At 44.9% G+C, this 72,089-nt stretch overlaps 1 protein-coding gene, 1 long non-coding RNA gene and 1 pseudogene across 2 annotated transcripts; all 3 read right to left on the bottom strand.

Annotated features, from left to right (window-relative positions):
• Positions 1-8,299: 8,299 nt before the first annotated feature.
• LOC148435834 (LRP2-binding protein pseudogene) lies at positions 8,300-13,862 on the bottom strand (annotated as a pseudogene).
• A 1,924-nt stretch (positions 13,863-15,786) lies between these two features.
• FAF2 (Fas associated factor family member 2) lies at positions 15,787-36,406 on the bottom strand. The gene is made up of 11 exons (XM_088465448.1): positions 36,273-36,406; positions 26,799-26,867; positions 26,533-26,667; positions 26,367-26,443; positions 26,155-26,293; positions 24,892-24,977; positions 24,716-24,807; positions 24,431-24,608; positions 21,251-21,422; positions 17,387-17,530; positions 15,787-17,208 (listed from the first exon to the last, which is right to left on the bottom strand). The coding sequence occupies exons 1-11, from the start codon at positions 36,333-36,335 to the stop codon at positions 17,026-17,028; spliced, it is 1,338 nt and encodes a 445-aa protein (XP_088321574.1). The 5' UTR covers positions 36,336-36,406; the 3' UTR covers positions 15,787-17,025.
• Positions 36,407-39,228: 2,822 nt separating this feature from the next.
• On the bottom strand, positions 39,229-45,052 carry LOC148435836 (uncharacterized). The gene is made up of 3 exons (XR_015876522.1): positions 44,968-45,052; positions 44,368-44,466; positions 39,229-39,495 (listed from the first exon to the last, which is right to left on the bottom strand). It is a non-coding gene; the product is annotated as an uncharacterized LOC148435836 (long non-coding RNA).
• Between the last annotated feature and the right edge of the window lie 27,037 nt (positions 45,053-72,089).

Here is a 72,089-nt window from a genome sequence, read left to right on the forward strand (position 1 = left end):
CCCGGTTAGGGGGGAGAGACATCATGACGTCTCTCCCACAGTGCCTCCTCCCCCTGCCGCCTCACCTACTCCTCCTCCAGAGCTGATGGACAGAGCTCCGCAGCGCCAGCACAAGGCTGCTCCTGCACTGTTTGTGGGGAGAGACTGCATGACGTCTCTCCCAAGTGCCTTCTCCTCTCCATTCTGACACCGCCTCTTCCTCCTTCCTGTGACTGGTAATGGTGTGACTGGGAACACAGACATGATGGTGAGTGTCCTGAGTACACAGACTTTAGGGTGCAGGTACTGTGGACATAACATTAGGGTGCTGGAACGGGGGACACAGACATTAGGGTGCAGGAACTAAGGAGACAAACATGAGAGTGCTGGGGAGACAGACGGTGCAGGTGCTCGGAATACAGACATGAGGATGCTGGGAACACGGTGATGGGTATACAAAAATGAGTGTGCTGGAGATATAGACATGAGGGTACAGGTGCTAGTGATACAGACATGAAGGTACAGATGCTGGGGATACAGACATGAGGGTCAAAAGAGCAAGAGTTGGTGTTTAAATGTAGGTAATATTGGGAGATGAGGTCTTCTGGCATAATTTCTGTGGTTTCTATTTCGGCATGCATTACAGGAGGGTGCCACGCCCCTCCCATGGAAGACTTTTAAAAAATGATGGGGGGGTGCCGATGATCTGACACAGGGCACCAAAATGTCTAGTTACGGCTCTGTTTAGACCACATAGCTGATCACTGGGGCTGGCTCCCAGCTCTGCTCTGCCTATCAGAGTGGAGCAGGGACCGGGGGGAAATTATAACAGGGCCTTCCCACATATTTTTTAACAATTGAATCTTATTAAATACCAGACAGATCTCATTTCCCATTACAATTATGGGAAATGCAGTCTATTTACTAACAAATATGTGAATCAAAGGGATTGGGGTAGTTTTTCACGAATACTACTCCAATTGCCCTTTAATACATTTATGTGATACTAAAATAATGTGAAAAAGGTGTGAAAACACCCATTTTCATATTACTTTAGAAAAAATAATGTTAATAAGTAGGCCCCTTAGACATCAACATTAGCAGGTGAAAATATTATGTTCATCAATTTTTTTATAGGCAGTCACGGAATTACCTTGTATAAACTGCATGTCTCAGCTCTATAATTCCAGCAGGAATATATTGTACTTCTTCCAAAAAAAATCCTAGCATATCACAGCACATTTGATGGCTATCAACCCAGCCTCTTTCTCAAAATCATGTATAACACCATAAATCCAGATTCTCTAACTTTGCCAATAAAATGGGATTTTGGTACCTACCGGTAAATCCTTTTCGCTGATTCCACAGGGGACACTGGAGGTGCTTACGTTGGGGTATAGAGGCGTGGATAACTGGAGCTGGCACTTTAAATAATTTAGAAGTGTGAAGCTCCTACCCCTCTATGCCCCATCAGCCCTCAGTTTAGAAAATGAAGACCTAGAGAAGATGGAGAACAAGCGGAGTAAAAAGGAGAGAAGAACACAGTAACTAAATCATACAACATACGGAACAAGTTGAACAGGCAGGCTAAGAGCGCAGAGGTGGGCGTCCAGTGTCTCCTGTGGAATCAGAGTAAAGGATTTACCGGTAGGTACCAAAATCCCATTTTCTCTTTCATCCACTAGGGGACACTGGAGATGCTTATGCTGGGGATGTCCCAAAGTTTTCTCCATGGGCGGGAGCACTTTGCGGCACCTGCAGAACAAGGCAGCTGAAACTGGATGCCGAAGCAGCAAACCTACCAAATTTGTAAAACTTGACAAATGTGTGAACTGAAGACCAAGTGGCCGCACAGCACAATTGTGATGTGGAGGCTCCCCTACCGGCCGCCCATGACGCACCCACAGAATGTGTGGAATGAGCCAAAATGGACGAAGGCCAATGGTTGGCACTAACATAGGCCTTATGAATAGTCGGCCGGATCCAATGTGCCAAAGTCTGCTTAAACGCTGGCCAACCCCTCTGAACCGCATCATAGAGGACAAAAAGTGACTCAGACTTATGGAGGGACGCTGTCCTGTCAACATAGATGTGCAGAGCTCTAACCACATCCAAGGTAGAAGAACCACCAGAGTCCTCCACCAAAGGTGGTACCACAATAGGCTGATTAATATGGAAAGCGGACGGTAGCCCCTTCCTTCCCAAGGTAGTGTCAGGAGTTCCACCCTATCAGCATGAAACACAAGGTAAGGTGGCTTATAGGACAGAGTACTCAATTCCAAAACTCTACGAGCCGAAGCTAGAGCCAGGAGGAGGACCATCTTCCAAGACAAGTACTTAATATCAACCTCTTCCAAAGGTTCAAACATGGACAGAAACAGAAGCACTAAGTTCAAGTCCTAGGGAGTTATTGGAGGTACAAAAGGAGGCTGCACATGCAAGACCCCCTGAAGAAACGTCTGCACCTCAGGAATGAGGGACAATTTCCGTTGAAAGAAAATGGAAAGGGCAGAAACCTGAAAACTGAAGACCCCGACTGGAACACCATGAGATATAAGAATGCCAGATGCAATGATAATGCGCAGCCGAAACTGGTTTCCTGGAGCGTAGCATGGTGGGAATAACTGAGTCTGGGATGTCCCTGTGTCTTAGGATATCGGTTTCAAGAGCCACCCCGTTAAACGCAGTTGCGCTAGGTTGGGGTGTACAAAAAGACCCTGCTGTAGAAGATCTGGTGCGGATCGTCTGACAATAGGGACCGAAGGTCTGAGAACCAACTTCTCCGAGGCCAGTTTGGAGCCGCGAGAATGACAGAGGCTGACTCGTGTTTTATCCTTTTTAGCCGGCGAGGAAGAAGTGGAATCGGAGGAAAAAGGTAAATGAAGTCGTAGATCCATGGAACTGTCAGAGCGTCTACTGCCTCTACCTGCAGATCTCGAGTTCTTGACATGTATACCGTGGGCTAACGATTCAATCGTGATGCCATGAGGTCCACCTGAGGACATCCCCATTGACATATCAGCGCGTTGAACACGTCTGGATAAAGCTTCCATTCTCCAGGATGGATATCCTGGTGGTTTAGGTAATCTGCTTCCAAGTTGTCCACACCCGGGATGAATACCACTGACAGGATTACTAACTGGTTCTCGGTCCACTGGAGGATCTGAGTTACTTCTCGTATGGCCATGCGACTCCGAGTCCCTCCTTGGCAGTTGATGTACGCGACGGCCATCGCGTTGTCGGACTGAACTCTTACCGGACGAGTCCTTAGAAACTCTGTTGCTTCTATCAGAGCATTGTAAATCACTCTGCGTTCCAACACATTTATGGGCCACTTCTGTTCTAGACAGGAACAATCGACCCTGGAAAATGATAATCAAGGACTACTGCTCCCCATCCTTGAAGGCTGGTATCCGTTGTTACGATGATCCAGTCCCAAGCTCCGAATCTTCGGCCCGCTATAAGATTGGTGGATTGTGTCCATCAGAGAAGGGCCACTCTGGTAACTGGGCTTAGATGGATCTGTCGATGTAGAAGCAGATGAGACCCTGACCCCTGTGATAGTAGGGCCAGCTGAAACACCCAGGAGTGCAACTGCCCGAACTGTAATGCCTCGAAAGCAGTTACTATCTTCCCCAGGAAATGCAGACAAAGAAGCAGGGACACCTTCTTTGGTCTGAGAACCAGCTGACCTAACAACCGGATATCCCGGGCTTTGGCTATTGGAAGAAAGATCCTCTGTGATGCTGTATCTAAGATCATGCCCAGAAACAGGAGTTTTTGGGATGGATTGAGATTTGATTTCTTGAAGTTGATTATCCAACCGTGTTGGACTAGAGTCTGATATGTCAGTAAGGCATGATTTGTTAGAAGAGATACCGGTTGCGCCTTGAGTAACAGGTCGTAGAAATAAGGGATTATTTTCACACCCGATGACCGAAGGAGAGCAATCATGACTGACATGAGTTTGGTGAAGATGCGGGGAGCTGAGGATAACCCGAATGGCAATGCCCGAAACTGATAATGATCTTTCAATATGGTGAAATGCAGAAAGGCTTGGTGTGGTTCCCAGATGGGAACATGGAGATAGGCATCTTTGATATGTAGGCATAATAGGAACGCTCCTGGTTCCAAGCTCGCAATAACGGACTGCAGAGACTCCATTTTGAAACAATACATCTTCAGATGCAGGTTCAATGACTTGAGGTTCAAGATGGGCCTGAACGAGCCATCCAGTTTGGGTACTACAAACAGGTTTGAGTAAAACCCCATACCTCGTTGATGTTCTGGAACCGGAACTAGCACAGATGATACTACTAGAGACTGGATAGCTTCCTGTAGAACCCTGGCCTTGTCTGCAGGTATTGGCAGACTTGCAGTGAAGAACCGAGGTGGAGGGGGGACCTCGAAGTCTATTCGGTACCCCAGCCAGGTAAATTAGTCTGCGGATCCACAGTTCTGGAGAGGTCTGGTTCCAAACTTGTTGAAATTTTTGCAGGCGGGCTCCCACTGCAGGTGGTCCCAGGTGGGACGGAAGACCGTCATGCCACCTATTTCTCAGCTGGTTTAGGCTTCTGTCTATGTGCAACCGTGTGTGGGCGACCTCTGCTGCCTCTTGCTTGTGAGGGAGCACCTCTGGCTCTACCACGAAAGGAATGTGGCGCACGAAAGGAATGAAACAAAGGTCCAGTGCAAGATCTTCTGGGAGCCGGTGCAGTTGACGGGAGGAAGGAAGACTTACCCCCCGTGGTCAGGGATATCCATTTGCCTAATTCCAGGCCAAACAGCATGTCGCCATTGAATGGTAAACCCTCCACAGCACGCTTGGATTCTGCGTCAGCTTGCCAGGCACACAATCAGAGGGCTCTGCGGCCCAAAATAGCATCAGTCAGATTAGTGCTCGCATATCTGCTTCTATCTTTTGACGCTTCTCCCAGGTAAACTGCAGACTCACAGATGTGTTCTGCTAGTAGTCGTAACTCTGCTCTGGAAGTGCCAGAGTCCAAACCTGTAATCAAGTGGTCAGCCCAGCAAACCACTGCCTTGTTAACCCAAGCAGTAACAAGAGTGGGAGGGTGGGCCTAAGTTGAGCACCCACTGCAGTATAAATAGATCTTAGCGTTGTCTCCAACTTACGATCCAAAGAATCTTTTAGTACTGTAGCTCCCAGTACTGGGAGACGGACGCATCTACTGGAGGGGGTGTTTCCCATTTCTCCATCATGGATGATGGAAAAGGGTAGCTAGACGGAAACCGGCGTGGAATTTGGAACCGTTTATCCGGTTGTTTCCAGGCCACTGAGAGCTGCTGTTAAAGTTGCAGTGAGAACAGAAAAACCGCTGAGCTCTTTGGTTGTTCATGAAATAATTCACACTCCTGGGATGCAGGAATAATATCCTCAGGTAAATTAATGATTTTTCTGACCACCAAAATTAGAGATTCCACCCCGGGAGAGGTGGACTCTAACTCTTGAGGGGTATCGTCCTGTAACGCTTCCTCCAATTCACCTTCTTCTGTATCCTCCATAGTGAGAAATTCTTTGCCTGACTCTTCTGACTGGAGAACAGTTGATAAAGGACGCTTTGTGTCAGTCTTTGTAAGGAACTGGAGGGTGTGGCCACCGCTGTACCCATTACCTGTACCAGGGTGGCTAGAGACTTGGTTAACCCAGCAACCCAGGGAGGCTGAGACTTACGTGCCTCAGCTAACTCAGACATTAAATCCATCATTACTCCTACCATGTCAGCGGCCCATGTAGACGCAGGTGAGGCAGTATTAGCCATAGGTGGATCAATTGCTATACAATCATCACATAACGTGGACCCTGTGGCATGCATTTGGTTAGTTTGTTGTTACACTTAGAACAGACAAACATCTTTTAAGATGCCTTTGTTCTGTTTGACATGGATACACAGTCACCACACACAGAGGGACAGACTATAAACAGAAGTAACGAAACAGAAGGCTGGCTTGGGACACAGAAGAGGAGATACACTCCACTCCCTTCCCACAGATCAGATTCCCTACACTTACACCCAAGTGTATTATGCACAGCCTCTGTACCAGAGCCTTCTGTTTGCTAACTTGCAGCTGCACTCTAGGGATGGGAGTAAGAGAATCCAGCCTTCTGTAGGTATGCTGCACACTTCCTGTATTAAGGAGATGCAAGCATTCAATAGTTAAAAAACGGCAGCCACGCTGTTTTCTACAGCCACTTGCCGCGTATAGATGAGAGAGCCCACGCTGATTAGGCGCCGTCCCCTTCTTCGTGCCCTAAGGGCTCCAATTATGGCAGCTATGTGGCCATTACCTCCCCCTCCCGTGTACACCGCATGTATCACCGGGGAGAGGGGAGTAGCAGGGAGCCGCGTGTAGCGGTTTAACTGCACTATGCACATACCAACACAGCGCAGACATGCTGTGTTAGCGCTGGACAGCGGGGCAGGAGCCGGGGGATGCGCAGCTTGATACTCACTGCGTGTACCCTGGAGTCTCTCTCGGCAGTGCAGCACAGTCTTCTCTTCTTCTGCGTGAAGACTTGCTGTGGCGGTAAGGAGCTGTCAGGTGCTCTTTTGGAATAAGCCCTGTGCACTCCTTCCTGATGTTTTTCTAAAACACCAGGGTGCCAGGTACCCGTACCCCACCTTTTCAAAGGGTACCTAAGTTGGCATATACAAGATGCTTGATAAAATAATAAAATATTAAAATAAAATCAATGGTATTGCTGGATCACAGCATGTAGTGATCATCTCCTAGGCACATTTTCTAAACTGAGGGCTGATGGGGCATAGAGGGGGAGGAGCTTCACACTTCTAAATGATTTAAAGTGCCAGCTCCAGTTGTCCACGCCTCTATACCCCAACAAAGGCACCTCCAGTGTCCCCTAGTGGATGAAAGAGAAATCATATCCTCTGTAGTGAGTCTGACAATTAGATACAATGTGATACTTTTGGATGCACTCTTACAGACAAGTATACAATGTAATAGTTAAAGCTATGAATAGATAGTATTCCTTCTAGATTCAAAGAGGGGGGAACACAATTCACTATAGCATATGTTGTGTCTGATAAAAACACACAACATTGCAGAATATCAGATAGAAATAAAATAGTTATATCCCACATTTAAGTGCAGGTTAGATAGCTGCTGCAGTGTGTGCGCAATTGCAGTGAACAAACCGAGCATGTTTTCCCCCTGCACTAGGGCCAGTGTGCTTTTCAATGTGCTCAATGGGGGAACCTGATGAAATCAGACCAGGAACCCACAACCCAGCTCAATTGCAATGAGAGTACTTTAAAAGGCAGGATAGGTAATCTAGTGTGCAATTCTTAATTGAAGGAAAAGGAAGTATGCCCAGCCTGGTCAGCCACACATGCTGCTGCTTGTCATTGAAAATACATTGATGGCAAGTGAGCAGTATGTGTCTGGCTTGGGAAATGATTATGTAGCACTGAAAATACACTTGGAATCATTCAAATGTTACCAGAGGCATTGCAAGGGTCTCTTAGGAGTCTATTTACTAAGCAGTGTTAGTAGCCAGAGTGAAAAGTGATAACAGGTGCCAGCCAATCAGCACCCAACTGTCATCTCACAGGCTGTGTTTGAAAAATGACAGTTGGGAGCTGATTGGCTGGCACCTTATCACTTCCTTATCACTTTTCACTCTGTCTCCTAACACTGCTTAGTAAATAGACCCCTAAGTTTGTTACGTTCCCAGTGTCTACAGCACTGAAGTAGTAATAGTACCTGCTTGTGCACAGCGGGACCACCCGGCCATCAACACACACGTTTCACTTCTGCTTTCTCAATTGGAATCCAAAGCCTGTTTAGAAGAGTTTGTTCACCTACCTTAACTTTTTGATGTGTGAAAAGGGAAGGGGGGATATTGACAATTGACTATTTAACATAGTTCTGCAATTCTGTAATTAAGGTACATGGGTTAGAGAATAAGACCTGGGTAGGTGGTGCATTAGTTGTGTAATTAATAAGGACCTGAGGAACCAGAGTGGGTTAGTTCTATGACATTGTTACTTCTGAATTTCAGTCCAGATGACTTTGAAATATAATATCCTTTTAACAAATATAGCTTAACTTATTAAATCTTAAATAATCAATGATAGACATACATTCTAGTGCCTTTCATGACAAGCTTCCTATGTAAAGGCATTATCGAAGAGGGAAGTTATATCTCAGGTAAAAATCATCATCTTCATATGAGGGATGATTTACATATTACAGATCAGTATATCAGCAACCTTTCCCAATCACTTGAACACTGACAATAAATTATAAAAATTATTAGTTTTAATTGTGTAATATTTTATAAGTGCCATATAAGGGCTGATGTCAGGTATGGAAATACCACATCATTAGATCTTGCCATAGATGATATCTTGGTGAAGGTCAGTGGCCACTTCTCTATCAGAAGAGCAGACCTTTCTGTGCCCACACCAAGGCACTTAGCTAGGTAGAAAGTGGACATTGATATTCCTTTGGTGATGACTTTGGGAAGACATTCAGAAGTTGTTGCTATAGCGTCAATGTTGTCATACCAGCACTGCCAGTGTGTACATTTTCTGGTGGTAGCAGAAGCCGATCATCTGCACCTGGGCATACACAATTCCTCACTCAGGTGCTATCTTCAGAACTCCTGAGCTTTCTCCAGACTTTTCATTATTCCCCGGCCATGCAGGTACATTATGCTAAGCGCTCCCTGTGACTCTACCTTTCCATTGCCACAGGCTTCTGAGTGCCAGAAGAAAGATCTCTACAGGTTCCTGTGTGCTGGGTCAGAGTATAACATACCGAGAGCACTTTGGGCTATCACACTAGCTTTTGGATTTCCATCGTCGGCAGCAATAAGCCACCACTTCTCTGCTTCCTTACTCGTGCGCCACATACCAAAGCCTTGGTAACAGGTGTGACCCAGGTTGTATGCCACAGCGTATCTCAGCATGTACGCCACTCCTCTCCCTGTGATCTTCCAGGGTTCTTCTAAACTGGGCCAAGGCATCCTCGTACAGCTGCCCAAGAAGGAAAGCTGAGTGCTTTAAGCCATTCTTTCTTTCCTTTATAAAACCTTTGGCTGCATTTAGCAATTTGCTGCGTGTAGATCAAGATTTGTCTTCACCCACTTTCTCCTGAGGGAACTCATGCATCTGGCTGATACGGTACAAGGTGTATTATTCTATTCAGTAACACAATGATATAATCAGTGCCCGGATTATTCCACCATTACTGAATAGAATAATACAGTGTGTAACACACAGTAACAAGCCTGCACTGTTGCCATGTAGGCTGCTGCAGCACCATCATCATCCGTTCTCCCATCTAACACATAAGGGGGGTATTCATGAAAGCTTTGAGAGAGAAAATAGTGGTAAAGTACCAACCAATCTACTCCTGTCACTTAATAGGCGCTTTGAAAAATGACAGGGGCTGATTGGTTGGTACTTTATATTTCACCATTTTTTTCTCTCTAAGTTTACATGAATACCCCCCTTAATGTAAAATATTTTACAAGTGGTTTGCCTACATCAGAGGTTCCCAAACTCCGCCTTTACAGTCCATGTTTTACGGATATCCATTATTGAGCATAGGTGACTTAATTAGTACCCCAGTTAATTTGATTTAACCATCTGGACTTAAGTATGGATATCCTTAAAACCTGGACTGTAATGGTGGCATTTGGGACTCTCTGATCTAGGCAATAACTGAATCCTGATAGTGGCAAGTCATGATACAATTACAGCTATTATGCTTTGAAGGCTGTGGAGTAGTTGGAGGTACACAAAATATTGCCTGGTGGAAGGAAGAAGGGAATATACAAATCTTTAGATGCTGAGATGTCTCCAAGTCGATTAAGAAACTGAAGGTTGGTCATATCAGAAAGACAACTATACAAAACATACTTAAAATGCAACAATGCAGTACTTATAGGAATAATGCGCCCGATTCATCACGGATTGCAACTGTGTACACAGATCGGCTGATGGTGCGTTCTGCTCATGCTTCAGCATTGCAATCACACTGAGATTACCTACGCAGATACAAAGCCATCGCAGACGGAGGGATGGGATGTCAGCGTTTGGGGGTGGGGACAGAGGAGTGGTCGGAGAAATGCAAGTGTGCCAGCCCGTTTGAACACCGTTACTTGGGCATGCACAGATTAGCCACTGTGATGGCATACGCAGTTTGAGTACTCACTGCGTGCGACGAGGTACGCAATTTCTGAGTAAGGTCAGACCTGCTGTATTTGTGCGAGGGGCCGATGTTATCGATGTATACACAGCACTGCAAGGTATTATGATTGTGAGATAGCGGTAGTGGGCGTCTCCATGCTGGCTGTGCGACAGCTTTGCGATTGCAGTCATTAGCATATTTTCACAGCAGACCTGTGTGCATAATTGCAGCCACGATCACAATACTGACCTGTAGTGAATCAGGCTCAATAATAATAATAATGTTTTGTCGTTGCTTTCACATGTTCCAGATTTGCATATTATTGTATACTGTATTTATGGTAAAAGCTCAGAACTGCAGATCTCCACAAAGGATATTTCTGTGCTAGAAGAATTCTGCAAGGAATTCTGGGGAAAAGAACTTAGCCGACATCACAATATGGAAGTTGTGATTTCTGCCAAAGTAGCTGTTAATAAGTACTGACTGACAGGGAACCACTAACTTAGGCACAATATTCACTTTCATTTTTCATCAATCTGCTGAATTTAGAAAATAAATGTGCACAAATTTGTGTTTATACACACAGAAGTTGTGTTATCTTTTTACTTTGCTTCAAGTAAACATGCAACATAATGACAATGCCCCAAATATTTGTATACAAATGTACTTAAAGCCACTATTTGAAAAATGTATATGTATTTGTTCTTCAACAGAAAGATGTTCAGTATAAAATAAAGTTAATCTGTGAGCACATCGCCAAGTGTGTAGGCACCTTTAATGCTGGGTACACACTTGATGATATATCACTTCTATTGTTGAGCGATATATCGTAAGTGTATCAGCTGGTGCGTACACCTGATATGTCTGTGAATGACCTTGTTCACAGACATATCAGGTCCACCCTCCAGCACAGTCGATGTTGACATATGTGAAAGATATACCAGTGCATATGGCTGTGTGAACGGACGACCACCTGTACACTGGCTGCAGGGACCACTGACACGGACATCTCAGCTGGGTTGGCAATTTAGATGCATGCCCAGCTGTGATGTCAGCCCAGACACATCGGCTGATTGGTAAGTGTGTATAGCTTATCAGTCACCGCTTTGATGGCGGATTGGTCTGCTGACTGCCATCTTCAAAGTGTGTACGCAGCATAACACTCAACAATAACCTGCTGTTGGGAAGCAATTAAGTCAGAGAATGCCGGTTCTCGCAACTTAACCTGGTTGTTTAGTCGTGAGAACCGGCATTCTCCGACTAAAGTGCTGGCCACGAGTCTGTAAACACCACCCTCAGGAAAGTGTGAGAAGCAAACAGCAAATTGAATAGGGCTGGGAGCTCCCTCCTGAGGCTATTCAGCATTGTGCTGAATTGAATCACCCCCACTGATACTCCTTTCACACTGCCAACAATAACCAGGGTTATTTCACGTGAATGCGCAGCAACCCGGCTTATTATGCAGTGTGAAAGGGCCCAGTTGAAGTAACCCAGGTCGAGCGACTCACCATTTCAACCCAGGTAATTTGCAGGTTTGTACACTGGTTCAACACCGGCTCGCGGTGCAGTGTGAACAGGAAACCCGGGTCGATGCGACTCAGATCCTGTTCACGGCATTGGAAGAGCCGGCGCATGGAGATGATCTCATCTCCAAGCGCCGGCTCAACACATAATGGCAGTGACATCATCGACCCGGCAATAAGCTGGGTCTGGCTGCAAGTCTGAGCGGGGTCTCACCCGGGATGGACCCTGGAATGCGGTGTGAAAGTGGCATTAAATTGGCTACGTTGGCGTAACTCCTCCCACTGAACACATAAGAATGAACTGATCTGAAAAAAAAAAATCTGTGCCGCTGACATTCTAATGGTGTTTGCAGCAAAGTGGCTCCTCCCAGTATTGGAGACATGGTTATGATTCCACACCAGCCTGTGTGTAGTTTTTATGCTCTTTCCGTTTGGTGGGTTTTCTGTGGGTGCTACAGTTTCATCCCACACTCAACCTACACTACTAATAATGAGCTCCTGTTGAAAATTGACCCTAGTGATGTGTTAGGGAATATTGATTGAAAACTCCAATGGGACGGATGTGAATGATTAAATATTCTCTGACAATCAATTTCTAATATCTAGGTGTTTATATATATATATATATATACACACACTCATATACCATAATAGAAAAAAATTCAAATACAATTTAATGTTTATATTGTGTGTCAAAAAATTAAAACCATTCACCTCAAATAAAATTCACCACACTCATGGAAGGCAGATGCGGATTCGAAGAGATGCGTAGAAATGGGGAGATCTTGTTTGGCCCAGACCTTGACAAGATTGCAACCACGTTGGCAGCATCATAAACTGCATTTCTGTCTTCAGCAACTACTTCTACTAGGCCTCGGACTACATCATTTCAGTCCTTTCGTCCTCCGAGAAAGCCTAAAGGTCAGTCCTTTCCTAGGCATTTGGCTTCCACTTGGGCCGCCAAATCCCAGACCAAGCTGACCTGGAACACCAGAGCCCTGCTGCAAAACCCGAGGAAAAACCCTCAGCCTGACGGGACGGGCCTCACTCTGGGATATCCCAGAATGGGAGGCAGACTTCTTCAGTTCGCCCAGTGCTGGTGTCAAACCACCACGGATGCTTGGGTAAGAGAAGTGGTCTCTCACGGGTATGCCCTCTTAATTCTTAGACGGCTTCCCCACCAGTTTTTCTACACAGGCCCTCCTTCAGACCTAAACATGGCCTTACAAATCCAGAAAGCCATACAGTCCCTGCTGCAAGCAGCAGTAATTGTGCCAGTCCCACTATCTCAGCGAGGGTCTGGTTATTATTCTTCTCTTTTTCTGGTTGAAAAGCCGAATGGGTCTCTTCGGCCTATCCTCAAATCCTTGAACAAATTCCTCTGGGTACACAGGTTCAGGATGGAAACCCTTCGCTCCTGCATCTTAGGTACGGAGCCTGAGGACTTCATGGTATCTCTGAATATTCAGGACACTTACCTACATGTACCTATAGCGCCCTCACATCAGCGATATCTCCGGTTTGCTGTACTACAGCAACACTTCCAATTTCAGGCTCTGCCCACTATCCACAGCTCAACGGGCGTTTACCAAAATTTTGGCTATCAAGGCGGCCAACCTACATGGTCAGGGTGTCCCACTGTTACCATATCTGGACGACCTCCTGCTCCTAGCAGCATCCCCAGAAGTGCTTCACAGCCATCTGCAGTTAACCATTGCTTTCCTGCACAAGCATGGATGGTTAATCAACTGGAAAAAGTCCTCTCTGAATCCCTCACATAGAATGATTCATATGGGAGCCCTGCCGGATTCAGAAAATCCTTCTGAACAAGATCTCCACACTTCAACTACCAGTGCGCAGATGTCTCCGCAGTCGCCAAATGTTGATCCACTCAGCAATACAGGTTCTGGGATCCATGGTGTCCACCTTCAACATGGTGGAATATGCTCAGTTCCATTCCAGGCCTTTGCAAAGGCTGACTCTCTCCAGGTGGAACGGGTTACCCCATCGGATCAAAGCTCAGACAATGGTGCTCTCTCCAGAGATGCGTTTGTTTCTATTTTGTTGGCTACAGCCATCTCATCTAACCAAGGGTCGCCCCTTTATGGATCCTGGTCGGGTAATTCTAACAACGGACGCCAGTCTCTTGTCCGCACTCCTTGCAGGACCGTTGGACATCAGTCGAATCAACCCTGCCAATCAACATATGGGAACTTCGAGCTGTCTACATGGCCCTCAACCTGTCCCAGCCCATACTTCATTGGAAAACCTGTCAGGCAATGGCAGAAGTGTCCCACATTCTGACATGGGCCAAAGGTTACATCCTGGCCATTTCGGCAGTATTCATTCCGGGAGTTCTCAATTGGGAACCAGACTTCCTCAGCCGTATCAAACACAGCCCTCAGCTTGCACATAAACCAGTAGAAAGGGATAACTAATCTGTCTGATTTATAATTCCCATGCACAGGGCAAAATAAAGGAAAGATTTTTTTTATTTTTAATTACAGTCTTATTGAAAATATATAGTAATTTGTAATGTAATTTTGGATGATATCATAGGATCTCATGTGCACCCTAGTAAAATATTTATAAACTGCATACTATGCTAAAATTAAACAGTATGTCTGACGTATTTTAAAACGTAAGCTATTGTGGTAGTTTGAAGTGTTATACTAAAACTAGCTGAAGTACACAGCGTTGACTGGGTTTAAATCTTCAAGTTAAGTTTTATTATGTGATGTCATCCAAATCCATCCACTGGAAGGCCCATAACAGACTCCCCGGGTCAAAGTTCTGCCCAGTGCACACCAACGGGATACCCGACTGGGACCCCAACCCCCCTCCCCCCTAAAACCAGTTTCATCCCAGTCGGTGCAGGGGTGTCTGAATGCATAACCAGACAAACAGACCAATTAATATTAATATATATATAAAAAAAAAAAAATTATTTTTTTTTAATAATAAAAAAAAAATTATTGTCATTTGAGTGGTACTGATAGTATAAAATTCCCACTCGTATAACGTGCGCACATGAAGGTAGTGTCGAGTCTTCCTGTGTTATGTAACAATTATTTGATGATAAAGCTAGGCATACAATAAGGTGGACAGAATAATGTCTTATTACGTGAGTGTAAACTAACTTCTTTAGCTCAGTTTATCACTATTGCTGGGCATACACTATACAATTATCTGTCTGGTTGGAATGAAAACCTGGCAATGTATGGGAGCAAATGACAGTCGATCATTTTGCTCACAAACACTGGAAAACAGACACATGGTCATTCAGACAAATTGGTTAAAACACACAAATTTAACCAATTTGAACAATTGATTTTTTGTCTGTTTTCCAGTGTTTAAAACCATGATTGACTGTCATTTGCTCACATACATTACCAGATTTTCATTCCAAACAGCCAGATTGGACAGATATCTGACAGATAATTGTATATGCATTATACAGGGTGGACAATTGCATATGGAACAGAGGACCAACTGGAGACAAACCCAGTATTCATCGTTCTAGGCAAAAACGGAGAGACCGCGAGATTGCAAAATGATGAAGCACTACTCCTGTCCAGCATAATCCAGCTCTTTTAGGGCAGACCTTTTATCAGTCTCTACTGGTTCTCCTTCTGACTTGCATTGTGTCCCCCCTCTCTCCCACACTGCATCCCACTCTCCCAATCTGGCTGAAGAGTGACTTCAGTAGTGCAAATATAGACTATGTTTTTGACACTAGAACAAAAAAGTGAGATAGTGGCGTGAACAGTGTTAAAGCCGGATTAAAGCTTATCTATGCTCAAAATGCAGAGCTACCTATTTGTTGACCAAATATTGCACTTACAGGCTTTGGTCAGTGACAGTGTTTAAAGGTCTTCATAAACTTATTTTGCTTACACCTAAAACTCATTCGTACCATAAAAAAAAAAAAAAAAAAAACCTTTTAATGCCAAAGATGTAAAAGAAAAAGCCATTTCAATTAGTAGCATTTCTTTTTGGTGTAACATTTTTAGTTTCTTTCATTTGGCTGTTCTAGACATTTCTCTGTCATTACAATAAAGAAAAAAAAAAGGGAGAACTGAATATGATTCCAGACATGTCATAATAAAAAATTAGACCATTGTTTATTTGAAGAGATTATTGTACCTTCATAACATTAACAAAAAGCAATGCAACTAGACTTTTTTTTTCAAGTTTTATCTTTTTTTTCTTATTATAAAGTACTTTGTACTTGAGAACTAATCCCCAGTGAAGACGTTCTCTTAATATTTTCTAGGTAGCACTGCAGACGCTTTTTGCACATACTAAAAGAAAGTGTCAGGGTTAGCTGATTGAGCCGCTTATTGGATTCAGCTTCATGTATGAAATAAGGGAATAATATTACAAAACAGGGAACAAAATCCAAAAATAAAAATAAATAAAAGTCTATAAATTTATACTTAAATTAAGAATTAAAGAAGAAAAAAAAAAACGCAAAACACAGTAGACCTGGAACATGCTTAGAAATTGTGTAATCTCATGAACTGGATGTTGTCCCCAATGATCTTCAATGTACACATTTAACACACAGGAAAACTCTAAAATGTTTTTAATATCTGGAATAAATTATAATCTGGAATATAGTCCAGTCGGGACATACAGTATACTAGTGACAAGAAGGCATCTAAGCAGGGAGACCAGTCACTATATATTGCCTTTATTACACTACAGGGGGGTTGGCAATTACCATGACCCCTTCAATCCTGAAGCGACATCCCTCACACACCCTTCAAAACTGGATCCGCTGATATCCATTAATGATGGAGACAGCTGCCGATCTCTCTGCTTTGGTCTTTTTAGAAAGGAACAAGGAAAAAGGGTAATTTAAAAAAAAAATACTTTATACAGAGTCAGGAAAGAGATTTCCTCTGGTCTCTCAAACAAATGACAACAGTTATGCCCCTCACAAAACCTGTTCGCGGGGTGGATGTGGGTGTAAACTCCATAGAGGTGGTTCTTCCTTTGCCATGGTGGAGAGGCATGCAAGGCAATGCTCTGCAAACGCCTCCTGCAAGTGAACAAAAAATGTGTCACTTCGAAAATACCAAATGGGACACTGCACATCTCCCTGCATTCTTATATTCATGGTCATCTGGCCTTCATCCCCTTCCAATGGGGCAAGACCATTCACTGCTACATGCTTGCCTGGGCAAGGATGCCTGGATACAGTCAGTAGCAGCAGTCATTAAAGAAAAAAAAATAATGTTTTAATGAGAATTGGTAGCTCTCATTCCTCCCTATCTGGCTTTTTATTTTTCCTTCTTCCCCCAAATTTCCTTGGGGAAATAAAAATAGACATCTGTCATTCGTCTGTGAGATCCTGTACAAAGAGAAGCTGTGAACGGCTGAGTCCAGCTTCCTGCAGGGTGGGAGGCACAGGGACTTCCTCAGTGGGAAAGCATGGCAGCACCCTTCTAGGAAAGTTTGCCACTATCTGGAACTGCTCAGGTGTCTCTTTCAAGGAGAAAAGAAAATCGTGAATCACCTGGAAAAAAAATAAATAAAAGAAAATTAGAGGTAATTAGCTAAATAACTCTGTAACAATAAGTTGCATTGTAATTACAATTGATTATAACAATGGAGAACAGAGATTGATATTAATAAATCTAAAATCATGCACATACCAATGAGGGAGGGAGAGAGGGAGAGGGAGACTGACTTACTGATAGCGATTGTGTGAAGAGGAATCTTCGCTCCACTCTGGTGTCATTTGGCATCTTGAAAATAATTTTCACACTATTAGGATGGTCCAGCTGTGGCTCTGCTGGGAGACCCTCTGACCTGCGCTCCTTCTCTTCTTGCAGGTTCTGCAGAAGAATATTTAGTGTATCTAGACAGCAGCAACACACATTTATAGTAGCGTCACACAGAAAACAACAGCGCTTATTATACCTGATATTGGGATAGTGCTTTTCCTTATCCAAACATCCTACCATGTTTCACCTCTATAAAATGCATCACATAAGCACATGATGAATTGTTGTCATAATGGGCATCTCCCACACATTCAAGTAAAACAGACAACAACAGTGGCAGTGTATGAGCTTGCTGAAAGGAGTCATGTATCATACCAGTAAAAAAAATAATAGTATCATGAATTGTAGAGAGTGTTGATTATCTGCACCCTTGTACTTGAAGGTTATAACTAGGGGTGAGCGGGTTCGGATTTCTGAAATCCGAACCCCCCCGATCCGAGTCAGGCTCGACTTTTCCCGCCGGACTCGGATCTGAAATCGAGGCAAAACGTCATCATCCCGCCTTCCGGGTCTCGCGTGTTTCGGACCCTATATAAGGTACCCGCGTAGTCGCAATTTTCTCACTCGGCTGTGGACAATGAAGAGGGATGGTGGGTGTTAGGGCTGGCTGGGCTGTGCAGTGTAGTGTTGTGCTGCTGTTGTCCATAGGTGCTGTGTCCACTCCTCCAAAGTCCATAGGGGCTGGCTGGACTGTGTTGTGCAGTCAGTTGTCCATAGGGGCTGTGTCCACTCCAAAGTCCTGTGCAGTGTCCCAGTCCTAAAGGGGTGCTGTAGTGTTGTCCAGGGGGTGCTTTGTCCATCAGGGGTGCTCCCCCCAAGTGCAAAAAAAAATAATATTTTTTCTGTGTTTGTGAATTTTGTGCACAGTAGCCGCACGTGCATCAACAAAGTAGTGCGAAGCGTGCGCCTGTGTCATTAGTAAAGGGCCGGCTGGCTTGTCCGTTAAAGGGTGCTGTAACCCGCAAAGTACACTCCAAACAAAAAAAATATATATTTTCTGTGTTTGTGAATCTTGTGCACAGTAGCCGCACGTGCATCAACAAAGTAGTGCCAAGCGTGCGCCTGTGTCATTAGTAAAGGGCCGTCTGGCTTGACCGTTAAAGGGTGCTGTAACCCCCAAAGTACACTCCAAACAAAATAAAAAATATTTTCTGTGTTTGTGAATTGTGTGCACTGTGGCTGCACGTGCATCAACAAAGGAGCAGCGCCAAGCGTGCGCCTGTGTCCCATAAGTAAAGAGCCGGCTGGCGTAACCCACAAAGTGCACTACTCTCCAGCAAAAATAAAAAAATATTTTCTGTGTTTGTGTGCGCCTTAGACGCACGTATATATCAATATAACATAAATGGAGGACCAAACTTTCTCCGATAAAAATAAAATAGAGAAAGATCAAGAACCACTTCCTCCTAGTGCTGTTGCTGCTGCTAGGAGTTGTTCATCATCCCAGAGAGGAAGTAAGAACACCACTACTTTTACTAAACAATCGACCCTCCAACAGTCCTTAGCGAGGAGGATGAAGTACGACAGCAGTTATCCTGAAGCAAAACGTATAACTGAGGCCTTGACTGCTATGTTGGTGTTAGACGTGCGTCCGGTATCCGCCATTAGTGCAGTGGGATTTAGACAATTGATGGAGTGTCCCCGATTCTAAATCCCGTCTAGATTCCACCTGCATCCTCAAAGCAGCAGCGACAAGCGTACGTCTGTCTGTTAAAGGATTACATCGGTGACAGCATCCAAGTAGGCATGTCAGACAGTCCGTACATGTACTGGCAGGAAAAAGAGGCAATTTGGAGGCCCCTGTACAAACTGGCTCTATTTTACCTGAGTTGCCCCCCCCTCCAGTGTGCACTCCGAAAGAGTGTTTAGTGCAGCCGGGAACCTTGTCAGCGAAAGGTGTAGGAGGTTGCTTCCACAAAATGTGGAGAAGATGATGTTCATAAAAATGAATTATCAACTCTTCCAGGGAGACCAGCCTCCAGAACGTACAGAGGGACCTGTGGTGGTGGATTCCAGTGGGGACGAATTAATACTCTGTGAGGATGAGGATGTACACAACACTGAAGAGGGTGAGGAATCGGTGAATGAGGAGGATGAGGACGACATCTTGCCTCCGTAGAGCCAGTTTGTGCAGGGACAGATTAATTGCCAGCTTGTTTTGTGGGGGCCCAAACGAACCAATCATTTCAGCCACAGTCGTGTGGCAGACCCTGGCGCTGAAATGATTGGTTTGTTAAAGTGTGCATGTCCTGTTTATACAACATAATGGTGGGTGGGAGGGCCCAAGGACAATACCATCTTGCACCTTTTTTTTTCTTAGCATTATGTACTGTTTGGGGCCTAGTTTTTCAAACTGCCATCCTGTCTGCCACTGCAGTGTCACTCCTAGATGGGCCACGTGTTTGTGCCGCCCACTCGTGTTGCTTAGCATAGTCATCCATCTACCTCGGTGCAACCTTTTGGACATAAAAACACTATTGTGAGGTGTTCAGAATAGACTGGAAATGAGTGGAAATTAAGATTTCTGAGGTTAATAATAGGAGCAGAAAAATCAACACATTCTGTGATTTTAGCTGTTTTTAGGCTTTTTAAAAAAAAAATACAGATCCAAAACACAAAACCCAGAACCCAAAACACCGAAGGGTGGTTTTGGCAAAACCAATCCAGATCCAAAACACAAAACCCAGAACCCAAAACACCGAAGGGTGGTTTTGGCAAAACCAATCCAGATCCAAAACACGAAGAAAGATCCAGATCCAAAACACGAAAAGTGGCCGGTGCACACCCCTAGTTATAACCAATACCCACAATGCTTATATAAGAATGAATAATGTTCAAAGACAGAGCAGTGGTTCACAAACTGGGTGCATCTTGGGTTGCCTCAGGGCACTTGCAGGGGTGCTACAGATTGGGGGTCCAGGACTAGATCAAATTATTTATGTTCCACTCAATAGGCAAAACCAGTTACAGTGGCTGCCAATCATACAATATGTGGACAATCAGAAGCACAACCTTGTCCATCATCACATAACGGAACCTAAGGCAGGTAAGCGCAATTTACTTAATGTAATGAATTTTTCAGACTCTCTCAATAATAAACTTTTGACCCTTAGTGGTGATGTGAAAAGAATGCCGATACCGTAGGGCGCAGTGATTCAAGAAAGTTTTGGAGCCACTGCATTAGAGTAAGCTTTTCTGGGCGAGTGCTGAATGGGCTCGGAATGTGTGCAGATGTGTCCCTATACATCATTGCTGCAGTTGCGCCAAAAAGCCCCTCTTGGCGCGCCAGGTCCCGTTCTACTCTGCTAGCGCCAGACATCTTTTTTTACCGAAAATGCGTCTTATTCGCAGCGCAACTAGGATGCACCAAGAGACTTCAGTGATTAATTTGATATGAGACACTTGTATATTTGTGTGTGACTGAGTCTCTAGAGCTATATACGGCAACGTCTAATTTATAGACTCAGCCGCACACATATATACAGTTAATATCAAATTAATCAGCACACTATTGCATCCTAGTACATTGCATCTAAAACATTTTGGGGCAAAAAGTTGCAAAAAACTCCCGGCGCTAGCAGAGTGCATGGGGCCTGGCACACCGTGGGGCTGTTTGGCGTGACTGCAGGGACGATGTATGCTGTTAACTGTTTGTTCTGTGCCCTTCAATAAAATAAACTGCCAATTGAAATACAGATTAGTATTAGTTCCACAGTATACACACCACCTTCTTTCCAGAAGTATCACCACTGACAATGTGCATTATATTACCCTTCTCTTCCTTTCCTCTGCCTGCTGTCTAAGCTGTTCCTCCTCCTCCTCTCTTCTCTTCTGTTCTTGCTTCTCTCTCTTCTTACGTTCCTTTTCCTGGTCAGCACGCAGGGATGCCAGATATGCCTCATCCTGCTGTTGTCTCAGTACTTGAGTCTGGTTCCGTTCCTCCCTGAAAATGCCACAGTTCTTAGTCTGGTACATGGAACTTGCCTCCAAGGATAAGTTAAATACAGTTTCGGTATAACCTGTTTGCTTGGCACATTTTGCATCAGTTGGAAAATCTGTGTTGAGCTGGGGACCAGGTTTCTTTTAAACATAATCATCAAAATAACCTAAAAAATAACTGACAGAAGTCCACTTTGGGATACCCCTTGCTCAATTTTATTAACCCCTCGCACCATGATCACCAGCATTAACAGACAGACTGCAGTTTGCAGGTATAGCGAGGACCTGGGCAGGAAATTCAAAAATGTAGAATTGAATGCAACACTTGAATGGACAAGTGTTGTGGCTAACCTATCAAGCATCTCATCTGATCACTGCATACCTTTCCGTTCCACAAACCCTTCCAGCTCTACTCACCATGGTTGCAAATGGTACAATCTGGTGGCGACTATCTTCAGAGTACATACTATACAATTGTTGGGCCTATCAGGCAATAATTCGCTGATTGGCCCAATAATTGTATAGTGTGTATGCAGGAGCGTTAGCCAATAAACTGCTTTAAACTCCCCTGCAACATTAAAATCGAGAGGTAGGGATGTGATGTGCTACACACGTTATCTCGTTCCAGACCTCCTGATCCCGTTGAAGAGATCTAAAGGAAGTACACGCTGTGCTAAAAATTGCTCAGTGTGTACAGGGGTGCACCGAGCAATCTGTCAGATCAGAGCGCTTATCGGATCGACAGTATTTATCTCCTAGTGTTTACCCAGCATTACCTGCTGGGACCACAAAACTAAAGAGCTGAGAGTTTTCAGTTCTTCATTCTCAGCATGAGTTTATTTTTCCACAGTAAAAACAAATTTGAATATGAGCAAAAGCCAATTACCTTTCCATTACTCACTTGCACAAATATAATTAATTAGTAGTAGCAAATAACTGTTGTGAAGTATAACTTATGCTTGTTTTCAGACAGTTTCACCATTCATAGCTCCCATACCTTATGTACATAAGGGAAGCTACCAATGCCCCTATAACCAAATTTGCCCCAAAGACATTGCCTAAAAGAAACTGTTACTCATTTTTAGCTTTCTCTGCATAATCTAAAGTTAATATTTTGTTTTCCACTGACTTATACAACAAAATTGCTCTGTACAATTGTACATTGGGGTATTGCAAACAATACTGACATACTATTGGCTCAGTATTTGAGATTTTTGCCCTTTATAAACACGTGCTTGGGAAATGGTCAGATCTGTGCAATTTGGCTACACACCTGGCAGGCTAAATGAAAAATAAGCAATAGGCTATCCCATCAGATATCAACAGAAATGGGGGACTTAAGCTAGGTACACAGTATACAATCCGACTGAGCGATTATCTAATCGGAGTGTACCCGTACAACCAGGTATTTTTAGCTCAGTGTGTACTTTCTTCTATGGGATTGGTCACATCTCATCAGCAGGTCATAAGATGTGACCTGCCCCCCCCCCCCCCCCCCCCCCGATCCGCTCTATTTGCAGAAGCGTTTGAAGGTGTTTATCAGCTAATGTTCCTGCATACACATTATCACAATTTAATTGGTCAGCCCGATAATTGTATAGTAGTGTTCTCGCCAGGCTGTCTTAGCGGGCGCCGCGCCCTTCCCGATTTTAAAAGGGCAAAATGTGCCCTGCCCTTTTAGCGGTGCCCCGCTAAAACAGCCTGCCCTAAGCCTTCCCCATCCGCGGGTAGGAAAAGTTGCGCTGACAGATCACCACCCGATGATTCATCATGAGAGGAGAGCTTGGGGGGAGGCCCAGCACTTCCTTAAGTGCTGACTACGCCCCCAAGTGTGACAAATTGGGGGGTGTCACAAGGACACCCCCAGATCGGCTATGGCCTCTTTTCGCGAAGAAGCTCTTGTCAACCCCAGCACCCTTCCCTGCCCGCTTTCTAGTGGGAACACTATGTTTAGTGCAGTGTTTCCCAACCTCGGTCCTCAAGGCACACCAACAGTCCAGGATTTAGTGATATCCATGCCTCGGCACAGACGGTTAAATCAAAATAACTGAGGAACTAATTAAGACACCTGTGCTCAAGTATGGCTATCCTTGAAACCTGGACTATTAGTGTGCCTTGAGGACCATGGTTGGGAACCCCTGGTTTAGTGTGTATCCGGCTTTTCTCTAATCACTCCCTGATCAGCTGAAGCCCTCATAAGATCGTGAATTTCACTGTACTATTCGGCCAAATTAATCTAACTGCCAAATTGATTAACCAAACCTAAAGATCTTAAAAGGTGTGGAGCAGCTTATAATGGTTTGTGATAAAAGGAAATACTTAAAAACTTATTGCTGTGTTAAACCAAACAAAGTAACTATTGACTTCCTATATCTGTAAGCTTGTCTAAGTACTTTGTTTTGTTTTTACAGATGTCTTCATTGTACAGATAATAGCTTTATAGAGCTGCTAATTTCCACCCAAATAGAAATATCTTGTTATGCTCATAGCTGTCCCATATTTTACTAGTGACTGCGAAAACTTAAGTGTAAAATGCTCCTTATTTAAAAAAAGGAAATGTTTTGTTTATGGTACCGGGGTCTATGTGCTAAGCCTTGGAGAAAGATTAAGTGGATGGAGATAAAGTACCAACCAATAAGCCCCTTTTCAAACACAGCCTGTTAAGTGAGTTAGGAGCTAAATGGTTGCTACTTTGGGTCTATGCACTAAACCTCGGAGAGAGAAAGTACCAACCAATCAGCTCCTGTCACTTTACACTGGTAACTGCAAAATACATATATTTTTCTGCAATTTAAAATAATTCATGCTTCTACTTCAAGATATTAATTTTGTACATTATTAAAAACAGGGTGTTTTTGCAGGCAGTTTAAAAAAAAAAAATTAAAAACATACCTACAAACTGAACAGAAAACTGTAGTAGAGTGCAAAGATACCAAATAAGTCTATATGTCAAAATAGAATGCATTACACAAAGTTGTTAGCAAATAGAAAAGAGAATTTTCACTGATTTACCGTTCCATTCTCTCTGACACTAAGTATGTCTGGTTGGCCTCCATGATAAATGTCAGCTGGTTAATTAAGTCCTGTGGCTGGATTAACCCTTCCAGCCTACCAACAACAGTCATCCTACGGTCCTTTAGCATGATCATGGCAAGGAATGGGTAGGTGTTCTCACGCAGGGCCTGGGAAACTTTTATATGAAATTAAAAATACTAGTTATTCCTATATTAAACAATTTCATAACGTCCAAACATATATTCCATATAAGCAAGACAAATGGTACAGTAATAAACTCACCTCTGAATCCCTCTGGCTTGTTGGTGGAACATGCCCAAAATAACATTCTGCTATTGATGAAATGAGTGGCCTCTGATGTGCAAAGGGTGTTCCTGAAAGAAGATAAAGTAGTTGATCACACTAGCCCCACATAAACTAAGAAAATAAAAATACACCACAGGTAGAGGCGGACCCACCTGCAAAATTCATCAGAGTCTTGATGATCTTCCCCATGTAGATATACTAACAAGAAGCGCAGCTCCTGTTTGGCATCATTTAGGGCCTAGAGGAGGACATAATGCACTAAAGCGGTAATAAAAGACAACTAAACTTTTTTGACAAACAAATGTGCCTAATAACTTAGTAACTGTATGCTTATATTAAATCTTTCTCTTAGCCCATTGAAGGACACAGGAATACCATGGGCTATAGATGTGCAGTACAAGAGTTTGGGCATTTTGAAACAAACACTAAGACACATATCCAATTAGGTGCAAGTTTACAAAAAAAGCAGAGCTGCATGCCCACTAGTTATAATGGGCACTGTAAAGAATCAAAAGATAAACTGTATTATACAAGTCCTCAATGCCATTACAATGTACAGAAAGCAAAAAGTGCTTCTACACTGTAAACTCATGCCGCTCAAAGGCCCGAAAGCACCATGTCCAAAAAATGAGGCGAATATTTTGGACTGAAAAACAAAAATCTATGAACAACCCTGCCTTCATGAAAGATGAGGAATGGAGACGCAGAAGACATAGACCCAAGCTCTGGACCCAGTAGAGCAGTTGAGGTAATCAACCAATCGAAATGTGGCCTGGACACCATCCAACTCCTAGGAACTGTCTTATGATATGTTTTGGCGACTGGTCAAATAATTCTGTCCTCATTACTTGAGAAGTCGCCAAACTATATCATAGGATAATTTTCTCTCCATGACGATCTACTAGGACACTGGTGTCTGTGATCAGTCTACTAATTTAATAACTTTTTACACCTTTTTCGTCTTTTAACTTTTTCTTCTTAAAAGGTTTATCATCTGTTATTGGTTCCTAGGATATTGGTATACCTAATTTCTATAAAATAAATAAAAGTTCTGTTTTAATATATACACAGATTTCTACTACTAAGCGTGCCCCCCCCCCCTAAAAAGTCTACTTTCCTCCTTTGACTTGAAACATATCATGGTTACATAAGGTCTATATACATTTTAATAGTAATATGAAGAAATATGTACTTTAACAGTATTATTATGAGAAAGTTTTATTCTAAATACAGTATTTATGATTGTGTCACTATATTATGACAGATATACGGTATGTACAACTCATCTCTGACACATTGTATTAGGAGATTTCATGATATTTGTGGAATAAACTTGGCAGCAATTTTTAAGTAAATCTTTGATATTCTGTCCCATAAGTCAAACAGCTTTAAATAACTCCATACACCTATGTTACCTGGCTATAGGTCCCCTGGTAAAACACAGGATGTGTCCTGCCATACTTTTCTTCAAACATCTGTATAAAGGAGACTATGTCCCCTACTGGGTCTGTGACTCTGCTTCGTGGGTCTGGTCGAATAAAGCGAAGAGCAACCCTAAAAATGAGAAGACAGAGGTTGCGCAAAAATTCACAGTTTAACTGTAAACAAACCAATGCAAGTAACTTACCTAAATATATCAAGCAGTGTGTAATATGTGATACGGAATGGAAGCATTATGAGGTAGTAACCCCACCCTAGGAGCCCCTAAAACAAGAAAGAGGCATGTTACATGGCTGCACATAAAAGGGGCACACTTGTCAAACATCTGCCAGAACAAATTCTCTGAGACTCACCCTTGGCTGTGGCCTGGATACCACATAACTGTATACTCTGTGGTCGGCAGTATTCACCTGCAGTGGCCGGTTAGGTGTAGTGTTGAACACACTGGGAACTCCCTCCTGTTCATTTAATCTGTCCTGGACAGCAGCCTACATGTTAATTTAAAGCGAATCATGAAAGATGGGTGGTGATAAGCCTTTGGAAAAGTTGCAATATCATACATCTTAGAGCTTGTGCCACTACACATATAGCTCTATCTTTCAGGCACATTTGTAAATACCTCTATATTCCAGTTGTGTTGTTGCAGAGTTTGGCGACATTGGTCCATTGACTCTATTCCTGTCAAGTCCTACAAGGAGAGAGACATGAGAAATATTGATGAATAACTTTTAAACAAGATCATCATCACTTATTTTAAATTCACCACACAATCCTGCAGTGTCAGACTCCGTACAACATCATACACAGAACAAGTATACAGGAAGTTGACAATGAAGGTGCAGACTTGCAATAAAGGGTAGATTGTATCCTGCTGTTGAAAGCGTAAGCCGCCCATACATGGTGCGATATGCACCTTGCGACGCGACCCGACAGCTGACATATCACGAGGTCCCCATACAAGGAGCAATCCGCTGCCCTATATGCCCGCAACCCCCTCCCCCACCCACAAAGCGCTGCATGGGATCGTACATCGCATCCCCAGCTCAAGTGAACATGCAGTCAGATCTGGAGGTGCGATGTACGACCCCATGGGAGCTCGCACTGTCCGATATCATGCCCATACACGGTACGATATAGCAGCAATATCGTACCAATCCATCGGATCGGCTGCTATATCGCACAGTGTATGGACACGTTTACAGTCAAAAGGCAAAACTAAGACAACATGAGCTAGTAGCTAAGTATTTGAATTCAAATTAAATCTAGTATACAGTGTAAAATAAAGGAATGGCTAGCGAAGTTCATGCATTCAATATGCAGTATATAAATATAAACGTAATAAACAAGACAACAGCTGCCTAACCAAAATACAGCAGACTGTAAGAAATGTTATATCCACATACTTTAGTTTAATCATTTAAAATATGGTTAGGAAAGTTAAAATAAACAATCAATCAATTTTTCCAGGTCAAGAGTCAGAATTTAGGATCAATACTATAAAAAGACGCAAGTCAATGTTTCATATTATTATCCTTTAATTATATGACGCCACAAGGGTTCCGCAACGCCTCACAAAGTACATAAACAAATGAGCAAACACAAAAACAGCGACTTACAGTACAAAACAATGTAGGACAAGAATGTAGTTTCTATACATTGTTTTTGTATGTTATGACTGCTATTGTAGCAATCAGCGGAGTGTCAGCTACCAAGTGTTAGGAGCCCTTGTGGGGAGTTTGGAGTAGATCGTATTAGTGAGGGAAGCAGAAGCACATGAGGGAAGAGGGCCCTGCTTGTTAGAGCTTACATTCTAAAGGGATTCTATAAACAGGGGTCTTCAACCTTGGCCCTCCAGCTGCTGTGGGACTACACATCCCAGCATGAACTGCCATAGTTTTAGCATGCTGTTATATCAAAAAGGTGGCAGTGCATGCTGAGATGGTAATGCCTAATCCCCTTCACGGAGAGGACCCCGACGTCATCAGCCAGTGTCCAGCGTCATTCCCTGCCATCCAAGTGGGCATAGAGGGGGAATATAACCATTTGGCAAGTGTAGCGAGCCACCGTGCAACACAAAGTACTTCTGTAGCTGGCTGTCATGGGCAGGAACTGCACTTCCGCCCTCACTCACGTCACTTCCAGGTCCCTAGCACGAAGGGGAAATAAGCTCAACCATGCTGAGATGTGTAGTTCCACAGCAGCTGGAGGGCCAAGGTTGAAGACCCCTGCTATACAACAATCGGTGAAGTGCTGGGACAGACGACAGAGCTGGGAACGAGTAAGTATAGCAGGGAGTGTTGGTACCAAGAGGGGGCAAAGGTCAGCCGAGGTGACCCAACATATGCCGGGTCAATTTGCTAGTTAATATACTGTATAATAATCTAGATGCATCATTGGCCTTGGTAATATACATTAAATAACCGAAGTGTTTACACCTGCTTTCTTTCACCCATCTGCTACTAAATAGGTAAACAGTAGCTTGCTGTTAGATAGATTCCCTTGCAACAAAATGCACATTGTGGATTGGTTAATTAGTACACATGGCCAGGTCCAGTGATGTCTCAGCAACTGAAATGTCAGGTAACAATGTGCTTTGCTCATATGGGTTTAGTGAATCTGTATAAACTGAAGTTTAATTTCCTTTTTGCTTCCACTGGAACATTTTAAAAATAAATGTTCTATCCAGTCGGGAACTTTGTTGCTCATGTAATGAAAGTGGTGAACAGCATAAAAACAAAATTATAGTTTAACAGTTTGTGCCAGCACAAAAAGAAGAAAAAAATCATTAAGTTTAAGCATCCAGCTATACTTCGCCACACTATAAGTCTGTCATAGATCATAGATGCTGTTGGAGAAAGAGTGTTCGAATTATAACCAGACAAAAGTCAGGCTCACCTATGCAAAGTTTCAGAATTCAGTTCTAAGCAACGACCGCAAAGTACACGCTGGATCAGTCAGACAAATGCCCTTCACAGCCAGTAACATTGCTGGTTTTCCCTTGCACCCCACAGATGTTGGGCTACTGTATTCTACCATATAGTGCCCAGCTGAACAATGCATTGGCACATCCTGGAGAATTGAGTCACCTATACAGCCATGGCCAAAATTTGAGAATGGCACAAGTATTGGTTTTCACAAAGTTTGCTGCTTCAGTGTTTTTAGACCTTTTTGTCAGATGTTACTATGGTATACTGAAGTAAAATTACAAGCATTTCATAAGTGTCAAAGGCTTTTATTGATAATTACATTAAGTTTATGCAGAGTCAATATTTGCAGTGTTGACCTTTCTTTTTCAAGACCTCTGCAATTCTCCCTGGCATGAGGTCAATCAACTTCTGGGCCACATACTGACTGATGGGCGCCCATTCTTGCCTAATCAATGCTTGGAGTTTGTCATAATTTGTGGGTTTTCATTTGTCCACCCACCTCTTGAGGATTGACCACAAGTTCTCAATGGAATTAAGGTCTGGGGAGTTTCCTGGCCATGGACCCAAAATGTCGATGTTTTGTTCCCCGAGGCACTTAGTTATCACTTTTGCCTTATGGCAAGGTGCTCCATCATGCTGGAAAAGGCATTGTTCGTCAACAAACTGTTCTTGGATGGTTGGGAGAAGTTGCTCTTGGAGAATGTTTTGGTACCACTCTTTATTCATGGCTGTGTACTTAGGCAAAATTGTGAGTGATCCCACTCCCATGGCTGAGAAGCAAACCCACACATGAATGGTCTCAGGATGCTTTACTGTTGGCATGACACAGGACTGATGATAGCGCTCAACAGGCAGTAGTGCTATTGTAACGAGCACTGATGCAATTAGCAAAAAATAACAAGCAGAACTCTACCCTCTTCTCATGAGAGGGGGGTTGCCTAAATGTTTAGTGTCTCCCAGAAATTCCAGGAGCATAGGCAGGTGTATTACCTCCTCAATCCATTACAGAGAGCTGAAGCTCCTCCTACATCTACTTACTCCATTTCAAATTTATTCTCTCTTCCTACAGTGCTGACCTGTCTCTCTCCAAACAAACATATTTCAAGAACCTCATCTCCTCCCAGTCCTCAAACCCCCGGCGTCTCTTTGCCACTTTCAACTCCCTACTCTGCCCTTCCCCTCCTCGCTCTCTGCCCTCGACTTTGCCACCTACTTTAAATCTAAAATTGACTCCATACGTGAGGACATCATATCCCTTCAGCCCCTCAGCACTCCTCCCCCTCCTTGCCCTTACCACCCCTCCCCTTCTGTCTCACCAACTCTGACATCCTTCTCCCCTGCTTCTGGAGAGGAAGTCTTGGCCCTCATCAGGTCCTCCCCTCTTGACCCTATCCCACCTGTCTCCTTCTGCCTGTTCCCATCTGGCTCACCTCCTTAATCTCTCCCTATAATCTGGCACTGTCCCTTCTGCATTCAAACATGCTCTTGTCTCCCCCATTCTTGAAAAACCTACCCTTGATCCTAACATACTTTCCAACTATCGACCCATCTCTCTTCTCCCTTTTGCTTCCAAACTCCTTGAGCGTATTGTCTACAACCGCCTTACCACCTTTCTTTCCTCCCACTCCCTCCTTGACTCATTTCAATCTGGCTTCCGATCTCTCCACTCCACTGAAATTGCCCTCACAAAAGTCAGCAACGACCTCCTTGCCGCCAAATCCAAGGGCCACTACTCTCTGCTCATTCTCCTTGACCTCTCTGCTGCATTTGACACTGTAGACCACCCTCTCCTCCTGCAAATCCTTTACTCTCTCGGTTTACGTGGCACTGCCCTCTCCTGGCTTTCCTCCTACCTATCTGATCGTTCCTTCGCTGTGTCCTCTCATGACTCCTCTTCCCCTCCACTTCCACTAACAGTAGGAGTTCCCCAAGGTTCTGTTCTTGGACCTCTCCTTTTCTCCCTTTATACATCATCTTTAGGTGAACTCATTAACTCCTTTGACCTCCAATATCATCTCTGTGCAGATGATACTCAAATTTACCTTTCCACCCCTGAGCTCTCCCCCTCGCTTCTTACCCGTATCTTCAACTGTCTCTCTGCTGTCTCTTCGTGGATGTCCCAGCGCTTTCTTAAACTTAACATGTCTAAGACTGAGCTGATCATCTTCCCACCCTCTTCCACTACATCACTTCCCACAATTTCATTATCTATTGATGGCACAACTATCTCCTCTAGCCCCAAAGTGCGCTGTCTTGGAGTTATCTTAGACTCCTCCCTCTTCTTTAAACCGCACATTCAGCACCTCTCGCATTCTTGCCGTTTTCACCTAAAAAATATCTCCAGGATTAGACCCTTCCTCACCCAGGATGCCACTAAAACCCTCATCCACTCACTGGTCATATCCAGATTCTACTACTGTAACCTTCTCCTAGCTGGCCTCCCAGTTTCTCACCTCTCTCCACTACAATCAGTTCTCAATGCTGCTGCTCGGCTCATCTTCCTCTCCAGACGTTCTACATCTGCTTCCCCTCTCCTTCAAGCCCTACACTGGCTCCTCTTCCCCTTCAGATGCCAATTCAAGGTTCTTACATTCGCCTACAAAGCCCTCACCAAATCCTCTCCCGCATACATTTCTGACCTTCTCTCCCTTCACACTCCTGCCCGTCCACTTCGCTCAACTAATGCATGCCGCCTCTCTTGCAAACTGATTACTTCCTCCCACTCCCGCATCCGAGATTTTGCCCGTGCTGCTCCCTACCTTTGGAATGCTCTCCCTCTCCGACTCTCCACCTCTCTACAAATCTTCAAATGGGCTCTCAACACCCACTACTTCATCAAGGCCTTTCAGCACTCATCCTAACCCACCTCATGCTCTTTCCTTCCTATCTTCCCCTTCTGTGTCACGCCTGTCTGTCTGCCCCTCCCCTTTAGAATGTAAGCTCTCACAAGCAGGGACCTCTTCCCTCATGTGCTTCTCTTTACAGTTTCTTCTACTCTCTACTCCCCATTAGGGCACCTAACACGGGACTGCCAACTCCCGGCAGCATATTGCGAGTGCTTTAATCACTATTTCAGCAATGTATATAAGTTGTGTCCTTGTCCTGCACTGTAATGTACTGTAAGTTACTTGTTTCTTGTTCACCTATTAGTTCTATGTACTATGTAAGGCGCTGCGGAACACTTGTGGCGCCATATAAATAAAGGATAATAATAATCTTTAGTGCGGTGTCTTACGTGCCCCCTTATCAATACTCACATACTCAATGTGATCTGGGCGCGATATTAGACAGATTGGATGCTGTTGCGGTCCTGGAAACTCCATTACCTCAGCTGAATAATCAGCTCTCCGTGCTGGAGGACTCTCTGCCTAAAGCTTCAACAGAAATTTATAGAAGCTGCCAGGAAAGAGCTGAAATATCAGCAAGCTGGCTCTCAGATAACACAGACTGCTCTATGTGGAGAGCAGGAATGATTAAGAATAATTATTCTGTAATGTTATGTTTCGATACAACATACTTTGAGTATTAACATATTCATGGTACAAATGCTTGATATTAGATATCAAATACAGTATGTGAGCAACATGTCTTAGTTTAAAAAAATATATACATCTCCAATACACATTATTTACAATGACATCTCTTACTTAAGCTGGGCATACACTATACAATATAATATCTGTCAGATATCTGTCCAATCTGGCTGGTTGGAATGAAAACCTGGTAATGTATGGGAGCAAATCATAGTCCATCATATGGTTTTAAACATTGAAAAAGGACAAAAAAAAAATTGTTCAAATTGGTTAAATTTGTGTGTGTTAACCAATTTGTCTGAACAACAATTTTTGGCTATTTTCCAGTGTTTGTGAGCAAATGGACGATTGTCATTTGCTCCCATACATTACCAGGTTTTCATTCCAACCAGCCAGATTGGACAGATATCTGACAGAAAATTATATAGTGGATGCCCAGCTTTAAATCAAATTTAGGTGCAAGACACTTGCTTTCATTGTCTAACGAAATGAGACAGATTATTAATTCGTTATACAGCGCCACAAAATTACACGGCGCTTTGCAGAGGTGATTAAATTATTCACAACAGTCCCTGGCAATTGGAACTTACAGTCTGAGGGGTCTATTTACTAAGCAGTGTTAGGAGACAGAGTGAAAAGTGATAAGAAAGTGATAAGGTGCCAGCCAATCAGCTCCCAACTGTCATCTCACAGGCTGTGTTTGAAAAATGACAGTTGGGAGCTGATTGGCTGGCACCTTATCACTTTTCACTCAGGCCCCAATTCAGAGCCGGACGCTCTGACAGAGTGCTCGCTCTGAATCAGGGCCGTCCTTCTTGATTTTTAGAGCGGCCTCCTGGCCGCTTGTATAGCTGTGGGTGACCACCCAAAGCTATAGCAAGCGGCCAGGAAGATGGTCAAGACCATCGCGACCATCGGGCTTGCGACGAGACCCTTGTGGTAGGGTCTCGTTGCCGCAAGCCCTGGAGTGCTTTCAGCTCAAACAGAGCCGATAGTACTCCCATGGGAACGCCTCCGTCTGGGTAGCCACGCCCCGGCACGCCCACCAAAGGGGGCGTGCTGTCACTCAACATCGACAGCACGCCGCCTTTGGTACGAGACCCGGAGCGACGGTTTGCCCGTCGCTGTCCGGGTCTCGCGCATGCGCACGACGGAGCCGGCTCATCGTGCGCATGCGCACTGGGCCACCATCGACCCGCTTGCGAGCTCTCGCGAGCGGGTCTGAATCAGGCCCTCTGTCTCCTAACACTGCTTAGTAAATAGACCCCTAAATTCCCTACCACACCCTGCAAGGTCCATTTATGTAAAAAGCAAAGTAACCTATCAGTATATTTTTGGACTGTGGAATGAAACCTAATCAAACACGGAGCAAACAAACTCCAGACACCCTTGTTAGAACCTAATCCATGGTCTCAAAGATAACCACTATACCACCAAGATAAAACCTAATTGCTTGCTGTATTTCTGTAACAAATACACCAAAATGCATTGTTATTAAACTAACCCTATGGGCTTTTACATTCACTCTTCTGATTAAGCATCTTGTGATATTTTGTTGCATCTATTTTGGTATAAAACATATAATGTATTGAAATATCAAGATATTCAAATTAAGCTACAATTCTAGATAATAAAATCAAGTGGTGATAAAACTGATGTAATCACATTGATGCCCTTAAGGAGCATACACACTAGCCGATATGCTCCCTGAGCGATATCGTCTAGTGTGTCCCTGGCAGGGTGTGCTCAATGTCGTTCATGACATTGAGCACACCCGCTGAATGATATCATTAACGATATCGTTCAGCGTCGGGCTTTCCCCCCATTCCCCAACATGCAGCAACCAGACAATATTGGCAGGATGGCCTGCATGTTTGCCCGATGAACGATAAAGACGAACAACCTGCGGGAACGCGCATCGTTCATCATTTAGATAAAAAATGGGAATGACTGAACGATAACGATATCATTATCGTTCAGTCGTCCACTTTAATCGCCCAGTGTGTACACACCTTTACACGTCAGACCTAATAGTGCATACACACGGTCAGATCTGTCAGATGAACGATGAACGATTTTACCAACGATTTGAATGATTTCTGACTATTAAAATGAATGAAATCATCAAAATCTGACTGCAAACACAGACAATATCAGATATCGTTATCTGACATGCGGGAACGAGCATCGTTCATCGTTGCAGGCCCACATGTCAGATTTTCTTTCAGATATGATTGATTTTTAAAATTGTTATCATTCATATCGGACAACAAATCTGACAGTGTGTACGCACCATTAAGGTGTATACACGGTCAGATTTGTCAGATGAACGATTTGACCAACGATTTGAACTATCAACGATTTTTGACTGCATTAAAATGACCGAAATCGTCCAAAACTGACTGCAAACACATCAGATGTCAAATATCGTTATCATTATCTGACCATCGGGAACACGCATCGTTCAAACATGTCAGATTTTCTTTCAGATATGAACGATTTTTAAAATCGTTATCGTTCAGATCTGAAGAAAATTCTGACCGTGTGTATGCACCATTACACGCTCAGTGTACACTTTCCACTGAGTTTTATTTATAAACAAAAACACCCTTCCCCACACTCTGAAGATGGATAAAGATGTAATGAAGGATACAAATAAAGCTGCCCATCCACTAGGCGATTAAACCTAGCGATGGAGCGATAACGACTGTATACACTGTCGTACAGTCGTTGGAGCGATAACGACTGTAAACACTGAACGTCTGAACGTTCAGTGTATACAGTTCACCCCGCGGCAGACGATGGCATTGTAATTGTGCCGTCGTCCCCCGCATCGTTAAGTGGATGGGCAGCATAAGAGGTAGCTGGGGGAGATGGAGAGAAATCATAATCAGAGGAGTAGAAGAGGGGGTCAGAGGGAGAAAGAGAAATATTGGAGAGACAGGAGAGCTAGAAAGATAGAATGAATAGGAGACAAGTGTAGAGAAAAATAAACCCATGTTACACTGGGGACAACATCTAGCACAATATTACTGTGATTAGCAATGTCAGTCTATAAAGTTACTGCAAGTATGCCTGACGGGGATTTATGTGACAACTTCTTCAGGAAGAGTTCAAAAAGCGCGTGAACGGCCAGTGAGACGCAGACTGCTGCCCTGTAGGGTCTATGGGCGCTGCTGCCGGCCACACAGATGTATTCTCCGGTCCAGAACAAACTTTCAAGCGCAGCCTACAAGCTCAGACCGGCGTGTTAGTTGCATAGAGCCTCGTGTAGCCTCCATGTGTCTATCTATGGTGTATCTGTGTTGTTGGTTGGACTCTCCCCAGCGGCAGCACACACAGGCCGGCAGCATGACCCCACGGTGCGCACTCCACCTCTCTGTGTGCCGGCTCCCGTACAGATCACGCTACTTGCGGGGCCCCAGGACCACCCCCAGCACAGCTGCAGCCGGCTCCAGCCTCCTACCCTGCGCACAGCCCTGACCTCATCCTTCAGCTCATCCCCCTTATCTTGCTCCCAGGACTCCATACAAACCAGGCCTGGCCCCCTGCCCCGAGCGCCGGCTCCTAATCTGCACATGCGCATGCCAGCTGCCCCACGGTCCCCGCCCGCTCCCTCACTCACTCCTCTACCTGGAACTGCAGCAGCTTCTCGGTCTGCTCTTGGCTCAGCTCCCGCTCCTCCGGCGCCGCCATCTTCCCTCTCCGCCTTCTGACCCGTCACTCCCATCAACCGGAAATGACGCCTAGGATTCGTGGACATGGAGGGGCGGAAGTTCCTTCGTACGACGCCGGACATCTCAGCAGGCGGTACCTAGCAACCGGAACGACGGCCAAGGCGTATGTGTGAGGGCCGCACTGCGCGTACCGTGCAGACGGGAGACTGACATTGTATGAAACGGAAAAAGCGACGTGTTCCACATGGAGGCAGAGCAGAGATCGCTGTGCCAGCTGCATATATGCCTGCTAGGGGATATGGTCTATGTACTAAGCCTTGGAGAGAGATAAAGTACCAACCAATCTGCTCCTCTCACTTTACAGGCTGTGTTTATAAAATGACAGGAGCTGATTGGTTGGTACTTTAACTCCACTGTATTTCTCCCAAGGGACCCATTTATCATTTAATATTTGTGTTGTATTCCCCGAAAACACTTGTATTCTGGGGATAACCACAAATATTAAGTATCCCCCAGATGTCATATGGAGGGATTGCAGCAGATATATCTGATATCTGCTGCTATCCCTCCATTTTTGCAAGCACTGCAACCCCCATAGGTTTCTATGGGGAAAGCGATGCTGGCAGATTTACAAAGTAACTTGGTCCCTGCAGCTTATGCCATCTGAAGATGGTGTAAACTGCTTTATACTATGCAGGGGCAGAACTATGGGAGACAGTGGAGGCGCCTGCCACCAGGCTCCAGCTCTGAAGGGGGCACCTCCTCCATTGTCCACATCATATTCACACCACTTATAGCTGTAACTACAGTCAGGTGCATAAATATTGGGACATTGACAGAATTTTCATATTTTGGCCTCTATTCACCACCACAATGGGTTTGAAATGAAACAAACAAGATGTGCTTTAACTGCAGACTTTCAGATTTAATTTGAGGGTAATTACATCCAAATCAGGTGAACGGTGTAGGAATTACAACGGTTTCTATATGTGCCTCCCACTTTTTAAGGGCCCAAAAGTAATGGGACAAACTAAACAATCCTAAATCTAACTTTCACTTTTTAATACTTTGTTGCAAATCCTGTGCAGGCAATTACAGCCTGAAGTCTGGAACGCATAGACATCACCAGACGCTGGGTTTTATCCCTGGTGATGCTCTGCCAGGCCTCTACTGCAAATGTCTTCAGTTCCTACGTGTTTTGGGGGCATTTTCCCTTCAGTTTTGTCTTCATCAGGTGAAATGCATGCTCAATCGGATTCAGGTCAGGGGATTGACTTGGCCATTGCATAACATTCCACTTTTTAGCCTTAAAAAACTCTTTGGTTGCTTTTGCAGTATGCTTCGGGTCATTGTCCATCTGCACTGTGAAGCGCCGTCCAATGGGCAGAACTATGGGAGACAATGGGAGGGGTGGGGGGAAACCAAATTATAACTTGCCTCCGGCTCTGGATGAATTTACGCCACTGATACTATGAGCTACACATCGCAATACTAGCCAGTAGAGGACTCCATAGAAACCCTTCCCCGGCAATGGCCTCCACTCATATGTGGCCTGTAGACCACGTGTGCGCAGGAGTGAAGAGACTGCTGATGCTCTTTTCGGAACCCGTTTCCCTGTGGGTGCTTTTTAGTACGTTTGGGCACTATGATCGCATCCTGCAATGCGATCATAGGTGCTAATATCGCACCCAGGCCCTGATTCAGCGTGCACTGCTAAACGCATATGGTTGGGAATCTGTGCAGGCACCTGACCCGTACTGCGCATGTGCAATACGGGTCTGGCGTGAAAGCACGCAGAGCGGCAGCAGACTGTCAGTGATTGACAGTCTGCTGCCGTTTGGGCGTGACGGCGATGACCTTCATTTCCAAAAACAGGTGTGACGCCACCATTGGCCTTCGGCTGACGGAGATTTCCTGGCCTCTTTGTAGTAACTGTGGCAGCCGGCTTGCGTGACCCCATGGGTCACTTAGCTGGCTGATGTTCCCGCAGATTATCCGATGTTGCAGCTCGGATAAGTAATGCATGCAGGAGGTTCATTACTGAATCAGACCCCAGATCGCATTGCAAATATGATCATTAATAAATGGGCCTCCAAGGCTTAGTAAATAGACCCCCTACTGCTGCTTTCACTAGAAACGTATTATACACTTGTTCTTGTTTTACACAAAATAGGTGTCTTAATACTGCACATAGGACATATGGCACACATATTACTGCCTTGAGCTGGATGCATTACATACATGGAAGTTTGGTTTCTTTTCCTATGTAACTCTAAATGAGCTCCTGTATTAGTAAATGACCTGCGATGGTAGGGATGGCCATCCATGTCAGCTATTGTTGGTCAAAGGTTTTGCCATCAATGGCAAAGGTACAATGGTGACTACCAATGTTTTGTTCCAGATACAGTGCTTAGCCCCGCCCCTGTCACACTACTTAGCCACACCCCCTTCTCCAGTTCTCCTGCCACATTCACGTTTCCCCAGCTAGTGGTGCTCCTCAATGGTTCAAACCATCAATTGCACTGTATAACAGTGTTTCCCAAACTCATTCCTAACAGTGCATGGTTTCAATATTTCCTAGCATGTGCACAGATGTATTCATTACTGGCTGACACATTTTAAAAGATCCACAGGTGGAGCTAATTATTTCACTTGTGATTCTGTGAGGAGATTTGGAAAACATGCACTGTTAGTACTCCCTGAGGAATGAGCTTGGGAATCACTGCTGTACAACAAAGAAATATATTTTTTTATTTTTTAAAAATGTTCATATTACACTAACTTGGGTCAAGAAAAACGAATAGGATTTCAGAATATTTTTATTAGCTCTAGTTTTCGAGCTACACTACTTGTGCTATATGTACTTCAGTAAAATAGTATAGTTATAAACAATTCTAAAATATTCTCTTGATACAACAAATGACAGATGTTTCAATACAATCAATCGCAAATAAGAATACAAAACTAAACAACATACAGCAACTGAAAGAACTATATGAAGAAGGTGGCCTATTCATGAGAGCGCTTTCTCTTTGCTTGTTGCTTGTAGTCCTCTTCTGGGGCATCTCTTGTCACTGCAGTAGTCAGCAAGCATGGAAGCGTTCTACCTGTCCCGATATCCTCGTTCCATTGCTGAAATGTCTTGGTGGAATCGCTCACCGTTCTCGCCACTCACTGCACTACAGTTGTCAGGGAAGAAGTCCAGGCGAGAGTCAAGAAAGTAGATATTGAGCGACATGTTGCAGCCTAATTGATGATACTTTTCTAGAAGATTGTTCGCAATCTTAACATAGTTGTCCTTGCTGAATCCCCTAAAAGCTAACTGACCATTGTAAATGTCCTATTCATTTTTCGCATGCTGAAATCAATTAGAAGAAACTTTTCACAGTGGGAACTTTCACTGTTGCGCAGTGTTATTTCTTGTACTATAGCACAGTGATAGAGCGCTGCAATGGGGTATTGGAGGGCATTGGGAAGGATATGATGTGTGCTACATTGGCCTACGTGTGTGAGTGTAAATAATGTGTGGAGGTGCAACCTTATGAGGGTGCTGAGATGAAAATGTAATGTGTTGTGATAAACTGTTTGTTTTAAATATACATACAGCATTGAGCGACAGTGCTCAGAGCTATATTCCTCAGTGGCTATTGTCAACAAAGGGGTCTATTTACTAAGCAGTGTTAGGAGACAGAGTGAAAAGTGATAAGGTGCCAGCCAATCAGCTCCCAACTGTCATTTTTCAAACACAGCCTGTGAGATGGCAGGTGGGAGCCGATTGGCTGGCACCTTATCACTTTTCACTCTCCTAACGTCTCCTAACACTGCTTAGTAAATAGACCCCAAAGTCTCTTGTAAATTGCACTATTAGGGCTGTATTTATGAATCCAGTGTATGGATAACAGTACATAGGTCGCTACAGCGGTGTCCTTTAACTGGGACTGCCAGGCTTAATTGTAATGCCGCCGGGCACATGCTGGATGCTTGCCTGTGCTGGCTCAGTGTGTATCTGCACGAAGCCTGTGATTTTAGGCAGTGGTGCGCCTCTGCCGGCTCAGGTTTCCAGGTCTGTGGTCATGTGTTCTCGTGAGATCTCGCCCTTCTCCAGCCAGGGAGGGGAGTCCACTTCTGGATGCAAGATGTTGGTGAATGTTATTGGTCGTCTAACACTTGTTCCGGCACTTTTTCAAGAGTGACTGGATTGTTCATAGGTAATGTTTATATAACCAGTGCTGTCTTCTCAATCTGAATCTTGGGGTGGAAGGAGGAGCAGCGCTCGTCCCGGGATGTAGTCAGGAAGCCGAAGGTCTAAATGCCGATCGCCGGCTTCCCGACTCTCTAATCCCGGCAAGGTACTAATGACAGGCGTTGAAAACTTGACGCCTGTCATTAGGCCTACGCCGGGAGCCCGACACCCGACATAACGAACAAAGGTAAGCCAGGTGTGGACAGCTGCGGGGGGGAGGGTTAGGTTTTAGGGCTCCCGGGGGGGACTTAGGCACCCCCCCCGAGAGGGTTAGGTTTACGCTAGGGGAAGGGGGGGGTTTGGGTTAGGCACCCTCCCCGGGAGACTTAGGGTTAGGCTGCGGGGAAGGGGGGGTTAGGTTTAGGCATTTGGGGGGAGGTTAGGATTAGGCACCCCTAAGGGAGGGTTAGGGAGAAAAAAAGGGTTAGCGATACGTACCTTTTTAACGATCGGTATCTTCACCCTTGCTGGGCTGCCGCAGTCGGGAATTGCACCGTCGGCCATGCGGCTGGCGGTTATACATACTACACCCCTCGTCCCTTCTCTGCATTTAATTGGATGAGTGGGATGCTGAGTGATACAAATCATGCTTTGTCATGGATGTGTGTGCGTATACCTGGATGCCTGTGGTGTTGTGTGCTGTAAGCAGATGGATTGGTGAAGCATTATGATGCCCATATTTACATGTTAGCTGCTGTGGAAGTGTTTGTATAGGAGGAGTTATAATATCTGATTGAGTAGATACAGTGGTATTGGCCTTTATAATATAACTGCATCTGCTGGTGATAATATCTGTATGTGTAGATGCAGTGGTATTAGTATTTCTAATACTCTTCAGTCTGCTGGTGGTAATATCTGTATGTGTAGATGCAGTGGTATTAGTATTTCTAATACTCTTCAGACTGCTAGTGTAATATCTGTGTGTATGTGTAGATGCAGTGGTATTAGTATTTCTAATACTCTTCAGACTGCTAGTGTAATATCTGTGTGTATGTGTAGATGCAGTGGTATTAGTATTTACAGTATTCTTCCAGGGAGGTAATGTCAGTAATAGGAATGTGGTGTGTTGAGTGGGTCATAGGGAGGTAATGGATTGGGCTAGAGGTGGTATGGTGATATGGGGGGTGATATGGGTTAGAACTGGTGGTGCAATAGTGCTGCAGGATTGTATGTGCACTGCTTTTTTGGTGTGTGTGTAGCTATGGGAGGGTATAGTGTAGTTATTGATGGTGTGTGTGGGGGTTTGTATGGCACCAGTGTGTATCATCTGTGTTATGGCTATCTGTCTGATGTGCTCTCCATAAACTTAACTTGATTGATTTATCATTATCTGTCCTGGTAGAATAGTTGTCAGGAGAGCACCTTGCATATCTGTGTACCGTATATACTTGAGTATAAGCCGAGTTTTTCAGCACATTTTTTGTGCTGAAAAAGCACCCCCTCGGCTTATACTCGAGTCATGCCCGCATGGTACGCTGCTGAGTAGCGTACCATGCGGGCCGCGGTGCAGACTGTGTCACTGTGACACAGCCTGCACTGCGTGTGTAGCGCTGACCGGACGGAGTTCGGTCAGCACTACACACTGCTAAACACACAGCCGCCGGGGCCGGCAGCTATGTGTTTGGTGTAATCAGCAGCCGCTGAGAGTCTGTCAGACTCTCAGCGGCTACTGCTGCTCCCACTGCGGGAGCCATCTTCCGGCTCCCGCAGTGGGTAATGGGAGAGACGTCGTCATGACGACGTCTCTCCCATTATGCAAAGCGGCGGAGGAGCCTGTAGCAGTGTCAGGACCAGGAGCGGGGTTACAGGTAAGTGTTTTTTTTTTTTTTTTAACATTTCTTTCTACTGGGGGGGGGGGCTACTACCGGGGGGTACTACCAGGGGGGGATATCGCTACTGGGGGCACTACCGGAGGGGGGGGATTAATAATGGGGGAACTACCAGGGGGGGGATGTTGCTACTGGGGGCACTACCAGGGAGGGGGGGAATACTGGGGGCACTACCAGGGGGGGGGGTTAATGCTGGGGGCACTACCAGGGGGGGATATTGCTACTGGGGGCACTACCAGGGGGGGATATTGCTACTGGGGGCACTACCAGGGGGGGGATTAATACTGGGGGCACTACCAGGGGGGGATGTTGCTACTGGGGGCACTACCAGGGGGGGTTAATACTGGGGGCACTACCAGGGGGGGATATTGCTACTGGGGGCACTACCAGGTGGGGATTAATATTGGGGGCACTACCAGGGGGGATGTTGCTACTGGGGGCACTACCAGGGGGGGGATTAATACTGGGGGCACTACCAAGGGGGGATATTACTACTGGGGGCACTACCAGGGGGGGATATTACTCCTGGGGGCACTACCAGGGGGGGATTACTACTGGGGGCACTACCAGGGGGGGATTACTACTGGGGACAGTACCAGAGGGGGGATTACTACCAGTAGCTGCTGCATTTCCCACCCTAGGCTTATACTCGAGTCAATAAGTTTTCCCAGTTTTTTGTGGTAAAATTAGGTACCTCGGCTTATATTCGGGTCGACTTATACTCGAGTATATACGGTATTTTAGTACAGGTTGAGTCTCCCATATCCAAAATGCTTGGGACTAGGGGTATTTTGGATAACGGAATATTCCGTATTTTGGAATATTTGCATACTATAATGAAATATCTTGGGAATGGGACCCCAATATACACACAGAATACATTTATGTGTTACATACACCTTATACACACAGCCTGCAGGTAATTTTATTCTATATTTTCAATAATTTTGTGGCTCAAGAAAAGTTTGTGTACAGAAATGAAATTCATTTATGTTTCATATACACCTTATACACACAGCCTGAAGGTAACTTTATACAATATTTTTAATAATTTGTGCCTTAGACAAAGTTTGCATAGATTGAACCATCAAAAATCAAAGGTTTCATTATCTCAGTCATGCCAAAATTATTCCGTATTTCGGAATATTTGGATATGGGAGACTCAACCTGTATTGTGTGGTAGGTCTGTTTGTGTTTTGCTGTTGGTTTGAATGTTGCTATTTGACTGTATTGAAATCAATGGTTAAACCTTTAAGTGTCAGTGTTTTGAAGAAATGAGATGGATTTACACACTGAAAACTCAGAATCCCAAAGTTTTAAACATTGACTTTGTCAGGATCTGTCTTGTTTGGGCTCAGGACTGGGACCACTGGGCAAAAGTGATTGAGACTGGAGTGGAAAATGTTGGGGGGTAAATTTACTAAAGTGAGTGTTTTTAGAAGTGAGTTTTAAAAGTGATGTTGCCCATAGCAACCAATCAGATTCTACTTAATTAACTAGCATCTTCTAGAAGATAATAGCTAGAATCTGATTGGTTACTATGGGCAACATCAGTTTTAAAACTCACTTCCAAAATCTCTAACTTTAGTAAATTTACCCTTTGGAGTCTTATAATGCTTTTCCTCATACAGTAATAACACAGGAGCTAGTCTTAGAGTATGAGAACTGAACAGGTAACGGAATGTAGTTTAAATCCTGGGTGTCGGGATGCCGGTGCTCAGAATGCTGGCGCCGGTATCCCGACACCAGTTTAATTTAAAAGTGGCCCTGGAAAAAAATGTGAAAGTGGCCCCCGAAAAAGTGGGTGTAGCCTTGTGACAAGAGGTGTGGCCTATTGAGAAATGCCATGCCCGCAAGCCACTCCCCCCACTTTAGCCATGCTGGGGGTATGCTCACTGCTCCAGGAGCTGATGGTCATGCCTACAGTCCCTCTCTCCAGTGAATAAGCATAGCAAGCACGTGAATGAGTATTGTCTTACCTATATCATTTCTCTGCGATGGGGAACCTCTGAAGAAATTGATCCTCCCTGGACAGGCAGCGTCTTGAGTTGGTATTCATGTAGGAGATCACATTTGATCTGTTTGTGTCGCAAATAAAGCCAATGTCATCATCATGCAACATAGGTTCATCCTGTGTCTCCCTAGCACCATCCTCCGGCCCTAGCACAGAATAGCCCCCCTCCCCAACAGACAAATCCTCACCTCCCTAGCACAAAATGACTCCGATCCAGACAGATCATCTCCCTTTAGTACAGCAGACCCCCTCCCCCTCAGACAGATCATCATCTTCCCCTAGTACAGCAGACCCCCTCCGCCTCAGACATCATCTCCCCTAGCACAGAATAGCCCCCTCGCCCTCAGACAGATCATCATCTCCTCTAAGCAGAAATTAACTACCTCTGACCCTTCCCCACAGACAGATTATCTCTTCTTAGTACAGAATAACCCCCCCTGGGCCCACCTCTCAGATCATTAATCCCCCCCCCCAGGGCCCTCACCCCAGACATCCCCCTCTGATACAGATGAAAGGTATCATCGCTCCAGACTCCATCCCCTATCAGCCCGACTTGTCATATCACCTGACACGGTGAGTCCTGCAAAGCTACAGGTCACAGTGCCCATGGTAGTGTCCGTGCCTCCCAGGCAGCCAGCCCAGCCCCATTGTATTCACTGCACTGTGGGCCGGCTTCCCCAGCCGGGGATCTCATGATTTTTAAATAAACCCCCAGCCCAGGTCTTCCTGATCTTGGACTGTCTACCAGGCACTGCAGCCAGCCTGAGTGTCTCTTCTCCACTCTGCCCCCTCCCCAGGCTGTGAAGTTAAACTTTAACTTCACAGCCTGGGGAGGGGACATAATGGAGAGGAGACAATTGGGCTGACTGGTAAGAAACAAGTTCTATTGGTAATGAGCAGGTGCAGCTGAGAGGTTTAAATTGGGCGGTCTGGAATAACATTAGTGACTCTGATCAGTTGAAAGCTAGCCTTTCTGTGATTGGAAGAAAACTGAGTCAGCTGATCAGTCCAACATGGAGGCACCCATGCAGCACTAAACCCATGAATAGATACCAAGCCACAAGTAGCTAATCAGGCTCAATATGTTTACTGTAGTGGCCAGCGGGAGCGTCCTAACATGAAAATACAGCGCCCGGTCAGGTAAGAAGGAGTCAAGAGTCCGTTTTGTGACAGACTTCAATACACTATCAGCCATATAGCAAAAAAACTATATCAATTATTTCTTGCCTTCCATGTAAAGTACAGATGGCACCATCGATGGTGAACCATCTGATGGCCTTCCCTATGCTATGAAACAATTATGGTGTGTGTAGATATGTACAAGTATCTAAGCAGCCAATCATCTGGCAGCAACTCAACATATAAATGTGTGCAGACATGGGGTAAATTTACCAAGGAGTGAGTTGTCAAAGTGGCCGATCATTGCCAGTTTTAAAAAATAGGTTTTTTTATGGTTAAACATTTATTCTTATTGCCGTTTGACATCCATCGGTCAAAGCCGCTGATAACCGACGGCTTTGACAACCTGCTCATTAGTAAATTTACCCGATCAAGAAGCTCAATTGCAGTTCAGATCAAACTCCATAATGGGTCAGTAATGCTGGCCATACACTGGACAATAATCGTCAACATCATGAAAATGGCAGAAAAACAGTCTGGATTGTTTGGTTTGCTTATGAATTCTATCCGACTCTCCCGACCATCACTCTGCTGACTCCATGCTGTTAATTAAATATCGCCTCCATATATTTTGCAGTGTATGGAGGCCCACTGATAAATATGCCGTCTTTGGGTGTTCTGCCAGATCATCTGCACTACCGTGCAGTCTATGGCCTGCTTAAGTGACTTTGACTGTGGAATAATTGTTGGTGCCATATGGGGTGGTTGCTCAGAATATCCGATGGTACATGGCCGCCGGTCCCAGTGGAACTTTGTCTTATAACGCAGTCCCTGACACTGACATGCCTACCGCTGATATCAGCTTCCCCAGTCACCACCCTGGAACACCCAACGGAATTGCATGGATCACCTTTCTATTAAGATATACACCTTTAACAACCAGCCAGGGCAAAATATAAGTTGCACAGAGATAAAAATAAATATCTGAGAAATTGTTTATAAATAGCTGGAGGTAGCAGTACAAAACAATTTGTAGTCAGATACAGAAAAGACGTGTGTGTTCTGTGGGGGGGTCATCGAGACACAGGCTCTGACAGAGCGCTCAGGGCCGGGCATTTTTTTTTTCAGGACGGCCTCCTGGCCGTTCGCATAGCTGTGGGTAACCACCCACAGCTATAGCGAGCGGCCATGATGATGGTCGCGATGGTCAAGACCATCGTGACCATCGGGCTTGCGACGAGACCCTTGTGGTAGGGTCTTGTTGCCGCAAGCCCCAGAGTGCTTTCGGCTCTAACAGAACCGAAAGCACTCCCACTGACATCACTTGTGATGTCAGTGGGGCCGGCCCCAGACGGTAGGCGTTCACATGGAAACGCCTCCGTCTGGGCAGCCACGCCTCTGGGCAGCCATGCCCCGGCCCGCCCACCAAAGGGGGCGTGCTGTCACTCAACATCGACAGCACGCCCCCTTTGGTACGAGACCCGGAGCGACAGTTTGCCCGTCGCTATCCGGGTCTCGTGCATGCGCACAACGGACCCGGCTCCGTCGTGCGCACTGGGCCACCATCGACCCGCTTGCGAGCGCAAAGCGCTCGCGAGTGGGTTTGAATCAGGCCCACAGTCAAAGGGTTCTGCTCTGACAGTGTTTTAAACACATTGGAGGAGCCGGACAGCAAACTGGTTGTTGTGTGGAAATGTTTGTTCCCCAATCAAAGTGGAGGAGGGGGTACATTTCCCTTTATAGATCTGTGACTGGTATAGTTGCCTATTCCTCTTATAACAAGAAGTTTGGCTTACTATATATCCTGGATGGCTCCAAAATGTGAGCTGGTTCTCCAGCATAGCACCGCACCCACAGCACGCTGAGGGGCCTATTTATACAATTATATTTGCAGGTGTTTTTGGGGGATAACCGCAAATTTTATCTATCACCTCAATGTATGAAGGAGGTACCGCAGCAGGTCTCCAATATCTGCTGCTGTCCCTCCATTACCGACAGCAGCCACAGCACCCATAGGTTTCTATGGGGGCTGCAAAGCTGTCAGAGTTACCAAGCTGTGGAATGCGATGCATTCCAGAGTTTGATCCAGGCAGTTAGCGCTATCTGAAGATGTGTGTTAGCCACTGTCGCCTGGACTACACATCGCAAATGTTTGGCCGCCGTACATGCATGCATGCACAGCAACCTGCCAGGCGTTCTGATATAGTAGTGAAGTGACCGCTAATGCGATCACTTCACTACTAACATATCACAGGGACTATGGGTCTCATTCAGACCCACTCGCGAGCGCAGGACGCTCGTAAGTGGGTCGATGGTGCCCTAATCCGCATGCGCACGATGGAGGGAGCTCCGTCGTGCGCATGCGCGAGACCCACATAGCGACAGCCAAGCTGTCGCTATGGGTCTCGCACCAAAGGGGGTGTGCTGTCGATGGTGATTGACAGCACGCCCCCTTTGGTGGGTGTGCCGGAGGCATTGCTGCCCAGACGGGGGCGTTCCCATGGGAATGCCTTCCGTCTGGAGCCGGCCCCACTGACATCACTCCTGGGCTTGCGGCTGCGAGACCCTACCGTAGGGTCTCGTCGCAAACCTGATGGTGTTGACCATCACGACCATCATCATGGACGCTCGCATAAGCTGTGGGTGGTAACCCACAGCTATGCGAGCGTCCAAGAGGCCGCTCCATTTTTAGGTAGGAGGGCCCTGATTCAGAGCGAGCGCTCTGGTCAGAGCGTCCGGCTCTGAATCAGGCCCTATGCCCGTAAGTAATTTGGGCCAGCAGTGTCTGTCCTTATCTGCACCTTTTGGGGCATTCAATCAGCACCCAGGGGGCATTCCCTGCTGTCCTAGAAGTTAGCACTTGGTTTATTGGCTATAGTTTCTGCAACAGATGTATAATTTACTGCATTGTAGTATATTATATTACATTCTGTACTGCACAGGGACTCTCTCAGAGATAGGGGAATTATTATGAACCCATAATATCAAGGGATATCTGCAAATATTAGGTATCCCTAAATGTACTTTGGATACATCTAATATCTGCTGTGGTCCCTCCATTTCCAACAGTAGCTGCAGTCCCCATAGGCTTATATAGGGGGTGCGATGCTGTCGGATTTACCAAAAGTTTGCCCCCCGCAGTTTACGCCATCTAAACATGACGCTGTAGCCTACGGGTTACACTTTGCAAAACTAAACGGGAGAGGGATCCTCCTGAACCCTTCCCGGCAATAGCCACTGCATATGTGTGGTCAGTGGACCTTGCATGCACAGGAGTGAAGTGACTGCTAATGCGGTCACTTTACGCCCAGCACATCACAGGGACAGGCTCGTTTCAGATCCACTGTCCCTGCATGTGCAATTTAATACATTCCGGCACTAATATCGCATACTACAATGCGATCATGACACTAGTATCTCGCCCAGATTGCATTGAGTATACGATTATTAATGAATGGGCCCCCTATACTGTTATCCTACATTTATTTGAAGTGTTTTAGTGTACAGGCTTAGAAGGTTCAGTTCTCTCCAAAATACCACCAGTTACCAAGCAAATTTGAGCTCTGCATCAAAAGGAAATCACTTTTTTGTGATACCTAATGTCATTTAACCTACTATTTGGTTTTCCCTGACTCCAAACACATAAACAACTGTGGCTTGGACGGGACAGATCTTGACTTGAGGTCCCAATGTTCAGCACAGTGCTTATAAAAAAGGTGCTGCCTTACAGTTCTGCTGCTGTATGTTCCCTGAAGTCTTAATATTCTATATCTCCGATTGTGGCATTCTCTGATGTATTTTGTAAGCAGTGAGTGGAGAAACTCCCTCCACATAGGGAATGGGGCCTCCACATTGTGTCCCTGATATGCTGGATCCGCAAGTCCTCATCATTAGCAGGAGCTGCTGTCTTCTCTGCAGAAAGAAATGCACAGATGACTGTGTGCCTATATAGGCTACCATGGTCTCAATACCATTACAGTCAAGACTAGATATCCACTTCCACTCATTTCCGGATTTTGTACCGCATTAAGAGCCTGATTCAGAGGTGCATGCAGTCGCAGCTGTCTCTTGCCGCAACCATGTCTGCGTCTTTGTGATAATGCTGCAACCCATTGTATTCCTACTGAGATGCCCACTGGCTGCGGCGCTAGTATGTCTCAGTGTCTCTTTAGGAGCACCATTACTGCCTAACCACACCCCTGTTACCTCCCAGGATTGCCACTGTAATCCAGGGCTCTTGCATCCAAATTCGCTCTGTGTCTCCCGGTGGTAACCATGGCAGTACTACCAACATTTGCCAACTGCGTGAATATTGGCATTGCATGCAGTTAGTGTGCACCACTGAATCAGGCCCTAAGGGAACGAGTGTCTTCACTAAGGACCTGACTCAGTAAGGAACGCAGTTGCTAATACGCACGCAATCAGCCAATTGTTTTGCACTGCGCATGCGCCACTGTGATGGGTACTGCGATCGCAGCGGCTACGCAGACCCATCACAGAGCGATTGACAGGAAGTGCCGTTTGTGGGTAGTTGGCTGAACGCAGGCGTGCCAGTGCATTTGAATGCCGTTGCAGGGGTGTGCATAAATTAGCCACTGCGATCCCATACACAGTGTGAGGCCTCATAGCATGCATGGTTGTTAGCAATTCCTGAGTAAGATCAGAGCTTGTGCAAGTGTGCGTGAGGCTGCGATGGTACTCTATTGTACCGATGGTTTCGCTATTCTGCTAAACATTACGGATGTGTGTAAGGTAAAGCATACTTGCCTACATTTGAAAAAGCATTTCAGGGAGATTGTGAAAGCAGCACCTATGAGCGCGTGTTACAGTGGGCGTGTACTGATAAATCTGAGAGGCGTGTCCTAAACCTGACTTACATCCAAATGTAAACCCAGCCCAAAAGCAGTTAGTAAGATCTGTTTGTTGATGAAAACACACTAATACTTTTCAGAAGTTCATAGGGATCATTGTGCCTTATAATAACCAATGCAAGGAAATGACACTAATGTACCCATTTGAATGTATATATCTCTGTTTTTTAATATAACCGCTTCATAATGGGGGTGGACTGAGGGAGATTGCTAGACTCTTCTACTATTTCAGGGAGTCTCCCTGACAATGTGGGAGAGTTGGCAAGTATGAGGTAAAGTGGGCGTCCTTATGTTGTGCTGAGTTTGCTTTGCCATCGCAGTGGATTAGCTTGCTATCGCAGTTGAACTACATGCGTACGCAATATTGTGATCCGTAGTGAATCAGGCCCTAAGTTAGATTTACATGGTGCTTATAATCTTATCCGCACTAAACCAGGGGTTGAATGGAAGAATGAATTTAATACAAGTGATGGCCATTTTGAATTACATGCTTTTCATTCATTGGGCCTGATTCTGACCCGTTTGCAAGCAGCCGCTCGCTCGTTCCTGTCCAATGTTATGCAATTCCACATGCGTATGCATTGCATTGCACGAACTAGTCCGAGTGATGAGTGACAGGAGAGGCCGTGTGTGGGTGGTAAAGGGCAGGGCAGTAGTAACGGGGGAGTGGAGTTGCGAACGCAGGCGTGCCTGAGTGTTTCAATGCTGTTTCAGAGGCGTGCATAATTAACAGGCAGTGTCAGAGTACACGTCACCTGGCTGTTTTGTACACTGAAATGCTCGCAGTGCTTGCGGTAGGGTAAAGGCAACCGCAAGTGCTGCGGTCAGAACCGATGTACCGATGGTTGTATATACTTCCTGGAAATGACGTGCGCTAGTGGGCGGCTAAAGACAGGCTGGTGGGCGTCTATAAACAAAGTGATCGCTCGCCAAGACATAGTGGGCATGCTTATGCCTTGCCGTGCGATCGCCTGCCTTGATGTCACTTAGCTGAATTTGCATACGCACGGAGCGAGCGGCCGCATCTAGCGAACGGGTCTGAATCAGGTCCATTGTTTGTTTTCTCTCCACAGGTTACTGGTAAATACATGTAATTGTATTTCTTTCAAAGGAATCCCAGTCATTGTGTCTTAAAAATATTGTTTAGAACCAGATTCTTCAGCCACTCTATAAAAGGAGAGGTAGAGTAACCCTACATTATAAAAACAATTCCACAAATTTTACCTACAGTCTATAACAGAAAAGTTGTGGTATTTTATTTATACCAATATTATAAGATTGTTGTGTCTGTCTGTTTGTTCCAAGTTGGCGCAAAAACAACTGAATGGATTTTCATGAAAACTGCATCATTTTGTAGTGGAAACACCGAGAAATAACCTGCACTTTGTTTCATCTCAATCCATCAAGTTAAAACTGAGCAATAACAAAAACAAAATGTATTAACATTATTAATGCAAGAGATAGGTGTGGCACCATGGGCACAGATGGTAAGGGGTGGGGGCTTTGGGCCCATGGTCACTTGAATAGGATAGGCTACATAGCAGTCTGGGCCTGATTCAGACCCGCTCGCGAGCGCTGAGCACTAGCAAGCGGGTCGATGGTGCCCAAGTGTGCATGTGCACGACGGAGGCGGCTCCGTCGTGCACATGCACGAGATCCGAATAACGACGGCCAAGCCGTCGTTATGGGTCTCGCACCAAAGGGGGCGTGCTGTCGATGGTGATTGGTGGGCGTGCCGGGGGTGTGGCTGCCCAGACGTAGGCGTTCCCATGGGAACGCCTACCGTCTGGGGTCGGCCCCACTGACATCACTAGTGATGTCAGTGGGAGTGCTTTTGGCTCTGATAGAGCCAAAAGCACTCCAGGTCTTGCGGCAGCGAGACCCTACCGCAGGGTCTCGTTGCAAGCCCGATGGTCGCGATGGTCTTGACCATCGGGACCATCATTTTGGCGCTCGCTATAGCTGTGGGTGGTCACCCACAGCTATGCGAGCGGCCAGGAGGCCGCTCCAAATAGTTAGAGGGCCGGCCCTGATTCAGAGCGAGCGCTCTGTCAGAGCGTCCGGCTCTGAATCAGGGCCTCTGTGCACAGGGCACACAGTGACATTGGTGTGAGTGGTGGGTGAAGGCACTGCTGACACCAGTCTGCTCACATGGGCCACTCCTGTAACAGGGCCCCTATGCAAAGCAATACAACTAGAACAACTAAAATAAAACAACTAGTACTGAATATAAAGTTCATTAACTTAAATGTTAATGACAATTTTTTCAAACTTTCTGCACCTCCAATTATATAGAAGGTGAGCTATAATTGTTCTGTTATTGTTCACCGGGATGATTTAACTGAAGTATATTTCATATAATACATTTCACCTGTGCTCACTACGTTAGTACATTAGTAGCTTAATTTATAGACTCCACATACTGAAAACATAGCTCCTGTTTTTTCTGGGACAGTCCCGCTGTCCCACCCGCGGGCCGCAGTGTCCCGTGGTGGTGGTGGGGAGTTGGGTGAGTACAGATGTCGTGCGCATGCGCGCGGCATCTGTTCACTAGTATACGGAGAGCCTGGGGGCTTCCCAGCATCTCAAAGAGTGCTGGGCACGCCCCTATAGTGACGGAAATGGGGGAAGCCATGAGGCTCCTCCCCGTTTTCCCAAGGCTCCTTTCTCTGAAGCCCCACCCCTTTTCGCCCACGCAATATAAATTTTCACAAACTGAAATATGTCTCCTTTTAGATAACTTAAGTCTATCTAGTTCAGATGTGTAATTTCCTGGGCCTCTATTTTCAGTTAGTCTCCCATTGACACGAAAGGCTTAGTTGAAAACTGTATATTGTATTTGCAATGTCAAGGATCGTTAAATATGTGACTAAATTCACTGTTGTTGTCTCTTTACACCCTTTGGGGTGTATTCAACATATGATAAATGGCCCGTTAACCATGCGGAAATTATAGTTTCCACATATTTAGATATAGTTTCCACATATTTTCCATATATTTTGATCTGAAGATGGCGCTTGTTCTCGTAGCCCTGCTCCTTCCTATGGGAAGTAGTTCCAGAGGAATACGAGTGGATCCATCCGCTGCCTCCTCACTAACTCCCCAGCAGGTCACGCATGCGCAGAAGCCGGCCATTGGGACAGGTAAATAATACAGCTACTTCTGTAGCTGCGCTACTAATCATGGGAACAGATGCTTTTCGGAGCAGCTGTCCCCACACCGGAGCAATGATGAATTGTTCCGGTGTTGAGTACTCCCAATGGCCCCCGATGATAAATAGGCCCCTTAATATGCAGAACATTTATCATAAGATTGTGGTCCAATGTAATCACCAATGACACCTAAACATTTTGGGAAAAATTTACTAATCAGCAGGTTCTAAACCCTGGCGGTTTCGTGGGGGTTTGGCGGCGGTTTTGCTATCCACAGATTTACTAAGGCCAAAACCGCTGCAAAATCGACGTCAAAACAGATTTTAGAATAGAATAGAACAGGGCTGTGAATTAGAAACCGCCGCCACTAAACCCCCGGGGTCTAGAACCCGCCGTCAAACCGCAACTTAGCAAATTTTGCCCGTTGTCCCTTTAAACACTTATTGGTAGCTATGTGGGATATCTACATATTTTATACTAGCGACCCGCCCAGCTTCGCACGGGAGCAATTTCTTCTCACCACAGCCCCCCGCATCTCATAACAACCTACACCATGTCACCATACTCCCCTGCATCTTACAACAGCCTCCTGCTTCTTACTGCTGCCCCCTGCATTTCACCACAGCTTCCTATATTTCACCACAGCCCCTTGCATCTCACCACAGGGTTCTGCTTCTCACTACTGCCCCCTGCATTTCACCACAGCTTCCTATATTTCCCCACAGCCCCTTGCATCTCACCACAGGGTTCTGCTTCTCACTACTGCCCCCTGCATTTCACCACAGCTTCCTATATTTCCCCACAGCCCCTTGCATCTCACCACAGGCTTCTGCTTCTCACTACTGCCCCCTGCATTTCACCACAGCTTCCTATAATTCACCACAGGCTCCTGCTTCTTACCACAGCCTCCTGCATCACACCACAGGCCTCAGCATCTCACCACAACCCCCTGCTTCTCACTCCTGCTCCTGGCATTTCACCAGTGTCACCACAAACTCCACTGTTGCTGCCCTGCAGCTGTCTGGGGCCCGGCCACTTTGATGTGAAAAATTTGTATTGCAGCTACCGTAAGCAATTAACAGACCATCTGTACATATTTCCGCAGTCTCAATGCGCACCCCTCTCCAGCTGCTGAACATGGCGATGAGCAGGGGTTAAATTGGGCCGGAACTGCGTTCCGTCACTTCTATTTGGAGACAGAACCAGTTCTGCCTCCTCCAGCCCACCTTAGCTCGGCACTGCAGGTAGGCTCCATTTGCCGAGCGCACGCTGAGATTTTGTTACCAGTGGTCGCCCAGCTCCCTCCCCGCAGCCCCAGTGGCAGCCGGAGGCTGGAGCTCACTCCTGAGTTCCGGCTTCCGCTCTGCACTATGGGAGAGACGTTGGCTCCCGCAGTGCACTATGGGAGAGATTTCATGACGTCTCTCCTATAGTTAGAGGAGCAGCCACGCGGACCAGACGGCAGCAGACGCGGGAGCGGGGCTTAAGGTAAGTATTAGGTTTTTTATTTTTTATTAAGCGGCTTTACTATAGGGGGCATTACTACTGGGGACACTACTTAGGGCGCGCTACTACTGGGGGCATTACTCAGGGGACTTTACTATTGGGGGCATAAACTCAGGGGGCACTACTACTGGGGGCATAAACTCAGGGGGCACTACTACTGGGGGCATTACTCAGGGGGCATTACTATTGGCATTACACAGGGGGCATTACTATTGGGGGAATTACTCATAGGGTACTACTAATGGGGGTCATTACACACACGCGACCTCATTCAGACCCGGTCTCAAGCGCTGAGCGCTCGCAACCGGGTCAATGTTAAGGCCCAGGGCATGCGCAAGCCCCGGGACGAGAGAGAAACTCTCTTGCTTTGGAGCTCACTACAAAAGGGCCGGCTGTCGATGTTGATCGACAGCTCAGCCCGTTTTGTAGGCGGGGCGGGGGGGTGGCTACACAAACGGAGCATTCCCAAGCGAACGCCTGCCGTTTTGTGGCCGGCCACACTGACATCAGCAGTGATGTCAGTGGCGAGCTTCCTGCTCGATCAGAGCAGGAAGCTCCCTGGGGCTTGCGGTTGCCGAGACCCAACCTTAGGGTTTCGTTGCAAGCCGCGATGGTCTTGACCATTGCGACCATCAACCTGGTCGGTCGCTAAGCTGTGGGTGGTAACCCACAGCTTAGCTAGCGACCAGGAGGCCGCACTAAAAAAAAGAAGCGGCCGCCCTCATTCAGAGAGAGCGATCGCTTCTTGCGACCGCCTCTGAATGAGGGCTACTGTGTCTCCAGACACAGAACTGGCACAGGAGGATGACACTTAGACAATTGTACTCGGATGACGTACTGAGTACACACTGCAGAACTGGCACAGGAAGATGACACTTAGAAGATTGTACTCGGATGACGTACACACACTAGAAGGAGTGTGGAACCTGGAATGCTGCAACAGCAAGTATTCACTGGAAGTTGCGACGTTGTACAGGAAACTTTTTGTTGTCCAGAGCCCGGCTAAATACCCTAAGGTAAGCGGTCCATTGGAGGACAGTGTCAGCTGACAGCAACCAATACTACCATTGGGTGAAGGGCTAATCAGGTGATGGAGATTGTCATGGCTACGTCTATGACGGTAACCGCAGAAACCAAGTCACGGAGTAACACATGGATGTCCTAGCAGATCCCTGGCATAACCCTCAGCGTGTCACTCGCCGCTGCACCTGGCGTCTGAACGCTCAAGAGGTCAGGGGAAGCCTGCGCTGAGGTGAGTAATGGCCAATCCTAGACCGTAACCTGACAGTACCCTATGTTTCCTGGCCATCGTGCCCCTGTCTGAAAACAGTGCATAGGAGGTTCCTCCTGTTCACCGAAGGTGTGTGGCTGAGCAGGAACATCAAGCTGGAGACGGAGCACTTCAAGGTGGAGTGGTGGCCAGGGTCTCTCTGAGACATAGGGGCGTATTCAATTGCCGTCAAAAAGTCCCGGACTTTTCGCATGCAGGAGTTTTCGCTGTCATTGCTAGTTTTGCCTCCGGAAAAGTATCGCGCTCGTCACTGCTTTTCGCCCTAGTCAATTGCAAAGGATGCGAGAACGCATCCCAACGAAACACAAATAAGCAAAAAGTCCTGTCAGATTTGGGGAAATCAGCCTGACACCCCCCAAAAGATGCACTGACATGGGGGATCACTATGGATACCCCAGAATAACCCTGCTGGATGTATTTGGGATGCTTAAATGCTCTCAATTAGTGCTATTTAGCGTCTTTGCACAAGTGGTGAAGTATAGCATTTAGCAGGTTTTCTGTCAAAAATAAGTAGTCCCAGCAAATTTGGGGTACATGAAATTGGGTGCAAGCATGGCTAAAAATTGCTAAAGTGTGTTTTTAAAAATTTAAAAAACACACCTTCAGCATGCACCTGCAATCAAAAAACCACCTTGGGCATACTTGGGGGACCCCCTGGAGTGTATTTCTATAACTTTTAAGTTTGTCCTCCAACTTTTAACTTTTTCACCCACAAAACGAAAGTACTTTTTTGGGGTATTCTAAACTATTTTTCCAACTTTTTTTACGCAGTTTACCTTTGGGGGACTGTACCAAAGCTGCAGGGGTGTTGTCGCAACATTGCACCCCAAACCCCCAATTCTGCACTTTTTTCCACCTCCTTTCAGAAGCGAATCTTTCCCACTGATTACAATGCGCAGACTTTTCGCACCGGTTAAAAATCTTTGGAATTGAATACGGGGAAAAGTTCTTGCCTGACAAAATGACGTCACCGGCGAGAACTTTTCGAAAGCAATTGAATATGGCCCATAATCTTGCTAAGTCCTTGACTCCCTCCCCTCTCTAGGCTGCTACTAAGCAACAGGGCATATTGCTACCTACTCTGCTTCAGCTTGGTGTAAGATTAGATTTTTTTTTCTGTGACTGCTACACCAAAATAGTGACTGCTCGGCTCCCTTTTGTCACAGATGAATGGTTCATGCGCCTAAACACCTTCCTCAACCAATGCTGTATAGAATAGTGAAAATCCCATCCAAATCCGTCCAGTGGTTAATATTATTGTTATCATTTATTTATTTGGCGCCACAAGTGTTCCGTAGCGCCTTACAAAGTACATAAACAAAAACGTGACTAAAGACTTACAATACAATAGAATGCAGGACAAGGACATGGATAATATACATTGCTACATTAGCGATCACAACACACACATAAGCAGCAGAGCTTAAGCAACCAAGTGTTAGGTGCCCTAGTGGGGAGTAAGAAGTAGATGAAAGTTCAAGAGATTAGCCCAAACGAACACACAGACCCCAGAATCAGGCAATCAGTGAACTAGTTAAACCTCAACACAACATAGGCTTCACAGAAATGAACCTTTGGGAGAGTGACCATAAAAGTACAAACAGAAAAATTTCAGCTATAATAAGACTTGCTCATTTAATTCATTTCCACAAGATGGCGCAGTGAGTATTTTACTTTGTAGCAAGAAGCTACTATTACCTTCTGTGTCCCTATAGATACATAAGATATACTGTATCTACATGTAAATGTATTTCTTTCAAATTAACTTCAGCCATTGGGCTAAACCCAATTAGCCACGAAGGGGGCAAGTTGCCGTTGCAACATCATAGAAAATGGATCGAGGGTCTGATTCAGGGTCGGTCGCTATTTGCGTCCGCTCGCTGTCAAAAAGGGGCCGTCTATGCAAATCATGTGCTCGCTCTTTGTGGTGTAAGGACGCCTCTATGTCTAAGTGAGCGACGGCATATTGTGCTCGCAAGTATTTAAAGACGCCCCCTTGCCACTCGCAACACACATCATCTCCGGTATTTGAAGGATTAATCGGTAACATCGAGAGCCATCGGAGCTGCTCGCAGCGCTTGAGGTAGCCTTACCCTCCGCCACTGTGAGCAGTTCAGGGTAAAAAACAACCAAGTGACATGTTCAATGACGCTACTTTGCTAATTATGCACACCCATTAAACTCCGTTCTGACGGTCAGACACATCTGCATTCGCACATCCACTCCCCCGTTCACAAGCACCTTTCCCTGTTACCACCCACAAACGGCGCTATCTGTCACTCATTCCACTGGGCAGTCTTTTCAGGGCGAGTGAGCAAAATCCGATCGCTCCTACTAGTTTGCGCACGCGCACTGCAACTTATACGCATGTGCAGACGGACGACCATAGCTCAGAGCGAGCGAGCGCAACTTAGAGTCCGGGTCTGAATCAGGCCCTGAGTCCATTAACTTTTTAAAATATTTTTTAGAACCAGATTCATGGGCATGTCCCTGACAGCGGCTGTGTCTATGGACTGAGATCCGCTCGCACAAAACGCCATGTTCAGATGGTGAATTTGCACCTGCCATAGGGTGGTGCAAGTTTTGATGGTGCCTCCTATGGTGCACCGAAATGCATTTTCACTGCTGCAAGTGGACAAAATCGGCCATGGAATTAGCATAAAGACACAGATGTGGCTACCGCAAAAATCGCAGCGGTCTCTGCGTCCAACTCAGAATCAGGCACAATGTGCTTAGCAGCACGGGAGATAAAAAAAAATAGACACTGAAGATAAATTAGAATAATACAATGGTACAAATGAGATGTCTAATTGTCCAAGCGGGAAAAGAAATAGGGAGAGCGCTGGACAATGATGTTATATTTATTATATCACTTGAAAGATAAAAAATACATTCAATAAAAATACATATAAAATACTAAGTAAAGGATCAGACCAGACTGTTAGCAGATAATAAATGGGAGCTCCTGGTAGGTCAAGTAGATTGTTAGTATGATGGTATAAACATAACAGCGGTTGTTAGTGCATGCAAGGTCATAAGATGAAAATGTCTCGTATATTAATACATCCACAATAAGTGGGAAGAGGTTAGAAATGACCACTGTGAATCACAGTAAGCAAATAAAACTCGCACATGCAGTCACCCAACAGGAAAAGGTTAATGGTAATCCGTGGGCTTAATATAACCTGCAGAACCAGCCTGCACATAGGTATGTAGCAGTCAGAAAGCGCTCCTCTGATAGCCTCACAATGTCACCAGTAGACGGTCCCGCTGAATTCCGGCGTCCCGGTTAGTCAGCCCTATAAGGATACCTGCATAACGGTGTTGAACAGTGAGCGTAGTGCTCTCCTGCTTGATAGCGGAGAGCTGCGTGCAGAGGTAGAGGTCCCCAGGTGGAATGAGTGGCGCTGAATAGCGCAGTGCAGGCTGAGGTGCGGGCATCCACCACGTGTGGATCTCAGCGGCTGGGTAAACACCGCCGCGACTTCACGCTGACAAGGTGGAGCAGGCTCACTGTGAAGGGATGGAAGCGTGACCAATCGGAAGCTCTCTCAGTCCGGATCCTGAACTTGTCACCTGACGTGTTTCTCAGCCAATTAGAAAGGCCGTTTCATCAGAGGTAGAAAGCTGGTTTGAATGACCGGTATTTAAACAAGTTTGAAACGATTGAGATAGGTCTTTGGTTACTAATTTATACTAACTGGTTATATATGGTTTCGAATTAACAACCATTAATCATAGATGTCATTTAAAACAAGAATTGGACACTTGTACAACAGGAGATCTAAAATATATAAACACATATTACATAGTAATATATTGCTAATAAACATCAACACCATATTGATAATCTCAGAACTGGCCACTAGTAACGTGACTTCTTTAAAAAAATAATAAAATAAAAATTTAATTAAATCACACAATTCAGAAAATATTATCATTACCAATATAAAATAGAAAATAAAAAAATATATATAAAAAAAAAATTATTAATAATAATAATTAATAATAATGGTAATAATAATAATGAGTGTATATACATATATATGCATAAACACATAAAAATAAATCAAACAATCCCTTATAATAAGGGGATCAATGGGAGTGCAATCATCACTCCACTAGCCGACTGAGAACTCTATTGTATATAGCTGATCAATCAATGACACATATACAAACATATACACACATATAAATAAATACATGTGTAATGCACATATATAACACATATATGTGTACACACCTAATATGCACATCTATATGCACATAACAAGAATGTTCTATATGTAGACCCATATGGAAAAAAAATCCAAAGACGACAGAACAGAACCCCTAATGGTCAACATTAATAAAGTCCGAAAGATTGTTAAACTGACATAAGTCGAGAGGAAAAATGTCTATGGCTATTGAATAGAAAATTAGACCAGAGAACAACATAACCTCAAGTGTAAGACTAAATGACAAAAACATAAATCACCTAATGAAGAGAACGGACCGACTATTCAAAAGAGAATGTTCTAAGATCAAAACCATGAGCTGTTTACAGATGATTAAGCTCTACTGTGTCATTCAGCCCAAAGGGGATCAAAGTGTCCAACTGGAAGATCCAGAAGGCCTCTCTTCTACACAGTCTCTGAAAGCGATCTCCCCCTCTAGAAGTCGAGGGGATCTGTTCCAGAGCTGTAATAGAGAGTCCGTCTAGACTTCCTTGTTGGCAATGGGTTACATGTCTCGACAAACTATGGTCCTGATGCTATTCGTTATATTGCGCCTATGTTCCATAAATCTAATGTGTAGGGGGCGAGTAGTCCTCCCTACATATTGTAGACCACATTTACATTGGATAACATAGATGATATAAGTTGATTTACAGTTCAAAAAACTAGTTATACTGAACTGTTTCTTATTCTGAAACGAAATTACATCAGTCGTTTTATTTTTAGAGAATTTACATGTAAAGCATCTTGAACCACCACATTTAAAATAACCTAAGGGTTTAGGAGGCAACCATGCAAGTGTGTTGGAGGATTGATCTTTTGTTTTCCTCCTAAAGAGACTAGGTGCCAAATGTTGTTTCAAATTGGATGCCTTTCTAAAGACTATATGCTGTTGGTTATCTAGGACCGAGCTCAAGATCCTATCTGCTTTCTATAGTGAAAGGTTTTTAGAAACAATTTTCTTGATGGCATAAGCCGCCGTATTATATTGCGTAATAAATTATATACGTTAATTTTTCTGTGTATAATCATTCGTATACGGAGGACATTTTGTTTGTGTTTTGAGTAAACTCGTTCTATCTATTTTAGTAGCTTCCTCCAGTGCTTTATCTAACAGTGCACAGGGATATCCTTGTCTCACAAAAATTTTATATAGTCCTGAAGCCTGGAATTCAAACGATTCCAAGGATGAACAGTTCCTCCTAATGCATAGGAACTGTCCCTTGGGAACATTATTCTTCCATGGCTTATAATGACTACTAGTGTAGTTCAAATAATTCCCACAGTCCACAGGTTTAATATACGTGGTTGTAACAATACGATCATTCACTATTGTCAGTGTGATGTCCAAGAAATTCAGCGTGGTGCAACTAAAAGTGCTCGTGAATCTTAATCCAAAAGTGTTGGTGTTAAGGTGATCAACGAAAGAGTTAATAGAAGCCAAGTCACCATCCCAAATAAAAAATAAATCATCAATGTATCTGCCATAGAGAACCAGGCTCGCCCCGAACCCTCCATCCCACACGTATCGGTCCTCAAACCTACCCATGTAGAGGTTGGCATAGCTCGGGGTGGACCTGGCTCCCATGGCAGTCCCCCGTGTCTGAAGAAAAAATTGTGAATCAAAAAAAAAATAATTGTGTTCCAAAATAAATCTAATACTGGTTAGGATGAAATCACCTGATGTCCCTTCCACCATAGGATCACTTGCCAAATAGTGATTAGTGGCAAGAAGACCCTGCTCGTGTGGTATATTAGTGTATAGAGACTCGACATCACATGTTAATAAATGATAAGAATCTTTCCATTGTACTTTATCAATTAAATTAAAAAAATTAGTCGTATCTCTTATATATGAAGGAAGGGACACCACGTATTTCTGTAAATGTGTGTCAACGAAAAAAGAAAGATTACTAGTGAGAGAGACCCAACACCAGAAATAATAGGATGACCTGGTGGATTAATAAGTGTTTTATGGATTTTAGGTAAATGATAATAAATTGGTGTGACAGGGTGAATAATGTGTAAAAAATCAAAAGTGTCTTTAGATATATTACCACAACTTAATGCATCCTCCAGAAGTGATCTAAGCTCGGTCCTATAAACACCAATCGGATCACCCGAAAGTTTGGAATAGAAAGTATCATTCCCTAGCTGTCTACAAGCTTCTGTAATGTAATCTTGAGTATTCTGTATCACTAACCCCCCTCCCTTGTCAGCTTGCTTAACAATCAGATCTTTATCCTTAATCAATTTGTTAAGAGCTGCTCTCTGTCCAAGCCCCATAACAGAATTTTGCAGGGGTCTGATGATGCCACTTTAGCCTTCTGGGTCTCTGGTTCTGCTATGAGAGAGCAGAGAAGGGGGTGCAAGGGACTAGGAGGGTTGGGTGGCTCAGCGTTGTCAGGTTGCCAGATCTGTCCCTTTAATAAGCAACACATGAATTACACAGTTTCAGCCATACACAGAACCTGTATAATTCATGTGTTGCTTATTAAAGGGACGGATTTGGCAACCTTGTATAATTCTGTACTCTCACCAGTTGTATGCTTGTTTGTTCATTCTGTAAATGATTTCCTCTATGGGCCTGATTTAACTTAGGACAGAATTGCAAAGCTGCACGCAAACAGCTTTGCAATTCCGTCCTCGCAATTATGGTAATGCAGCAGGAGGCATCACGCCTCCTGCATGCGTCACTTATCCAAGCTGCATATACAACGCAGCATCGGGTAATCTGCAAAAACATCGGCTGGCTAAATGACCCATGGGGTCACTCAAGCTGGCCACCGCAGATGAGAGAAAGAGGCTAAGAAATCTCCGTCGGCCGCTGGAGATCATAGACTCTGCCCTCTTCCCCCCCACAAAGGCGGTGACACGCCTCCAAATGGAGGCCGCTGACGCTTCTCTCCACCCACAAACGGCAGCAGACTGTCAATCACTGACAGTCTGTTGACAGTCTGTGTGCGAACATGCAAGAATCCGTACTGCACATGCGCAGTATGGGTCAGGCACCTACGCAGATTCCCCGCCATCAGGAACCTGCTTTGAGCAGTGCATGCTAAATCAGGACCTATGTTAGAAAATTTGCATTGCTATTGCTTTTTTGTTGTTTTTTTACGGACAGTTCATTAAAGTACCAGACAAATACAAACTTTAATATACAAAAGATGTGACACAACGTAGAGGACCAAAATGTACAGAGATATAATGACAAAGCACAAAACAAGTGAAAGATAACAGATGCAAGGGTTTAGCTATAAAGACTGAAGGTTTAGAGAGAAAAAAAGAATTGAGGATAAAAAAGGGAGGAAGGAGACCCTCGGACAGACATTAATGGGCAGCATTTGGAACAAATATAACAGTCTTGGAATAATGCATTGATGGACAAAACATGACTAATCCATTAAATAAACAACTTGTTCGAAGCTGTAAAATCTGTCATAATAGCAATATAAACACCTAAATACTTAATTTTACTAAATTACCACATGAGTTCAAAATTAATTTACAGGTTTTCTTTATTCATTTCTGTTTTCATTTTGATATCTGAACAAGAACTAAATAGATGAAGTTTATTGAAAACATTGGGAAGGTTAGTTAAGGGTTTAGATAAAGTGGGCAAAACATTGTCCACATTATTTTATGTTCATGGGGATTCACCCTAATCCCAGAGATCTCCTGGTTTTATTGGATCTGGCTGGCTAGAGGTTCCATGATAAGGGCAAAGATGAGGAGAAGGAGTGGGCAACTTTGCCGTGTGCCCTTGGTTATGTTAACCAGTGACAGCACAGTGGTATAATGGTTATCTTTGCTGTCTCACAGGTCTGTGGTCATGAGTATGATTCCTATCAGGGCCTTATCATACAGAGTTTGAATGTTCTCACTGCGTTTGTGTGAAATTTACTCCAGTTACCCATATTTGCTCCTCCCACAATCCTGTGGTAGGCAACATAGGGCCTGATTTAGAGATGGACGGAATTGCAGAGCCACACACAAGCAGCTTTGCAATTCCGCCCATCTTAATGCTAATGCTGAAGGAGGTGTCAGACACCTCCTTGCTGCATTTGCGAGCACCATTGCAACATGACGGGAGCTAAAGCTTCCCACAGCCTGACCGGGTGCTGGTCACTTCAGAGGTCAGGAATCTGCATCCGCAAACTCAGACCCTGCCGTCGTCCCTCCTGGAAAATGAAGTGACACGCCCCTAGTTTCCGGGTACTGTGACCAGTGACGTACCCCGAACGCCGCAGCATGTCAATCATGCTGTGGTTTGGAGGGGGTATCTGTGAGCGTAATCACAGGACCCATTCTGCACATGCACAGAATGGGTCCTGCGCATACGCAGACCCCTAACCATCAGAGATGTATGTTCATCATTTGTACGTTCATTATTTAAACAAATACAAAAGAAAAAATAAATTCACAAAACTACATGAACCTTACAGCCTGGAGTCAACAACATTATTAATTAAATTTTTATTAAAGAATATACATTTGTAATGGTAACAAAGGTAATTATATGTCCTGCAGGGTACTAATACAATTCAAGATATTACACTTCAAATACTTGCTAACATTTTTGATTGCTTCTGTTATATAACAAAGTCACTTACAGAGGAGACTGCCATTCTGTCAACTAAACCAATATTCAGCCTATCATTTCAGTAGGAACTAATAACACCAGTGGGCAGTGGCGTTACTAGGGGGGGGGGGGCGATCTGCACTGGGTGACACCATCTGAGGCTGCTTTACTATTTTGGTGTCATCCCCTTGCATGGTGTCACCGAGCAGAGCTGCAGCAGCGGTGATGGATGATGTGTGCATGGCATCCACACCCCCTTGTGTCCGGAGAGGCTGGGGGTTTCTCAGCAGCCCCCGGAGCACTGGTCAAGTCCCCAATGTGACAAGGATGGGGGCGGCGACATCAGGAGACGTGACTTCACTGGCACTATGCCACGCCCCCTTTTGCGCACGCACGAGAAGTCAGTAAGTGCCGCACTGGCATCACCCAGTGATGCCTCTGCAAATAAGCCTTACCTTCTTCCTCAGCTATGTCACTAGTTCCTAATTGATAGGCTGCATTCTCATAAATCTTAATACAGGCCACAAAATGGCTGCCTTCACATTAAGTGAAGCAAGTTGGGCCAGATACAGGGTTACTTTGTAGCCATAAACATCCATAACATTATCCAGAAACATTGTAAAAAACTTTATTTTATATTTTTCTATTCTGCCCATTGACATGTAATTGTTACATAATGGATGTGATGATGTAAAGGTTTCACTAGACCTATAAATTCACCATAAGACGGAAAAGAATGTGTGTGCTAGCCCTTGGACGAGATGACATACTTTCCAACAGTCCAATTTAGAAAATCAGGATAAATTATGTTAATCAACACCTTTTACAAGGACACACCCTCTTTCTGGTAGGTACTGTAATGTCATTGGGAATATTAAAAGTGATGGAGCTCCCTCCCCCAAACTGCCTGCACACCCTCCACAGACCAGTTTATAATACAGTTTCAGCCTCAGTCATTTGGGGATGTAGTTAATAGACCTACTGTCTGCAACCCGGCTGACTAAATCCCAGCGCTGTAATGCCACTATGACCGGCGCTGGAATACCGGCAGTAGGTGACATAACGACAGACGGGATGCCGAACGTAAGTATAGAGGGGCTGGTTAGGACTTAGCAGTGGGGGGGGAGGCAGGGTTAGGTTTAGGCATCAGGGAGGGGTTAGCCTAGGGGAGGGGGAGGTTAGGGTTAGGCACTACGGGGGGGGGATTAGGTTTAGGCACTAAGGGGGAGGGTTAGTGTTAGGATGTAGGAACAGAGGATTAGGGGGAGAAGGGGGGAGGGTTACTATACTTACCCCACCCTTGACGGGATACTGAGCATCGGGATGCCGCTGCCGGTATATTGACAGCAGGCATCCCGACTGCCGGGATTTCATACCCATTCCGTCATTTGAAATTGCTTTCTACAGGTAAAAGTATCTCTATAAATAGAAAAAAAAGGGATTCAGGTGCTCAGGAATAATTTTATCATTATTTTCTCAAATAATTATATAATTAAAGCTTAGCAGCTAATTCATCAAATCTTTTCCTTTTAATGAAACTCACCAGGCAAACAACCATATATGAACTCTTCAAATATTCAATTATATTACAGAATTTACTTGAAAAGAAATAATTGATTAACTTAATATTTTATTTAAAAGAAATATGTAACTTAAGAAACATTAAAACAACACAGCAATGCACATATTTTTCTATTACTATTAATTATAAGGAGCATGCACAATCACAGAAAAATGATGCCACACCGCATTTCTTTGGAGGGAAACATTGATTTAATGGGATGTAGTCAGGAAGCCGGCGGTCGAAATGCCGACCGCCAGCTTCCCGACAGTGAAAGCCCGGCATGGGGCTAATGATAGGCATCTAAATACCGACGCCTATCATTAGCCCCACACCAAAATCCCTATGCCCAGCATACCGAACACCCCCCTGTGAGGGTTAGATTTAGGGTGCAGGGAGGGGGGGTTAGGTTTAGGCACCCTTGCGGGTAGGTTAGGCACCCCTAAGGGAGGGTTAGGGTAAATACTCACCTCAAGTCGGGATCTTCATCTGCCGGCCTTCCAGCGTCTGTATTTCATCCGCCGGGCTTACGTCCGGCAGTAATACATACCGATTCCGATTTAATAACATATAACAATAAATGTAATAGGAAGAAAGAGTAGAGCTGTATGAGGTACGGAAGTCCATAGGCGAGTGGGCCCAGTCACGAGGGTCCATAGGAGAATGTTCTCGTCATGAAAATATATATAAAATATACTCTTCAACTCTATAAGAAAAATAAGAATACATTGTCTCTTGTGATTGATGAGCAAGAGAAAGGTTATTTGATTAAATCATCAAAAAGTGTACACAATGGTTATGAATATAACAAATAATCATTTGGAAAGACAAAGTATACAGTCACGGCTGATTTAAGCGCCATATGGCCCTAGGGCTAAAACCGATCAAGAGCCTATTGTGAGAAGCAGAGGACCAGTGCCAAGGGGATGCGATCAAAATGCTGATGACCGGGAACCCGGCATCTAAATCCCAACGCGAGACTAAACGGGTCGAAATCCAGATGCCCGTCTAGATCCCGACACCAAAATGCAGAAAGACAGCTTCCCGAACGAAGGTAAGCCGGGCAGTGTTAGCGCTTAGCCGCGTGCGGGGGGGTTAGATTAGGGAACCCCCTGGGGGACTTGGGGGTAGGCACCACCCGGGAAGGTTAGGTTTAGGGTGCGGGGAGGAGGGGTTAGGTTTAGGCATCACCGGGTGGAGGTTAGGGTTAGATACCACTGGGGGGGAGGTTAGGGTTAGGCACCACTAAACAAGGGTTAGGGGGGGAGAGGGGTGGGTTAGGGTACTTACCAGCCCCAGTTGGGATCCTGATGGTTCGAGCTTCCAGAGTCGGTATTTAGTCCGCCAGCATTACATACCAATTCCGTGCCAAGTGGGCCTGCATACACCTACACGATCAGCAACCATTGTGTCCCTAAATATGTAAAAGTATAAAAATTTTAACATTTTAAGAGGAAAATAGAAATACAATTGAAATGCTTATTATGGCCAGCTGGTGGCTGGTCAGCATCATGCTGTCATGATGTGGGCCTGTTTGTATGAGGTGGCCTGGAGCTCCATCCGCCCCATTGTCATTCTGGTCCTGTATACCGTTCATAAATAATATGATCAATTGGGAAATGTGTAATCTGATCATATGATACATTTTGAAGAGCTGCGGGAGCGCGCATCTGATCGTATCATACTTAAAAACTACACGATTTCCACACGATTCATTGTACGACGCATCGAAAATCGTGCAATCGGCCCGAAATCGTGCTAGTGTATGGCCAGCATAAGACTATTCTCCTAATTAATCTTAAGGAAAGAACTATCACAATGTAGTATACATACCGACTTTTGTTTTCTCCGCTATGAGAGAAACCCAGGGGGCTGATGCAGCTGACAGCTGATAGGGGAGGTGTTGGGCGCTTCACATCATTAAGTCCTAATGCCACAAATGGCAGGTCTCTGGAAGGAGGGTAGGGCCAAAATTATGCAATTTTCATAGAATTGCATCATACTGGCTCTGTCTCTTCCTCATAGACCCTCGAATTGTGGCATTACGCTACCTCTCCTGTCCACTTCACTATGAAGTGAGCAGGATGTGGGAGGTCACTCGCTGTTCTGGGGCTCCGTGGGACTCCTAGTTAAAGTAGGAGTCTTCTGGGTGTTCCGGAAGAGTAGTTAAGTATGGACTGGCATATACAGAAACCCCCCTGACTGCACACTGGCCGCGGGTCTGCAATCGAAGCCCCGACCCCTCATGGCATAATGCCATGATTCGTGGGTCTGTAGGGAGGGGGTGGAGAAATCTGACATCATTCTGAGAATTATCATTTTGGCCCTTCCCATAGACCTGTGAATTGCAGCATCACATCACAAGGGGGAGGGCCTAAAGATGCAAAGTGCCCACCCAGCCTCCATCAGCTGTCTGCTGTGCTGCAGCACAAGTGTTAAGTGTGTTATATATAATATGTGTGTGTTTGTGTGTCATATATCATTTATATGTGTCTGTGTGTTATATAATATATACAGTAGGTCTGTGTGTACAGTGGTGCACACAGGTAGGGTTTCTGAATACCCAGAAACCCCCCCTGATGGATCAAACACATTTTTATTCTCAAAGCATATACCACTCATATGCAGCAGCTCCTCAGAGAGCTTTGATCGTCAGGCAGAGCTCTCTGGACCTCATTCAGAGCCGGACGCTATCAGCCGTTCGCTCTTACGCATTCGATTGTTTTAAACCACGCATGCGTCCGGTTCTCATTGCGCATGTGAGGCCGGATCATTGCGGGCATTTTTCGCTCGCTCGTATACACAGCGAGCAGGAAGTGACCTATGTCATTTGATTGACAGAATGTTCCGTTTATGGGTGGTAACGGCGGTGGAGATGAGAAAACGCCGGCGTGGCAAGGCGTTTTTTGGGCGCTATTTTGTACACGTCACTGTGTGATCCAATTTCCATTAAGACTGCTCGCTCTGGTATAGTCTACCGCAATGACGATGGTCTCCTCGTTCTTCCCCGGACTCATCGATGGTGTTGCGATTAATCAAGTGAGGCAACAAAAACAATTAACTTTTAATAGCTAAACAGCTTGTAAGGTGTTTAGCAAATAGACCTTTTTTAGTAGCTAAAAACCGAACGCAGGTGAACTACTCAGCTGCTAATTTCTGGGGCATATAATCAATTAGCTAACAATTTTTTTATTTTTTGTGTGCTTTTGGCATATTTGAAAGTGTTTATTTTTAATGCAAACAATATTTTACGCATGTTTGTTTTTTTTCAATTTTATTTTTTGACCAAGAAAACACTCGTCCTTTTGTTTTTGGATAATTGTTAATAAAAACTCATAAATTGTTTTTAACCCTTTTTTTGACCAAAAAATATTAAATATTTCTATTTCCGTTATATAGTTTGTAAGTTTGTTAGAGGGATTACCTTTTAACCAGTTGTGAATAAATCAACAATAGAATTTGGCAAATTTTGGTTCCAAAGTTTATTTTTTATTTTATTTTTGGTGTTTAAAGTTTTTTTTAAAGTAAACATATTTTTTTTCAGGGAACAAAATGTAGAAATCATTTTGGCCACACCCCAAAAAAATAAGTGGCATTTGAACACAAATAAAACAAATAAAAACAATTCACAAGAAAGGAGAGGGAGGTTTTTGGCATGCAGGAATATGGGGCAAACACAGAGATGGATTGTGGGGAAATTAGCCAGTGCTGTCATCGCCTTTTAGGCCGTTTGGCCGGGGGTTCCAACATGTGCTGGCGAACGAGCTGCTCCAGGGCATTTGCTATTCGCATGTTGGCCCCAGTATATTCCGCCAGGGCCTTAGCAATGGTCACGTTGGCCGCAGCACTTTGCTCCAGGGCGTCCGCCACCCGTAGCAGATTGGCGTTCACCCTCAGCAGAATCTCAGTCTGCTGATCCGTTTTAAAATTGAGATCAGTGAGGAGGCCCACTGCCTGCTAGGGGGAATGCTCTGGACTGTCTGCCACAGGGTCCCCAGCCGGATCTACTGCTTCCTCCCCTGCAGAGCAAGAAGAAATTCTGCGGCCAAAGCTCACCTCTGGAGCATACTCATCCGCCTGTGTCTCTGTGAGAAAAAAGAGAAAAGAGTAAATTATAATCTAGATATTGTCAAAAACACAGTTCTGAGTTGTTAACATTACAACATTTTCCTGGGGCAACATGAGGAGCCGCAAAGTCTGGCATGTCGGTATCCATGTTCGACACGCCAAACACCTCCTCATCCTGCACACACCCCTGGGCCAGCTCCTCCAAATCTGTGAGCTCAAGTGACACAGGGGTGGGACCCCCACCTGTCCCCCCTTCATGCCTAGCCCTATCAGCCAGTTTTTGTTTAAGCCGATATCTGAAGTAGCGCCATCTGTTGGTTTAAAATTTGGCATTATTCCGGCAGTATTTTGACCTGTAAACACTTTTTACTAAAATGTAGTTTTACGTACCGGCGTTTGACCTCCCGGGTTGAACGTTCAAACTCACCCACACCATTGACAGCACTGGCTATGTCGTCCCACAGTTTCCATCTCTGGGTTGCACCCATATTCCTTGGTGCCTGTGCCAGGTTGTCATTGCACATTTGCACCAAAACCTCCATCTCCTTCCTTGTGAATTGTGGCTGCCTTTTTTTTTGGACCTAGTTTGCCTACTAGGGCCAGCAGCCTCTTCCATGGCATCCTCCACACCTTTTTTTAAAAATGTTACAAAAAAATTTAAGTAAAATGTTTTAAAATGTAATGTTAAACATACGCATTTTCCCATCAAGAATGAAAACACTTACATGGTGCCTGTTGGCTAGTACTTTGCTGCTCTGTACTCATTGTTTTTCCTCAATGTAGCAGACCGATTTGGGCCTTCAGTGACGTTTTTAGACATGCGTCAGCATTATTTGGCTGCATCATTCCTTGTGCGCTCCTATTGTCCGTCCTTAATTTGAGCAGGAAAATAAAGCCTATTTATGGCTTGGTGTGACTCGAGGTGGCATTTTATGATTGTTGGAGGTTTTGCGTAGTAGTGGATTGTTGGTGATTTGTGGTTCTGTAGAAGGAATAGTTGCTTTTTTTATATATATTTTTGCTTTTTTTCTTACTTGTTTTGTTTCCGTTAGCATTTTTGTATATTTTTTGTGGTTTTTTGGGAATTTTTGAGTAAGTTTTTCAAAAATCCACCTAAAAAAATAATAGTAAATAGTTTAAAAATTTAGAAATTTGTTTTTTTTACAGTTATTGTGGCAGTGACCCAGTGACGTTTTATAACTTTGGGATATTTGTCTGTTTTTGGTAAGTGTTTTTGGTTTCATGAATTTACAAATTCGATGTGTTGGTCTTAGCATATGTTTCGCTAAGTAGTTTTCTTTTCCTGTGAACAATCATGTC

The sequence above is a fragment of the Taudactylus pleione genome, unplaced genomic scaffold (assembly GCF_031769625.1).
Source record: "Taudactylus pleione unplaced genomic scaffold, aTauple2 ptg001990l, whole genome shotgun sequence".
In the NCBI taxonomy this organism is placed as follows: Eukaryota; Metazoa; Chordata; class Amphibia; order Anura; family Myobatrachidae; genus Taudactylus; species Taudactylus pleione.

Excerpts from the sequence above, each read along its gene's own strand:
- FAF2 (XM_088465448.1), bottom strand. The coding sequence starts at position 36,335 with ATGGCGGCGCCGGAGGAGCGGGAGCTGAGCCAAGAGCAGACCGAGAAG. Across the intron at positions 26,294-26,366 it reads ACACTGCTTGATATATTTAG|GGTTGCTCTTCGCTTTATTC; the intron begins GTAAGTTACTTG and ends TCTCATTTTTAG. Across the intron at positions 17,209-17,386 it reads TCTTCACACAATCGCTATCA|GTGATTCACGATTTTCTTTT; the intron begins GTAAGTCAGTCT and ends TTTTTTTTCCAG.